This window comes from Triticum aestivum, chromosome 4B, assembly GCF_018294505.1.
Source record: "Triticum aestivum cultivar Chinese Spring chromosome 4B, IWGSC CS RefSeq v2.1, whole genome shotgun sequence".
Classification (NCBI taxonomy): Eukaryota; Viridiplantae; Streptophyta; class Magnoliopsida; order Poales; family Poaceae; genus Triticum; species Triticum aestivum.
Window position 1 is genome coordinate 406496522 of NC_057804.1, and position 72089 is coordinate 406568610.

Sequence of the window (72089 nt, forward strand, 5' to 3'; positions counted from 1 at the left end):
TAACATCCCAATGACCCTCAGGTACAGCTTCCTTTGACCTTGCTCCACTGCCCATGTTCTGCTGCATGTGGATCTTCTTTAGTTGTTTGCTTAAATCATATCTCGGCCGGCGTACTTTCCATCTTGCAATCTCGTCCTCAAACCATTTTTGATAAACCACCATGTGCTATCTTTCCCTTATTACATGGAACATGCTTATTTTTGGTCGGCGTATGTGTCTTCAACTTGTGTTATTGGGCAGTAATTGTTTCCTTTCGACCTCATTTTGCAAACAGGGCTATCCATTTTCACCTCGTTGCTATTGCGACCTTTTAGTTAACTGCACAAATCACTTTTTTCTAAAGAGTGTTTTGTGCAGTTCCGCCAAAATGTCACACGGGCAACATTTTTACATTTCTGTGGGACTACAGAAAGGGAGATTGGTTTTGCTATCCTCCTCATCCAACTCCGTGCCTAATCTTCTACAACAAGAAGTTAGTCCTAAAGAGAGATCGTAGAGGTGATCGGCTTCTATTTATGTATGTTACGTTTCATCATCTAGTTCCACTATTATTGTAATCACACTGACTGGATATCTTTGCAAACAGGGATGGTTCGCTCGATTTTAGTGGAGCTGCACAAAATGATCGGATTGTGCTGTCCTTCATACACCTCTTTTTTGGCTACAGAGCTGGGTGAAACTAGCTGCCAAGCAATGAACATTGTGCCAAGGAAATGTTGCCATGCCTACGAACATCATCGATCAATTATTATTTTTCTTTATTTGTACACCTTCTCACAACTTTGTCTTCAGTTGTGATGTGAATATTGGCGCTGATCTGTGAACCATTGAGATGCATTAGCCATGGTAGCCATGGTAGTTTCATTTGTATTTGATGGAATGTTGTAACGAGATAATCTCGAGGCAAGACACATGAATCCTAAGTTGAAACCTTTTTTTCCTACGGGAACCAAAGTTGAAACCTTCATAGCATCATAGTACAATTTCATTAAAATTATGCGTACATATAAACAAATCCTGAAGGATTGATAGCAATGCCAGAAACAATTCGACTTCATTTCGCCAACATGTTGGACATCCTTCATCCGGCTCCACCTGCCATGCAACAATATTGAGTGCACAACACAACTTCAGGGAAAGATTCACCCGGGTCGTTGCGCCGCAGTAGTAATGACTAGTGAGCAGTCAAATCATAGTGCCCCACCTTCGCCACAGTAAGTTGCTCGGATGAAGCAATCATCATTTCTCTGTTCCTTGAATCCGCTGGTACTCCCATATTCCCACAGTAATAAGTTGCTCGGGCGAATCAACCATCACTATATCCGCTCACGTGTGATGACCACAGGAGCTATCCATTCATATTGTATGTTAAAAAAACTAAAGGTCGATAACTAATGCGCAAACTTTCAAAAAAAAAACTAATACGGCACCTCGGGCCAACGCGGCCAGATCATGTTTTGCACGAGAAATTACACACCATGTTTCGTTGACATGTGGTCCCGTTCCAACATATCAGTGAGACGACGGCGAGTCCTTTTATACTAGTATTTCCGAATGAACGTGTAGGCCGGGGCGCCTCTTCGTGTACCGTGGCAAACTGGCAACCGTCCATCGACTCTTCGCATTTCCCTCTCGATTTGGAACTGTTGTTGCACGCTCTTCCTCTCCCTCCTCCATTTTCCTTCACCCTTCCTTCTGCCATTGTTCGATCATCTTCTCCATGGAGGGAACAGGCCGAAAACGACCCCATTATTCTTGCCCCGATCTGAAAGATGACATGGTGGAGGAACTCAATGATCGGTGCGACGTCATCACCTCAGCTAGCATGGCAGGTTCGTTCAAGACCATTCTCGACTCAACTAATAACATCATTACAAAGAACCCAAGGTTCCAGGAGCGGTTTGATCTCCCCTATCTTCTTCGCCATGACCTGCTCGCTGGCGCACGGACGACGGAAGCCTCGCCTTGTGCAAGTTGATGCCACTTGATAATGATACATGTGATGTTAAGATGCCATCACTTAAGGGCAAGGCCTGGGCAGGCGCAAATGGAGATTGGGTTGTTTATATTGGGTACAATTACAAGTGGGAACTTGTGAATGTGTATACTCGTCACCGGGTTCCACTTCGAAAAATCTCAGCAGACTGCCTAGAGGTTGAGCACACCGGTATTGTACGCACGTTCAAATACGATCATGGTGACTGTCTTCTACGGAAGATAGCAATTTTTCAGTTCCCAACCGCTCTTGGAGTTACAAGAACTATGAAGTTGTTGCTATCTTCGACAAGCTTGTTGCCATCCTTTGTGGTTCGACTCGATGGATATTGCTGAAAAATTAGTTTCTATACACGGATGTGTACTGTGATGCAATTCAATATGAGGGTCTTGTGTTTGCTTCCACCGCTCATGGCACTGTTTTTGCATGGGATCCTCGTAGTTTCGGTACGTTTGTCTTCCACCGTAATTATAATTGTTTCATCCACATGCATGCGGTTTAGAAAGTTTCCCTTTACTAATTAACCTTCTTCTTGTGTTTCCAAGGTCCTATGAACATTCCGCCACCTATACTTGAAAAATTTTATAACCAAGGGGGAGATGACGATGGTGATGATCACGAGCATGAGGATGAGCAGGACGTATATACTCAATGGCGCCTGGTAACTAATTCCGATGGATCACCTCTTCTTGTCTGTATACAGCGCACTGAGTTTGTAACTATTGAGGGAGCACGTGTTGTCTCCCATGGTCGCACTCTCCGGACCTATTCCAACACCCATTGCATGGTATTCAGGATGGATACTAGTGTGCTAGCGCCAACACCTTCTCCCTGGTATAGAATTGATAGTCTTGGAGAAAACTCGCTCTTCCTTGGACAAAACTATCCGATGATGGTGAAAGGCGATCCAACTATTGTTGACACAAGATTACTAGTACCATTTATGAGAAGCAGATGTGTCTACCTCAGACATTTGGCTGGTTCCCTACCCTAGTACTGATATAGTAGGCCGCTTCAGCCTGGATGATCAGTCCTGCATTGATATCGAGATTGACAATAGATGGCCCGTCCCAGAGAATCACTTGTGGTTCAAAGCAAGCGTTTCCAACGCCGAGGATTGGTTGAGTTGAAGTTCATTTCATTGCTTGTTATTTGTTGTGTGATGAAAACTTTAGTATTTATAATGTACCCTCCTTGTCGTTGTGGGTTGATGACCTATTGTATGTAATAAAAAGATATGCCTGTGATAAACTTACTAAATTTATGAATGGCTTTCGAGTCGCTTCTCTGAGTGAGTTGTGCGACGAGGCAAAAAAATATTTTCTGAATACATAATTGTACGTGCATTGCAACAGGTTATCGGATGAGGCCAATCAACAATAGTAGTACACTATTTGTACTAGCTTCACATGCTTCGCGCGTTGGGCGGGTGTTTTTACTGTAGCCATATGTTAATGCGTTCACTGTACGTAACCAGCACCTCGAATCCTCGATACTACTAGTAGGAGTACTATATAAGTAGTAGGAGTAGTAGGGTGGCATGAGCCAGAACAAGCATTCACGTCCAAGAGTACGACACACGCCACCAGCACGACATCCATCTGACACCATATTTCTTGGATTCCATGCTAGAGCAATCTCTTCAACCTCGTTGTTTCTCTAACTTGAGCCATCGCGCGGCGGGCGAGGTGGGGGTTTGATTATAGTCGGTTTCCTCAACTGCAGTCCCACTTGTAAGGCCAACTCCAACGCACGACCCCAAACGGACCTCCGTTTTGCACGAACTCCAACAATAATTTTGACTAGCAAAGTAAGACCAAAGAAAACAAGAACCACAAGAATACATTTTAGAAGATATCCAACTTCCATAACTGCTCCTATAAGTTGGATTAGTGCCTTCTCGATGCATTCATTGTTGATCTGCGGAGGCTCGATCTTGCGTGCTTCTTTCTTATTCGAGTGTAAAGAAGTAGAGGTTGCTTCCTCGCATCTAGTCTCATGTCTAGTCTCTATTCTAGTAGGAGTATCAACAAGTGCACTAGTCTCATCTCTAGCCTCTATGCTAGCTAAAAGTGCTAGAACATCTACTAAATTGCACTCTATCAATATATCGATGTACTCTTCTTCCCAATACCAAAACTTGCATCCATTCTATTACACAATAAAAAATTAAGTTAGCACAACTAGTCTAATCCGAGAGCACAACCGAAGATTTGGTCGGGTTCTTCCTCCTTTTGCCGACACGTGGGACATCCAGCATCCAGGTCGTGTCATGCAAGAAAATAGAGTGGTAGTTGAAGCCACGTGATGTGCATCTTGGGTTAAACTGTAAATAGAATCTTACTACTCTTGAGTAACTCCAACAGCGGCCACCGAAGATCTTTATTGGATTTGTTTTTCATCACCAGCACGTCAAGGTGAAAGATGTGCAGGTTCAGTGGGTCCTCTTGCGTTTTCACTAATATGTGGGACCGCATGTGAGCAAACAGACGATGGGCTCCGCGCATCCGCTGGCTGGCTGAGAAGAGAGATAGAGGAGGGGTGAGCACGAACTCCAGGAAATTTGTTCCACGTAACCAGCACCTCGATATTCGCGTGTGGTTGTTTCTAGAATAAAAAAGGAGGTACCCTACTTATGTTACTCCCACTAAGCCTAGCCTAAGGTTAGTAGGTGACCTAGCGCTTGGCTCTTCGCCTCTTCCGGAAGTCCATGGTTCTACAGTAGTACTTCTGGAAATCTGACACCAAATGAACTGTTGCGCGTCCACCGCTTGTAAGCAAAAGTTTCTCCTCGTGCTGCGAGCCACCGCGCACGCGTTGGCGAGGGAGAAGGCATAGTCAAGCTTCTCGTCGTTCTGCAAGTTGACGAGACACATCAAAGTTATTTAGTATGTACTCTCTCCAAAAAAGGGCTGACCATGTCATTGCTACCATCCCGTGCTCCGCCGTTGAGTACGTGCACTATTCACGTGCCATCGAGGAGAAAAAATATTGCGTAAGTGCCATAGAAGTGCACGACACACTTATGCACTGCTTATCTGATTATCTCCATTTTCTTACATGACATGTGCACCTTGATGCTAAATGTCTCCCGTGTTGGAAAAGGATGAACAAAGCTCACGTAAAAGGAAAGAGTTGAAGAGCATAGATTCCCGACGATCGAGAAGGAGCAACGAACCTCGCGGTGGAGCGTCTGCAAGGAACCTTGCGTGTTTTCTCCTCTTTTTTGCCACCTGTCCGCCTATAAACAAATAAAAGAATATGAAATTTTCGCTAACCACTAGAAACGGTACATCAGGATGCTAAGTTGAAGATGTTTTATACTCCCTCCGTTCCCAAATATAAGTCTTTTTAGAGATTTCAATAAGGGACTACATACGAAACAAAATGACTGAATCTACACTCTAATATATGTCTACATACATCTGTATGTTGTAGTCTATTTGAAATGGCTAGAAAGACTTATATTTAGGAACAGAGGGTGTAGTTTATATTGAATTATTGATAACCACGCAACAAGCCACGCATGTACAGGACGCATGCAGCCACGCATGTACACAAGCCAACACACTAACTCCATCCGATCCAACTCATGCACATACACGCACAGCATGGAGCACACAACGCACGTACACAACACGTGCATGCACGAACGCTTGGTCGCAGAATGCACGTGAATAGCACATGCATGCGCACACACTCGGCTACATCGAGGTGTGCGCCATCCGTGGCAACGTCCAGTTCGTCGTGCTACGGCAAAGCTCGCACGCAACGGTGCCTACGCATATCTTACATCACCTCTTTGTCGTCGTTGCTCAACGACTAGTCGGAGACGAAGATGATCGCAGCCTCGGCCTTAGAGCTAGCACCGATGGAAAATCACGCACGCTGCACGCACACGAGCACGTATGGAGTGCCCACGACGTGGTGGTGGTGTGTCCCCAGTCGCCTCTACTCCTTCTGTGCACGTTGTCTATCAAGGCGGCTGCATGCTAATGATGATGTGGGTGAGATCTTCTAGGACTCAGATGATGACGAGGAAAATTATGAGACACAAGGTGACGTACACCGTCAAGGTCCACGGTCAAGGGGGTGCTAGTAAGTGCTTAGATGTGCTTAGATGAGGTGCTAAGTGCATTAAATGGCTTAGTAACTCAAGTCCTCAATGCATAGGTGCTTAGTTTATTGGTGCCACATCATATTTTATGCCTACGTGGTAGGCTTAGCAGCTATACATGGTGGAGCACTGGGAGAGGCCAAGGCTGGTCATAGTGGGGAGTAACTTATACTGTAACATATTACTATGTTACTCTAAACATCTCTATAAACCGGAAAGGAGGGAGTAGTAACATAGACTAGTGTCATATGCAGAGTATGGGAGCACATGATATTTCCCCGTCCGAATCGATCCCAAGTTGGCTTCTCACCTTCTTGGCCCAACAACCCCCCCCTCCCGCGCGCGCTTCCCGCCCGGCGCCGGCTAAGCCCGCAGCTCCACATTGATGGCAAGTCAGGGTGACGCGACCTCTCACTGCTTCCGCCATTGAAGCGGCGCGCCGACCGAGGGCACCACCCGTTGCACGCCCGGCATTTCAAACTACACAGTGGAGAGTAACTTTAGAACAAGTACTACAATTAGATGACATAAGCAGGCTATAAGGATTTAAATATAGTATTTGTGCTTAGTTGAAGGAGAGAGAAGAGGAGAGAGAAGAGAAGCGGATTGTAATAAACATGTAGCCGGTTGTACTCCAACATACTTTGTGAGACAAAAGTTGGGGCCATTATTAATGATATAGTATTTATACTAAAGGGACTAACGGACGCTTTAATTACTCGGTTTTTTAGACAAACCTTGGTGGGGCTATTATTGACTTGGACGTGGGGTTTGGGGGCCAAAGGCCTACTATTATACTCGCACGACCGACCTGACATGCTCTACCCTAGCCGCCGCTGTATCATATGGTTTCGCACCGTTCCAGATCTTAGCGCAGCCACGCAATTCATCTCTAGCCCTCCTTCCGGCGTGCACCACGAGAAGGGACAGCAGTCCTCCGAACCCCGCCAATCGTGATCCTGTACGGGAGAGGGGCGATCAGATTTTTGGGGAGCACACTCCTGTGACTGCTGCCAGCGATGACTTCCTCAACGACAACCTTCTTCCCCGACCTCAGTAACCTCTTCATCAACGACATGAGTGACAAGATCAACCACATCGGTTCTGCTCCCGCTATACAGTATGTGATTCTGTCCTCCTGGTTTAATCTACATCATTACTTTGATGTTTGCAATTGTCGTCATGATCTATTTACTGCTGATTCGGATTAAATCTCATACTAAATTGCTCATATATTCAACAATCCAATCCAAAAACCTGATTACAGGCAATTTACTCCGAGTGGTTTTGCTGCGCTTTTGAAGCCGCCTACTTTTAAGGGGGTGCAATATATAAGGTGGCGCACAAGAGCAGTATATTGGTTTCAGATCATGTACTGCTATGATGCCACTAAGGGTAAGCCTGAGGGCGATCTCAATCCTACAAACCAGGAAGCTTTTCAGAACATGGATACCCTCTTCAAAGCCGCCCTGCTGAGTGTTCTTGACGATTCCATTGTGGATTCATATATGTCATTTGACAGCGGCAAAGACATGTGGGCTGCGCTCGAGGCCACGTTTGGGCCCTCGGGCGCTGGCAATGAGTTGTATGTCATGGAGCAATTCTGTGACTACAAGATGACTGATGAGCGCTATGTTGTTCAGCAGACTCATGAGATACAGTCACTCTCTAAGGAACATGAGTACTTTAAGTGTGTGTTGCCGGACAAATTTGTTGCTGGGACCATCATTGTCAATCTTCCACCTTCGTGGAACGATTTTGCTACTTCTCTGAAAACAAGAGACATGAGTTTTCTTTTTTGGATCTCATTAGCACTCTTGATTTTGAGGAGAAGGCGAGAGCAAAAGACACACGTGCTTGGGTCGCTGAGGGAGCTTCTAGTGCCCACATGGTACACGAGAAGAACTTCCAGCCCAACCAGCCCCAAAACAACAAGAACAAATCTCAGGGGAAAGGCAAGTTTGATGCAAAGAACAAGCCGTCACATTCTACCAACTTCAAGAAGAATACTCATAACGGGAAGGGATACAAACCTCAATTTTGGTAGCACCGCACAAAATTTATATGGCTGCATCTACCTGCTGTCAGCTAACCTCATGGTGCTCCAGGTATTCCTACATTCATAACTAGGTAAAATGACCACCGCAAGATGAAATTAGCTTATTCGTACGTTGACTTGCTGAATGTAGTGCGGAATGATCCTGTCATGTGTGGAGGAGCAAACAAGCAGTGGAGCCGAAGGTGGAAATCAAGCAAGGACTTATGAAATTATATATAATCTTCCTCAGGCAGGTCAGTATCCCCTTCATCCAGATGATCATGTTTTGTCATGCCGAGCTATTGATATGTGCTACTATTTTGCAACACCGTTTAAGTATAGCTACTATTTTCCTATCTTTTCAGATTCAGGAGAATGAATATGATTTCAGGGGAGCTGCACAATATGGACTCATGTTGAGTCATCTCTATTGCCTCATGTGTTTGCTGCAAATGTGTCAGCATCAATTGTAAGATGAGGCAGCTAGCTAGCTGTGGAGTTGCCAACATGCTGAAAGTGCTTACAACATTGAGAAGAAACAAGCATGCCCAGGAAATTAATGCGTGCGCAGGGAGGCCCTTTGCTCAGAGAAGCATCGACATATTTTCTTTATTTCCACACCTTCTCGCAGCTTTGTATTGGTTATAGTATGGTGAATCATTGAGATGCATAGACATGCTGAACTTTTGTTCTTCTGAATGTTAGTATGCATACCGTATCTTCTGAAGCTTAGTTTAATGTGAGTGTCTGCATCCAGTACCGCTGCCTCTAATTTGGTGGATGCACACAAAGAAAATAAATCTCCTTAATTTACTCAATAACCACCCTATTAAATAGGCCTAGTAACAAACTAGGCGCATGCAGTGGCCGGCGGGCACATGCATCATGCATGCATGGCCAGTCAGCCAAGTCCATGCGCCAGCTCCAATGCAGCAACACAAAAGAAGAGAGTGGTTCTTGGGAAAAAGTGAGTAGTTAGTGTAGCGGGCCTTATAAACACGAACAACTTGCTCTCCCGCTTCCGTCTCCCCCCCCCCTCCCAATTCCCCCTGCTCCCCAATCTTCCTCACTCATCCAGAAAACCCCTGCTCACCTTCTTTCTCACTCGTACAGAAAACAACTGCTCCTCTTCTTTCACTCCTACAGAAATCCCCAACCCTCCTTCTTCCCCACTTGCACTGCCACTAGGCTCGTCTCTGGCTACTCTGCCAAACCCGTGACCTCGGCACGGCGCCCACAAGGAAAATGGAGTCGGCTGCCCCCAGCACGCAGAAGATGAGGCTCCCGCCAGCGGCGATGCCGGTTGTAGATCCCCCACCCGATAGCGCGGGGAGAAGAGGCGAGCCCCCCCACTCAGATCTGAGGAACTGGTAGAATCTCCGGTGGACCGCATCAGCGATCTCCCAGATGTCATCCTTGAGGAGATCATCTCGCTTCTCTCCACCAAGGATTGCTGCCGCACACAAGTCCTCTCAACTCGGTGGCGCCCTCTATGGCGCACCGCACCCCTCAATCTCGACTGTCGTCAGATATCTGTCCTTCCTGAATTTGATCTCCTTAGAGCCATCATCTCTTCTCACCAGCAGGGCCCCGTTCAATGCCTCTGCATCCCGACACGCTACCTACTGTCCATACTCAGCAAGGTGCACGCTTGGCTGACATCCCCTGAATTCGGAAAACTCCAGCAGTTTGAGTTGTACCATTACCACAAAAGTTTCATACCACGAACACACCAAGAATTCGTGCCCATATCGCGGTTTTCCTCCTCTCTCCACACTGCCACCTTCGCCTGGTGCCATCTACCAGACGATCTGGTACAAAAGCTTCGACTCCCGCTGCTAAAAAAACTTTCGCTTGTGGTGGTTTATCTGTTAGAGGCCTCACTGCACAGCATCATCCACTCCAGTTGCCCTGCCCTGGAGCGCTTGCTGATTGTTTTGGGAATAGAAATCGGTACCAGTTGTCTCTAAATAAAGTCGCCTCACCTTAAAAGCATTGGAATCTGTTTTAAAGGACAGCAGCTCATCATCGAAGATGCCCCTTCACTTGAAAGGTTGCTCCTCATTATTGTTATAAACCTTCGCAAATATCTGTCGTCTCTGCACCCAAACTGGAGACCTTGGGTGTAATTCATGGTCCGTTTAATGATCACGACAAATTGGTGTTTGGCTCCTCACTTTTTTAGGTATCGTATATTCTCATCTACACATTTGTAATCATATGCTGCATTTTTCATTTGTGTGCGTAAGTTTTATATCATCTTGGAGTACACTTTCGGTACTAATATTATGTTATATGCTCAATGAAGAGTTCGTTCATTGATAGCCTATCAATGCTGCTGAATTCTGTCAAGATCATATAGATCAGAATGTATAGTTTTGATCTGGACATAATTATTGGCTTGCTGCGATGCTTTCGATCTCTGGAGAATTTATACATAGAGGTGATGATTTCATGCACATTGAAAGCCCGTATATATTGTACTAGAATTAAATGCTCAGCTGTCGTTCTTTCGACATACTCTTTTTCAGACCTTAATTGTTTTCAATCTTCATGTCTACTTAGGCAGAACCACATGGAGAAAAATGTATAACCAATCGGTGGTGTAATAAGCACAAGGATTTTCAGTTCTCATGTAATTTGTTTGAGGATAATAACGATGGAACGATATGCATCCAACCAGGCAAACAGAAGCTTTGTCACATTCTTCCTGTTGAATGCGAGGTTACTATTGTCCATGAGGCTTAAGTTTTAGCGCAAGAGATTTCTCACGGGCGGATATGTTGAACAGCAAAAAAAGAAGTTTCTGGTGGACAAATGGGATTCTAAACGTGCTCAGCTTCTATTTACAACAAGTTGTAGTCATCCTGAAATAATTTGTTTTTGCACAGGATGTTGATTTTATGGATCAGACCGATCCATTTGTTTGTGGCTGCAAAAAAGATTGGTTGGGTTAGATGTTACTGTCATGTTCAATCTGGGTTTTGTCTAAAAATTTGATGAACAATTAATCCTTGGGCTTTTTGTACCATTTGTATGCTTGAGTTGCATGTTGTTACCCTCGTACACCCCTCCACCTGCCACTACATTGTCGCACCTTCCACGGCTGTTGTTCGTTCCCGTCCGAGGCCTCGCCGTCGTTCTCCGCCTTGGTTCGCTCGCTGTGCCCGCTGCCGTCTGGCGTTGTCAACATGGTCAACAACCAAGAGGAATCAAGAGATGACTGTACGTGGAGAGGAAGACAGTAGGTGTAACGCCCCGGATTCGATGCACCAGGTGTCCGCCAGTTATTCATCGTCGTTGCCATGTATTTTGCTTGCGTGTCGCATCTTGCCATGTCATCATCTGCATTTCATCTGCATGTTTTTCAAAACTTGCATCCGTTGGGGTTCCGCCGGTTCTCTCCGTTGTCCGTTCGGAGTCCAGACACACTCGCACGCGCCCGCGGCACCTCCGAAATATTATTTTATAAGTGGCATAAAAATGTTCCGGAATGGGTTGCAACTTGTCGTGCGGTCTTATTATAGTGTAGACAAACCGCCTGCCAAGTTTCGTCGCATTCGGAGTCCATTTGATAGCCCAACCGTTAAACCTACAACCGCAATATAGTTGGTCTATTCGTCGGACGTTTCGGTCTCCGAGACTGCCACAGGGCCGCACCTCTTCCCTTTCATCTCAGCCCAAGTCTATATCTCACAGCCCACTTTTGGCCTACCAACTCCCCCCTCCTCTCCGAACCGTCCGATCGAGATCGAACGACTCCAAAACGGAGCAAAACACCTAACCCTAACCCCCTTTTGCTATATATAGACCCCTCCTTCCAATTTTGGGCATCCCTAGCCCCTAAACCTACCCCTCCTAGCCTCCTCCCACCTCTAGCCATCGCATCTTCCTCGAAATCCGTGCCCCAACACACAGCCGCCACCTCCATCTTCCAGCCGCCTCCTTCTCCTCGATTTCCGGTGCCGGCCATCCCTTCATCGCCACTTGGCGCGCCCTATTTGGTCAGCCGCCACCTGAGCGCCGCCCTCCACCACTCCAACATTGCCACGTCGCCCCACAGCCCCCTTTCCATCGCGCGGCCCGCCGGGGTCTGAATCTGGCCCGTCGGGCCCAAGAAGGCCCGACCACGCCATCGCCCGCACCCGCTCGCTCGATCGATCCAGATCGGGAGAGGAGCTCCAGATCCAGATCGAACCACGCCGCCACCGGCCTCTCGCTGCCGCCTGCACCACTGCGACCCGCCGGAGTTGCGTCAGATCCAGTTAGCCCCGACCTCGCCTCCCTTCTCCTCTCCTTCCTCACTGCCTCTCTCTCTCCCGCAGGTTGCCGTCGCCGCCGGAGCTCCGAGGCAGCGCCGCCGACCCCTCTGTCGGTCGGATCCCCCCCCCCATGGCTGGATCGGTCCGTTTCGTCATTCGCCGGACCTGTCCCGGTCCCCTCCCGGCCTCCCTGCGCTGCGGCACCGCAGCGCCCTCTACCATGGCCGCCTCCTCCCTGTTCGAGCGGGAGGAGGACGAGTGCCCGCTTGGACCGGCCCTGTTCGCGCCTGGGCCCCGCAGCCCAGCCGTCAGCCCAGCCCAGCTCCTTCCACCGTCGGTCTGTCTCCTCCCCGACCTGGGCTGAGCCCATGGTGAGCGTCCCTATCCTCCGCTTTGTGCATCTTTTAGCTATCCTGCGCGCATGCAATTTTGATTAAGTCTGGAAAAAAACTCATAATATGTGTGCATGTTCGACCTGCTGTTACTTCTTGTGTATAGCTCCGATTTGTGCATATAATATGTCAAATTGTTCGCCTCAATGAGTACTTCATTTCATTCCATTGCATCATGTTCATTTGAGCTCATCTTGATGCCTAAATCATCATCGCAAGAGTGCTTCATGATGTTGTCTGCTGTCTGTTAACAGAACATGCTCATTTGTTATTTTTGCCATGTTTGATGTGTGCATCCTATGAGGTTGATGTCTACATGTGTTTTGAACTATGCCATGCCATCTTTACAGAGGTGTTTGCCATGTATTTTTTTTATCAATGTGGTGACTAGCACAAGCATGTGAACTAGGCTTCGTGATGTTGCTGATTTTAGTCCCTGTTCTGCTGTTATTTTGATGCCATGTAAACATGATGCTACAGAGAGATCCATGCATATTTTGAGATACTTCAGTAAGGATATATTGAACATATGGTTATGCTCTATCCATACATGCCCCTGTTTGCAATTATGGAGTAGTCTAGCATGTCATTTACTTGCTCTACTTTTGCTACAAAATGTTTTCCTGGCAGATTGTTTACATGTTATTCAATTTTGCCAAGGTTGTTGTAGTTGATCCTTGCATGCTATTAACTTGTTCTTGCCTTGGTTTGTTTCATAAACATGTCTTCTTGCTGATGCTATGCTTATCTTGTCATGCAATGACTTGTGGTGAGTGAATCGAGCTTGATAAGTAGGGTACTTGTTGTTACTGTTTTGCTAGGCTGAATCTGTTATTTCGTGATGCTATGTAAACCTGCTGCTACAAGTCATTCTATGCATAATCTAGAGATGTTCACTAAGGGTGTTTTGTTCTACATGGTAGTGTCTATCCATCCATGCCCATGGTTGCAATTATGGCCTGCTGTAGGTTATTGTAATCTTGCTCCAAAGTTGCTATATAATGTTGCTGTCAGCCTGTTAACATTAAGTTCAGTTGTTGCCATGTGTTTTGCTAGTGATCCATGCACCCTATGAACTTTCTCTTGCCATGCTTAGCTTCATAAACATGTCTTGTTGCTGTTGGTTGCCTTGCCATGCCATTTATTGCTCTGTGGTGAGTGGTACAAGCTCATCAACATGCCTACTTATCGTTGTTCCTGCCATGTTTGAATCTGTAATATAACTTGCTATGTTTACATTGGTGCCATCATATCTTCTGATCCTTTTTGGCTCATGGCCAGTAAGGGACTTTTGTTCTATGCATTTAGTAGTATCATGCCATGCATTTGTTTGCCATGATAAGTTCCTGTAACATGTTGTTTGATAGCTCTAAACATTGTAACCTGATGTTATTTTCTGCAAAGTCTGAACTGTTATTATTTGCAATCTTGCCATGTGTGTTTGAGCATGTTCTAGTGATTTCTGGAGATAGCTCAGTGTTCATGTTTTGTTATGCTTTACTTGTATATCATGTCCATGCATTGTGTTTTCATATTGTGGTACTGTAGCATGTTGTTTTGATGCTTGCAAGATGCCTAGTTGCTGTTTTGGACAGATTGTTGTTATGACTTGTATAGAGTGTATGTGTGGAACCGTTGCTCCGTTTTGAGTGTGCTCTGTATGAAACTTTCTTGATTTTGCATGTAGTTTCATATTGTCATGTTGCATCCATGTTTTGAGGTGTTTTCTTGATGTTTGTATGCGTTTTTCATCAATGCCATGTTTAAATTGTTTTGCTCATATCTTCTAGGCCGTAGCTCCAAATCTAATGAACTTCATATGTAACTTGACTAGAATCTCGTGTAGACCATCCTTGTGCATCTTAACTTGATGTTTAACAACTTGAACATAAGTTTTATTCAGATCTGGACCAATTTCGAAATATGCATATGAGGACTTACCGGATTTGTTATATGTTGTTCCCGGCCTCATTTAAACTTGCCTTGATATGTTGCTCTTGTTTGCATCATCTCTTGCCATGAGTAGCTTCATGTAGCCTGGTCATGCATCATGCTTGGTTGTGCATCATGTCTTGTCTATGTGTGGTGTGTTTACCATGTTGTGTGCTTCTTCTCGATAGTTCCCGTTTCGTTGCGATCGTGAGGATTCGTTCGTCTAAGCTTGGTTCGGCTGCATCCGTTCGTCTTCTTCATGGACTCGTTCTTCTTCCTAGCGGGATTTCAGGCAAGATGACCGCTACCCTGGATCTCACTACTATCATTGCTATGCTAGTTGCTTCGTTCTATCGCTATGTTGTGTTACCTATCTTTTGTTCATCAAGCCTCCCAAATTGCCATGAACCTCTAACCTTTGACACCCTTCCTAGCAAACCGTTGCTTGGCTATGTTACCGCTTTGCTCGGCCCCTCTTATAGCGTTGCTAGTTGAAGGTGAAGTTGAAGATTGCTCCATGGCGGACAGGATTGTGTTGGGATATCACAATAACTCTTATATTATTATTAATGCATCTATATACTTGGTAAAGGGTGGAAGACTCGGCATTATGCCTGGTGTTTTGTTCCACTCTTGCCGCCCTAGTTTCTGTCATACCGGTGTTATGTTCCGGGATTTTGCGTTCCTTACGCGGTTGGGTGATTTATGGGACCCCCTTGACAGTTCGCTTTGAATAAAACTCCTCCAGCAAGGCCCAACATTGGTTTTACCATTTTATTCACCACCACCTACTTTTCCCTTGGGAGTCGCTCTCTTGAGGGTCATCTTTATTTTAGCCCCCCCCCCCCCGGGCCAGTGCTTGTCTAAGTGTTGGTCCGAACCGAGCAGCCTGTGGGGCCACCTCGGGGCAACTCGAGGGCTGGTTTTACTCGTAGCTTGACTTATCCGGTGTTGCCCTGAGAACGAGATATGTGCAGCTCCTATCGGGATTGTCAACGCATCGGGCGGCTTTGCTGGTCTTGTTTTATCATTGTCGAAATGTCTTGTAAACTGGGATTCCGAGTCTGATCGGGTCTTCCTGGGAGAAGGTATATCCTTCGTTGATCGCGAGAGCTTATCATGGGCTAAGTTGGGACACCCCTGCAGGGTATAAACTTTCGAAGTCATGCCTGCGGTTATAGGCAGATGGGAATTTGTTAATGTCCGGTTGTAGATAACTTGACACCAGATCCGAATTAAAACGCATCAACTGCGTGTGTAGCCGTGATGGTCTATTTTCGGTGGAGTCCGGGAAGTGAACACGGTCTTTGGGTCATGTTTGATCTAAGTAGGAGTTTCAGGATCACTTCTTGATCATTGCTAGCTTCACGACCGTTCCGCTTGCTCTCTTCTCGCTCTTATTTGCGTATGTTAGCCACCATATATTGCTTAGCCGCTGCTGCAACCTCACCACTTTACCCCTTCCTTTCCCTTTAAGCTTTGCTAGTCTTGATACCCATGGTAATGGGATTGTTGAGTCCTCGTGGCTCACAGATTACTATAACAATAGTTGCAGGTACAAGTTATGCGATGATCATGACGCGAGAGCGATGCTTGCTTGTGTTGAGTTCTTCTTCTGCTTCTTCGATCAGGGATAGGTTCCAGGTCGGCAGCCTGGGCTAGCAGGGTTGATGTCGTTTGAGTTTCTATTTGTGCTTCATCTGTAGTCGGATGATGATCTTATGTATGATGATGTTGTATTCGTGTGGCATTGTATGCCTCTTGTATGTATCCCCATGTATTATGTAATGTTGATGTAATGATATCCACCTTGCAAAAGTGTTTCAATATGCGGGTCTATCCTTGGTGGGACCTTTGAGTTCCTTTTGGATAGGGTCGCATATTGGGCATGACAAGTTGGTATCAGAGCCTCGACCGACCCTAGGAGCCCCCCTTGATTGATCGTGTAGTTTGGCCGTTGTTGAGTCTAGAAGAAAACTATTTTCGGAGTCTAGTTATATCGGAGAGTAGGAATTATTTTTACTCCTCAGCCCCTTTGTCGCTCTGGTAAGGAATCTTGACATAGGTGTTTTGAATTATTCCTCTTCCCCTTCAAATTTTTCTGTAGGTTCACGCAGTTGGTTTTCCGATCGTTGGTTCTCAGCTCTTTTGATCCGGTGCATTTCTCGTCAAGTTGACTCGAGCCTCTTCATCTTTGCCAAGTTCAATCCTCAGTTGTTTTCTTTTCCCACCCGCCCACCCTTCTTCTTCTCGGAACTGGAGTCCGTAATCGAGTATCCATCCTACTCGTGCGAAGTCTTTGCCTTCTTCCCTCAATTGTTTCAACCAGTGTTTTCTCTTCAAGATCTTCGTCGGTTCCCCCTTCCAAGTTGATTTTGTTTTCCTGCCCTCCGACCCTTTTCTTCCGGAGTTTGACTCTCTCTCGACCATCTACCTCATTCGTGCGGAACCTCTTCAGTCTTTCGTAAATTGTTTCAACCGGTGAATTCTCGTTTTGGTTGACATTCTTTATCTCTTTTCCGGTGGACTCAATTCAAGTTTTCCGTAGATCATATTCTTCCCCTCGGTTCAAGTGTTCTCCTTGCTCGTTTTCCTATCGCCATTCTATCCTTCCGGAGTGTTCAAGACATCTCAGGAGATTTGTCGGTGTTCCAATTAATTCGAGGTTGTCACCTCATTCAAATATTTCAATTGTTCCGGTGCATCATCTATCTCTTCAACATACTTTTCAATGGTGTTTTATTTTAGTGGGCCCTAACCCACAGGTCTTTTCCCAGGATCTTACCTGACTCTTCTAATTTTCCCCGGAGTTATTCTCAAATTATTTTTGGAGTTTGACGTAAGAATGAATTTCATCAGTCAGATGCCTTTCCAAGATCGATTTCAAATCGTTTTCATTGTTGGCTCAACCTTTTCGGTTTTCATTCTCCCGGAGTATCTCAGTAATTTGGTGGTGTTACTTGTCGTCATTCTCGGATTGTGAAGACCGAAGAAGAGTTTTCCTCTAAATCCTGCCCGTTCTCCCGAAGTTTCGTGGTTCTAGATTCATATCATCCTCTCGAATTATTTCAGTTTGTCAGATATTCTCTCTTACCCATCCGGAGTATGTCAGGACTTGTTTTCCCCGTTTCTTTTCATCTGGAGGCCATCATTTCAGCTACCGTTATCCAAATTATCTCAGTGCTTCATTCAAGTGTTATTTAATCAGCTCATGATCCCTTTGTTCTTCTGCATCTATATCCCCTCTAACATATTGGTTTTTCTAATTCTTCCCGGCGATTCTTTCTCTTCTCTTCGTTCATTTTCATTTCTAATGGTGGTTCGTTCAAGATTCTTTTTCTTTGATTATCATATTAATCCATTCGTTCTTTCGAATCCTATCGGTGGCTCGGGAAGACCTTCTCAAGTTTGCGACATGTCACTTCTCAATCCTTTTCAAGAAGAATAAGTGGTATGCAAAATCATTTGCTTGTCATCAATTTAATTTGATGAAGGATAAGCATACAATAAATCTTATTCTTATTTCATCCAAGTGATTAATCCCTTCCTTCGGAGTTTGTTCTTCATGAATAAATTCTAGTTCCAAGTGTTTTCTTTTCCGGAGTTCAATTTCCTCGGCCATGTAGTCGAAACCCCCATCTAAGTCACCGCAAGCTTTAATCTTATTCTTTCATCCTTCAATTTTATCTCATCATCCTTTTTGTCAACGGAGTTCTTCATGGTTGTTCGTCATGATTTAATTCATTCTTCAAGAGTTCATCAAGATTTTGTTAATGGAGTTCAAGTATCTTTCTCCTCCCGTCGTGAAGAGCAAATAATTCTTCATTTTCTTGTGAAGTGGAGTATTGCATTTCTTCGTTCTTCTCAGCTACCCAAATCATTTCCGTTTGTGGCCGGTTATCACCTTATGATATTGAGATGTTACCATAAGACCACAACAAGTTTAATCTTTCGTTGTTGATTTTCTCAACAACTCCGTTCAACCTTTCCTTCTAAGTTCTTGTCATTCAATTCTTTCAATTTTTCCGGAGGTTATATGTTGCTTCTCTCATCAAGTATCATTCCATCCTCTCAAGCTCGTGTTCTATTCCTCCATGTTTCAGCCGGAGTGCTACCTAAATCCTTCAGTCTTATTCGTCTCTTATCTCGTTCTAACCGGAGTGGTCTCATAGTCTATCTGATTCTGTGAGCTCTCGATTCTCGTAATTCTCGTCGTTCCTCTCTTCTTCTCGAGTGCTCTCGATTCATTGCTTTTTCTCTTGAGTTCTTGTTTCACCTCATCCCTTTTCCCTTCCGTCTCGGTCCTAAGATCTCAGGACGAGATCTCTTGTTAGTGGAGGAGTGTTGTAACGCCATGGATTCGATGCACTAGGTGTCCGCCAGTTATTCGCCGTCGTTGCCATGTATTTTGCTTGTGTGTCGCATCTTTCCATGTCATCATCTGCATTTCATCTGCATGTTTTTCAAAACTTGCATCCGTTGGGGTTCCGCCGGTTCTCTCTGTTGTCCGTTCGAAGTCCAGACACACTCGCACGCGCCCGCGGCACCTCCAAAATATTATTTTATAAGTGGCACAAAAATGTTCTCGGAATGGGTTGAAACTTGTTGTGCGGTCTTATATAGTGTAGACAGACCGCCTGCCAAGTTTCGTCGCATTCGGAGTCCATTTGATAGCCCAACTGTTAAACCTACAACCGCAATATAGCTGGTCTATTCGTCGGACGTTTCGGTCTCCGAGACTGCCACAGGGCCGCACCTCTTCCCTTTCATCTCAGCCCAAGTCTATCTCTCACAGCCCACTTTTGTCCTACCAACTCGCCCCTCTGCTCTGGACCGTCCAATCGAGATCGAACGACTCCGAAACGGAGCAAAACACCTAACCCTAACCCCCTTTTGCTATATATAGACCCCTCCTTCCAATTTTGGGCATCCCTAGCCCCTAAACCTACCCCTCCTAGCCTCCTCCCACCTCCAGCCGTCGCATCTTCCTCGAAATCTGCGCCCCAACACACAGCCGCCACCTCCACCTTCCAGCCGCCTCCTTCTCCTCAATTTCCGGTGCTGGCCATCCCTCCATCGCCACTTGGCGCACCCTGTTTGGTCAGCCGCCACCTGAGCGCCGCCCTCCACCACTCCAACGTTGCCACATCGCCCCACAGCCCCATTTCCACCGTGCGGCCCACCGGGGTCCGGATCTGGCCCGCCGGGCCCAAGCAGGCCCGACCACGCCATCACCCGCACCTGCTCGCTCGATCGATCCAGATCGGGAGAGGAGCTGCCGATCTAGATCGAACCCCGCCGCCATCGGCCTCTCGCCGCCGCCTGCACCACGGTGACCCGCCGGAAGTGCGTCAGATCCAGTGAGCCCCGACCTCGCCGCCCTTCTCCTCTCCTTCCTCACTGCCTCTCTCTCTCCCGCAGGTTGTCGTCGCCGCCGGAGCTCCGAGGCAGCACCGCCGACCCCTCCGCCAGCCGGATCCGGCCCCCCCACGGCCCGATCGGTCCATTCCGCAGTTCGTCGGACCTGTCCCAGTCCCCTCCCGGCCTCCCTGCGCTCCGGCGCCGCAGCGCCCTCTGCCATGGCCGCCTCCTCCCTGTTCGAGCGGGAGGAGGACGAGTGCCCGCTTGGACCGGCCCCGTTCGCGCCTGGGCCCCGCAGCCCAGCTGTCGGCCCAGCCCAGCTCCTTCCACCGTCGGCCTGTCTCCTCCCCGACCTGGGCTTAGCCCATGGTGAGCGTCCCTATCCTCCGCTCTGTGCATCTTTTAGCTATCCTGCGCGCATGCGATTTTGACTTAGTCTGGAAAAAAACTCATAATATGTGTGCATGTTCGACCTGCTGTAACTTCTTGTGTGTAGCCCCGATTTGTGCATATAATATGTCAAATTGTTCGTCTCAACAAGTACTTCATTCCATTCCATTGCATCATGTTCATTTGAGCTCATCTTAATGCCTGAATCATCGTTGCAAGAGTGCTTCATGATGTTGTCTGCTGTCTGTTAACAGAATATGATCATTTGTTATTTTTGCCATGTTTGATGTGTGCATCCTATGAGGTTGATGTCTGCATATGTTTTGAACTATGGCATGCATCTTTACAGAGGTGTTTGCCATGTATTTTTTTGATCAATGTGGTGACTAGCACAAGCATGTAAACTAGGCTTCGTGATGTTGCTGATTTTAGTCCCTGTTCTGCTGTTATTTTGATGCCATGTAAACATGATGCTACAGAGAGATCCATGCATATTTTGAGATACTCCAGTAAGGATGTTTCGAACATATGGTTATGATATATCCATTCATGCCCCTGTTTGCAATTATGGAGTAGTCTAGCATGTCATTTACTTGCTCTACTTTTGCTACAAAATGTTTTCCTGGCAGATTGTTTACATGTTATTCAATTTTGCCAAGGTTGTTGTAGTTGATCCTTGCATGCTATGAACTTGTCCTTGCCTTGGTTTGTTTCATAAACATGTCTTCTTGCTGATGCTATGCTTATCTTGTCATGCAATGACTTGTGGTGAGTGAATCGAGCTTGTTAAGTAGGGTACTTGCTGTTACTGTTTTGCTAGGCTGAATCTATTATTTCGTGATGCTATGTAAACCTGCTGCTACAAGTCATTCTATGAATAATCTGGAGATGTTCACTAAGGGTGTTTTGTTCTACATGTTATTGTCTATCCATCCATGCCCATGGTTGCAATTATGGCCTGCTGTAGCTTATTGTAATCTTGCTCCAAAGTTGCTATATGATGTTGCTGTCAGCCTGTTAACATTAAGTTCAGTTGTTGCCATGTGTTTTGCTAGTGATCCATGCACCATATGAACTTGCTCTTGCCATGCTTAGCTTCATAAACATGTCTTCTTGCTGTTGGTTGCCTTTCCATGCCATTTATTGCTCTGTGGTGAGTGGTACAAGCTCATCAACATGCCTACTTATCGTTGTTCCTGCCATGTTTGAATCTGTAATATAACTTGCTATGTTTACATTGGTGCCATCATATCTTCTGATCCTTTTTGGCTCATGGCCAGTAAGGGACTTTTGTTCTATGCATTTAGTAGTATCATGTCATGCATTTGTTTGCCATGATAAGTTCCTGTAACATGTTGTTTGATAGCTCTAAACATTGTAACCTGATGTTATTTTCTGCAAAGTCTGAACTGTTATTATTTGCAATCTTGCCATGTGTGTTTGAGCATGTTCTAGTGATTTCTGGAGATAGCTCAGTGTTCATGTTTTGTTATGCTTTACTTGTATATCATGTCCATGCATTTTGTTTTCATATTGTGGTACTGTAGCATGTTGTTTTGATGCTTGCAAGATGCCTAGTTGCTGTTTTGGACAGATTGTTGTTATGACTTGTATAGAGTGTATGTGTGGAACCGTTGCTCCGTTTTGAGTGTGCTCTATATGAAACTTGCTTGATTTTACATGTAGTTTCATATTGTCATGTTGCATCCATGTTTTGAGGTGTTTGCTTGATGTTTGTATGCGTTTTCCATCAATGCCATGTTTAACTTGTTTTGCTCATATCTTCTAGGTCGTAGCTCCAAATCTAATGAACTTCATATGTAACTTGACTAGAATCTCGTGTAGACCATCCTTGTGCATCTTAACTTGATGTTTAACAACTTGAACATAAGTTTTATTCAGATCTGGACCAATTTCGAAATATGCATATGAGGACTTACCGGATTTGTTATATGTTGTTCCCGGCCTCATTTAAACTTGCCTTGATGTGTTGCTCTTGTTTGCATCATCTCTTGCCATGAGTAGCTTCATGTAGCCTGGTCATGCATCATGCTTGGTTGTGCATCATGTATTGTCTATGTGTGGTGTGTTTACCATGTTGTGTGCTTCTTCTCGATAGTTTCTATTTCGTTGCAATCGTGAGGATTCGTTCGTCTACGCTTGGTTCGTCTTCATCCGTTCGTCTTCTTCATGGACTTGTTCTTCTTCCTAGCGGGATTCCAGGCAAGATGACCGCTACCCTGGATCTCACTACTATCATTGCTATGCTAGTTGCTTCGTTCTATCGCTATGCTGCGTTACCTATCTTTTGCTCATCGAGCCTCCCAAATTGCCATGAACCTCTAACCTTTGACACCCTTCCTAGCAAACCATTGCTTGGCTATGTTACCGCTTTGCTCAGCCCCTCTTATAGCGTTGCTAGTTGCAGGTGAAGTTGAAGATTGCTCCATGGCGGATAGGATTATGTTGGGATATCACAATATCTCTTATATTATTATTAATGCATGTATATACTTGGTAAAGGGTGGAAGACTCGGCCTTATGCCTGGTGTTTTGTTCCACTCTTGCCGCCCTAGTTTCCGTCATACCGGTGTTATGTTCCCGGATTTTGCGTTCCTTACGCGGTTGGGTGATTTATGGGACCCCCTTGACAGTTCGCTTTGAATAAAACTCCTCTAGGAAGGCCCAACATTGGTTTTACCATTTGCTTCACCACCACCTACTTTTCCCTTGGGAGTCGCTCTCTCGAGGTTCATCTTTATTTTAGCCCCCCCCCCGGGCCAGTGCTTGTCTAAGTGTTGGTCCGAACCGAGCAGCCTGCGGGGCCACCTCGGGGCAACTCGATAGCTGGTTTTACTCGTAGCTTGACTTATCCGGTGTTGCCCTGAGAACGAGATATGTGCAGCTCCTATCGGGATTGTCGGCGCATCGGGCGGCTTTGCTGGTCTTGTTTTACCATTGTCGAAATGTCTTGTAAACCGGGATTCCGAGTCGGATCGGGTCTTCCTGGGAGAAGGTATATCCTTCGTTGATCGCGAGAGCTTACCATGGGCTAAGTTGGGACACCCCTGCAGGGTATAAACTTTCGAAAGCCGTGCCTGCGGTTATAGGCAGATGGGAATTTGTAAATGTCCGGTTGTAGATAACTTGACACCAGATCCGAATTAAAACGCATCAACCGCGTGTGCAGCCGTGATGGTCTCTTTTCGGCAGAGTCCGGGAAGTGAACACGGTCTTTGGGTCATGTTTGACGTAAGTAGGAGTTTCAGGATCACTTCTTGATCATTGCTAGCTTCACGACCGTTCCGCTTGCTCTCTTCTCGCACTTATTTGCGTATGTTAGCCACCATATCTTGCTTAGCCGCTGCTGCAACCTCACCACTTTACCCCTTCCTTTCCCTTTAAGCTTTGCTAGTCTTGATACCCATGGTAATGAGATTGCTGAGTCCTTGTGGCTCACAGATTACTACAACAACAGTTGCAGGTACAGGTTATGCGATGATCATGACGCGAGAGCGATGCTTGCTTGTGTTGAGTTCTTCTTCTGCTTCTTCGATCAGGGATAGGTTCCAGGTCGGCAGCCTGGGCTAGCAGGGTGGATGTCGTTTGAGTTTCTGTTTGTGCTTCATCTGTAGTCGGATGATGATCTTATGTATGATGATGTTGTATTCGTGTGGCATTGTATGCCTCTTGTATGTATCCCCATCTATTATGTAATGTTGATGTAATGATATCCACCTTGCAAAAGCGTTTCAATATGCGGGTCTATCCTTGGTGGGACCTTCGAGTTCCTTTTGGATAGGGTCGCATATTGGGTGTGACAGTAGGGACCCACCAGGGTCATTGCATTTCGCAAGCAGATGCCTTGTTATTACAAGCAAAAAAATACTTCCTTCTGATTGTTTGACAACTAGGTCCCATGCCATTGTCAATGTAGTCAATAAACAAGAAAATTACACAATGGGCGGATAACACCAGGGACCCAGCAGCTCACCCAGTTGTTTTTTAGTTTCAGAGACAGAGCTCAACTGCGTGTTGTGCGGGGGTTGTGGCCCGTCTATCCCACGCTTACGCTTTTATTAAGCACTTGACGAGCCCAGTTGATATATTTTTTCTTTCTAAAATTGGCTAGCCCAGTTCTTTTTTTTTTGGAGAATACCAAAACCGAGGCCTACTTGCTTTTCTCAGCCCTGCTGGGCTGCAAATCTTTCAAGACAAGGAGGGATGTAAGTTGTAAGAAATGGGCTTCCCCAGAAAATGGGCTATAAGTTGTAAGAAATGGGCTGTAAATTTTTAAGCCAAAGCCAACCGGCAATTGCATTAAAGTATCATTTTTTTCAGGATTTCTCTACTCTCTACTCTTATAAAAAACCAAAGCCAACTGGCAATTACATTAAAATATCATGTTTTCTCCCACAAGATAAACTACTCATACAAATGCATCTTCATGTTCCGTGCAACGAACGGGCATCTTGCTAGTTAAGATTCTAAATTTCATTCATTTTTTGCGGAGAATTGTTTTTTGAATTTTATTTTGATATAATTTTTTGAAAATTATTTTTAACATGACTCGGAATTTCGTGATTAAAAGAGTTTGGACCCCACCGAAATATGCAAAATTGCGTTGAATATTTTAGCAGTGCCCAGAATATATGGTCTGTAATGCTAATAAAATGAATATGGGCTTCAAATATCCTTAAATTAGCAAATGGGTTGTAAATTATTGAAAATAATGGCTAATGGGCTGTATGCTATTTTCCAAAGATTTGGAGGCTGACTTCTGGGCCTACTAGGTTGACGATGACGTTGTCCTAATTTTTTTTTGACGCGTACCCAAGGCTTTGTCAACTTAGTCAACACACAGCAGTGACTGTTGGATGTCCATCCAACGGCCGCCGTGCTTCTTCAATCTCTGATCTTCCTGCTCCAGCCGCCCAAACCAGCGCCGGCGGGACTGCCTGCTCCCTCCTCCCGTGGCTGGTTGTGCTGCCGCCAGGCCATCACTCTAACCACCCACACATCCTGTTATTTTCCGGCGATGTCAGCCTCACCCTGCACCCGACCAGTCAGTGCTCGTACTCCCCTCAGCATAGGAATCCGCTGCGGTGGCTTCGCCGGCTCCGAGTGGTTCTCTTCCTGGGCCTCGCCCTCGTCCACCGCGTTTGTGCTCTTGGCGCGGCGAGGTCAACATGGTCAACAAACAACAACCATCGGAAGAGGCTGACAGTAGGGGCCCACACAGGGAAATGCCTCCTTATTACGCGCAAAATAATGATTCCTCCACCTGATAGCTGGGACCCACCGGAAGGGCCTCTGTATTTCGTGAAAAAATGTTACCCCCGCTGTTAGCTCGGACCCACCGGAAATGCCTCCTTATTACGCACAAAAAATGAATACTCCCCCTGCTAGCTAGGACTCACCTTGGTGGGAGGCTAACTTGTGGGCCTACTAAGTTGACGGGGACGGAGGGCTTTGTCAACTTAGTCAATATGAATGATGCTAGCTCCAGTGACCGTACTATGTCCATCCAATGACCGTAGTGCTTCTTCAACCTCTGGTCTTCGTGCTTCAGCCGCCCAAAGCAGCGCCGGTCATGCCACATGCTCCTGCCTCCCGTGGCCGGCTGTGATGCCGTGGAGGCCTCACCGCCCCCTACTACTCCCACCGCTGGCCAGGCCATCCCTCTACTCACCCACACCCCCTGTTATTCTGCGGCGACAGCAGCCTCACACCATAGCCAAACCAGTGAACCCTCATACTCCTCTTTGTGTGGGCATCCACTGTTGCGTCTTCCCCGGCTCCGCGTCATCCCCTTCCTAGGCCTCGCCATCGTCCACTGCCGTGGTGCTCTCGGCGCGGCGTGGTCAATGTGGTCAATGACCGACTTCCATCGGAAAAGTACTGTACATGGAGAGGCTGACAGTTGGGTCCACGGCAGCCGCAAGGAAGTGCCTCCTTATTACGGGCAAAATAATTATCCTCCACCTGACAGCGATGACCCACCGGACGGGCCACTGTATTTCACGAAAAAATGATTCGCCCCCTGACTGCTGGGACCCACCAGCTACATCTTCGCATGCAAGGAAGTGCGTACGAGCAAAAATGATTCGCCCCCCTGACTATTGGGACCCACCATCTACATCTTCGCACGCAAGGAAGTGCCTGACAGTTGGGACCCATCTGGTCGAAGCGTACATAGCATTGTCATTCTGGTCGCGAATGCGTACGTACATACTGGTGGATGTAGAGGCGCGCACGTGTCGTAGTAGAGGCGCGCACGTAGCATGTACACGTACGTACAACTGCCAGTGTGCAAGAAAGAAAATACGGCCACATATGTGTACATACGGACGGGGTCTCAAACGCCTAGTCGCGCATACATACAGCCAGGGCTCGTGTACATGGCTGGGTTGGAATGGAGAAACTGCGTCATCGTCGTGTTCATGGGGAGGCAATGGAATGCGTCGTGTTCATCGGGAGGCGGCGGAGCGTGTGGGAGCCAACCGGTTTGGACGGAACAGGCGATGGAAATGAGGCCTGGCGTACCGCAGAACGGAGGAAACGACCTTGTGTTCGACCAGCCACGTTCGAAACGGGATTCTGTTCATTGGGAGGGGTTTGGCATACCGCAAAACAGAGGAAACAGACCTCCTACGGTCGAAACGGGGGTCCTGTTGATCGGGAGGGGTGTGGCGTACCGCAAAGCGGACAAAACAGACTTGTGTTGGAGCTCTACGGTCGAAACACGGGTCCTGTTCATCGGGAGGGGTGTGGCGTACCGCAAAACAGGACTCCACGGGATACTGTTCGTCTCCACCGTCGACATCCTCCAGCCTCCGCGGGCTACTGTTCATCCACCGTCGACCTCCTCCAGCCTCCACCTGCGACTGTTCATCCACGGGCTCCTATTCATCCAGCCTCCACCGCGCGCTACTCCACCGGCTACTGTTCAACCACCCCTCTCAACGGGCTCCTGTTCAACCACCCCTCCACGGGCTACTGTTCATCCACCCCTCCACCGTCTACTGTTCATCTAGCCCTCCACGGGGTCGTCCTGTTCATCCAGCCCTCCACGGGGTCCTGTTCATCCAGCCCCAACCGGCTCGATCGATCGGGGTCATGTTCATCCAGAGGCAACGCCACGGGGTCCTATTCATCCACCCCCACTGCTCACTGTTCATCCAACCCCCCCCCCCTCCCGCAACGCTCACTGTTCATCTAGAGGCAGCATTGATCGGCTTCAGTTAGCAGCAGTAGAGAAGGAATCGCTCGATCGGTTTCAGTTAACAGCCATAGATCGATCGCTCGGGTTCAGTAATGCGTAGCCCGGAGTGCAATCACTCGGGTTCAGTAAGAGCCCAACGCCTCGCTCGGGTTCAGTTAGAGCCAACGCCTCGCACACATGTGTGTACGTATACAAGAGAAACACGCATCGCTCGGCCCCCAACCTCCCACCGTAACCAGGAACTCGCCGAAATTTTCCTCGCCCTCGCTTCTACCACGGTTTTTTCTGTCATGGACGGCCCAAAGAATTTCATGCAGCTGCGTTTCCGGTCCACCCAGGACGAAAAGCCCATTTTCTGTCATGATTTTTTGTCATAGAAGTAAGAGCCCACCACATCTATTATGATACCGGGTTTTGTCACAATTATCATCATAGAAGTGTCATAAGTATGATAGAAAAAAATTCGTTCAGCCCAAAATGTCAGAGATGTGTCTTTTCTTTGTAGTGCAAGCATTGGCCGACTTCCTCGTTGACTGGGCCGAGACCTAGTACCTCCCGCCAGCGCCGGACTCCACCCATTGCAGGATGCACTTTGATGGCTCCAAGATGTGCACCGGTCTAGGAGCCGGCATCGTCCTTACCTCTCCCAAAGGAGAAAGCTCAGATACACATTGCAAATCCACTTTGCCGCCTCCAATAATATGGCCGAATACGAGGCGCTCGTACACGGGCTCCAGCTGGCCAAAGAACTCGCCATCCGCCGGATCATGTGCTACGGCGACTCGGACTTGGTGGTCCAACAGCCGTCTGGCAACTGGGACGCCAAGGATGCAAACATGGCAAGCTACCGCTTCCTCGTCCAGCAATTCAGTGGATACTTCGAAGGGTGCGAGTTCCTTCACGTGCCATGGGCCGACAACGAGCAAGCAGATGCCCTGGCACGAATCGGCTCCACCCAGCAAGCCATACCAGCTGGCGTCTCCCTTCAGCGCCTCCTCATGCTATCTATCAAGCCTTCGCCGGAATAAGATTCTATCTTCATGTCGGCTGCCCCCGGAACAGTCAGATTCGACTTGGGGACCTTAGCAGTTAGCTTGGGGACTTCGGCAGGTGGCTCAGGGACTGCTACAGCCGCACCCGGCCCAGGGACTTCAGAGCCTAGCCCGGGAACTGCGGCAGTCGGCCAAGGGACTTCAACAACACAGCAAGCGGTGGCCGGCTCCAACCCGCCACCTCCCAACCCAACCGCCCTAGTTGTAGTGGCTGTACTAACAGTAGAAGAAGTCGCAGCTCCATCATGGGCACAGCCCATTCTCAACTTTCTGGTGAACAGAAAGCTGCTGGATGATGAGATCTCGGCCCGACAAGTGCAACACCGGGCAGGAGCCTACACGATAGTAAACGGAGAGCTTGTCAGGCGCAGCGTGACTGCAGTCTTCCAGCGATGCATAGAACCAGAGAAAGGCAAGGCAATCCTCAAAGATATCCACCAAGGCGAATGCGGCCACCACGCGGCCTCAAGATCACTTGTTTCCAAGGCTTTCCGCCATGGTTTCTTCTGGCCGACTGTTTTGGAAGACGCCAAGGACTTGGTCAAGCATTGCAAGGGGTGCCAGAAATTCAGCTCCAAGCAACATCTGTCGGCTTATGCACTCAAGACCATCCCCCTCACTTGGCCCTTTAACGTCTGGGGGCTGGACATGGTGGGCCCATTCAAGACGACACGCAGTGGCATGACTCACCTGCTTGTTGTTGTGGACAAATTTACCAAGTGGATTGAAGCAAAGCCAATCAAGAAGTTGAATGGGCCGACTGATGTGACCTTCATCGCAGATATCACCGTCCGGTACGGCATACCACACAACATCATCACCGACAACGGCACAAATTTTGCCAAAGGAGCACTGGCCCGTTTCTGCGTGATGCAGGGCATCCGACTGGACTTAGCGTCCCTTGCCCATCCGCAGTGAAACGGCCAAGTCGAGCGAGCAAACGGCCTCGTCCTCTCCGGCATCAAGCCCCGACTGGTCGAGCCACTGGAGCGCTCAGCCAGCTGCTGGATCAACAAGCTGCTAGCCGTCCTCTAGAGCATGCGCACCACTCCGAACAAGTCAACTGGCTTCACTCCTTTCTTCCTTGTGTATGGGGCCGAGGCTGTCATCCCAACCGACATCAAGTTCGACTCACCTCGCGTCACCATGTACACGGAAGCGGAGGTGAAGGAAGCATTAGAAGACGGCATCGATCTGCTGGAAGAGGGCCGGCTGTTGGCACTCAGTTGGTCCGCCATCTACCAGCAGAGCCTGCGCCGCTACCACAGTCGGAAGGTCAAGCCAAGATCCTTCCAAGAGGGAGACCTTGTGCTCCGGCTGATCCAACGAATAGCCGGCCAGCACAAGCTCTCGGCCCCTTGGGAAGGCCCCTTCATCATCAGCAAAGCCTTGGGCAACGACTCCTACTACCGGATCGATGCACAGAAGCCTAGGGCACACAAGAGGGACGACTCTGGCAAGGAATCAGAGCGCCCATGGAATGCAAACCTCCTTCAAAGATTTTACAGTTGACGCAGTATGTACCATGCTACCTTTTGTATTAAGCGCAAGACATCGGGTCCCTCGAAGAGCACTCGGGGCCTCCCCTTTTTATCTATATGATAAGTTTTATGCCTATGAATGTGTTATTCCATTCTTCTGCCTGGCATCGGGTTTGACCAGTCAGCCTGGGGGCTTGTCGCATTGTATTATGTCAGTGCTACCTGCAGTCGGACAAGTAATGTGCCGGCATCTAAGACCTCTCTTGCCACAAGCCGCAGCTCGCAGAGCGACTGTCCGGCTAGCAAGAGTTAAAGGCAGGAAACGATGCCCACATGAAAAATGGCTAAGGACAAAAGCACTTACATAAGATAGGTCGGCTTCCCGCCTCACCGACCGACTGTTGAGCATCCGGCCCACCGGTTTCTTACTTACCTTGCTACATTCTAAACGGTTGAAGTACTTGCCCTCTCAAACGGCTAAGTACTTGACCCAGCCATAGTCCACAGAGCGGTCGTCTGACTGGCAAGACGGCAGCCAAGGGAGGGCGGCAAAGGAAAAATCTGAAAGAACAGAAAGCAAGACAAGTCGGAATTCAGTGCAAGCACAACACGTGCGAGATAATATTTAGATAGCAAGACTCTCAAGCCGGAATTCAACAAGTTTGAATACACCCTCAGCGGGTGGAACTACACGAATTTAATGATCTTGTTCGAAAGACTACAAAGCAGGAAAAGTTTAGATAAAAATTGGCCGCCTAGGCCAAGGGAGCAGCAGGCGGGTCCGGCAGGCAAGTGGAGTCGGCAGCGCCGGCTGGTGGAGTGGCTGGCTGGCGAGTCTCGGTTTGGTCATCTCCAGCAGCAGTCGATGCGCTCGCACGCAGCTCGTTGCTCGAGGCACGGTCAAGCTGAGGCTGGCCGTCCGCTCCGTCCTCCGACGCGTCGTCTTCACCATCCTCGCCCTCCCCATCCTCGCCTTCGTTGCTAGAGGCGATCTCCTCCGTCGAGTCCTCGCCGTCATCCGGGTTTAGCCTGAACCAGTTCGGCAACGCCTCAGCACCCTGCTTGTCCAGCTCGGGGATGAAGAAGCCGGTCTTAGTGTACTCGGTGATCGCCGCGGCATGGTGAATGAGATCACACCTCACCGCCACCAACCCTGCATTGGCTTCCTGCCAGAACGTGGCCAACTGGGCTAGATCTAGCCCAGGATACCATGCCTTAATGAACTCCAAGGCCCGTCGTGCGCCTGCCCGGGCCGAGGAGCCCTTCCACGCCTCGAAGCAGCCGATAGCCACATCCAACCAGTCGGCAGTCCGACTGGGGGTGCGCGGAGCTTGGACGCCTGGCCAGAGGGCAGAGATCACCTGGGCTCCGACACGCTGCAGCCGGCGGAGCATCCGATGAGCCGGCTGGAGACGATCCTGGATGGCAAGAAGCTGCTCGTCGAGCAACCGACGGGCGTTGGGCGCGATCTCCGCACCAGCCTGCCTTCGCTCATTGCGGCGAGCTCCAATGCTTGGCTGGCGGCAATAGCGTAACCAGGGAAGTACTCTATGCAAGAAGGAAAAAGAAGTATGAAGTCGGAAGTCGGATCATATAGCAATCGGCAGATGAAAGAAAGAATAAGACAACTCACCATTGACCATGTCCTAGATCCGGCTGTAGCCGTCATGCAGAGCCCTCTCCGTATCGGCCCAGTTCGAGCACTGAGTCTCGAACTCGTCCTGGAGACTGACCTCGTTGTCCTTTGCCTTCTGGAGGGTCACCTTGTGACGATCCGCCTGGTCAGCCAGCTCCTTGACCAGACAGTCGCGCTCCTGGGCCACCTTGTTGCACTCCTCCTCCTTGGCGTATAGCGCGGTTTGGGCTTTGCCCAGCTGTTGCTGCAAGGTGGCGTTGGCTCCTGTAAAGACAAGAAAGAAAAGACAGTCAAGAATCAACAAAGAAGGCAAGAAGTTGCTGGGGAGATCCAGCCCGACTGCTCAGTAGTCGGCCCGGAACTCGGGGACTACACCCGGCGGGTGTGCTAACATGCCCCCATGAGAAAGAGAAGGCGGAGTGCTTACTCTGGCTCTCGGTCAAGTCAGCGGTCCGCCGGGCCAGCTCCTGGACCTGGGAGTTGAAGGCGGCCGCGCAGATGTTGTGATAATCCTGCAACAAAGACAACAAAAGCGAAAACAAGTCAACACTCGAGCCTACTTGAAAGTTCCAGGCCGCCTGCTCAGTAGCCGGCCCGGAACTCGGGGACTACACCGAGTGGGTGCGCTGACGCGCCCCCACGGAAGATTACAACAAGAATCAAAAACAAGAAACATACCCGGACGACCGCTCGCGATGCTAGTAACTCCTGTGTATAATGCTGGAGAGCGGCGGCATGAGCCTGGAGCCGGACTCGGACGTCCTGCACGGCCACGTTCAAAACAGCCATCCCGCCCCCAGACGTCCACTCCGACGGAGTAGCACTGGTGGCCTCCACACCTGGGGCTGACGAGCTTGCGTCCCCGACCTCCTGCTGCCGTGGCGCCGAAGCCGCCTTCACCGCACACCAGTGTGCCAGAGTGCGGACCACGGGGGTCGCCCCCATCACCAGCTCGCCACCAGCCGGCGGCACCGGTGGTGCGTCAGCTGGCCGCTTTGGGCCTCGGCGGTCGGCATCGGCGGGGGCATCTCCGCCCGCAGGATGATGCTATCGCCCCCTCCCCTCTCCACAACCGGCTGGTCATTGCTGGCTCCTCCAGTCGGCGTCGGGATCTCGGGTGCAGATGGCACGGCGCGCAGGGGGATGACAAGTCATGGAGTCCGACCCGCGTGCGGCCTCTTCCATTTGCGTTTTGGTAGCCGCATCTGCCTGGATCTTGGCCGCGGCGTCCACTTGGGCCTTGGCCGCGGCGTCGGCCTGGGCCTCAGCGGCTGCATCCGCCTCCCCCTACGCCGCCTTGGCGGCCTTCGCTCTCTGCCGCTCCGCCTCCTCACGCTCTTCGTGCGCCTCCTGCGCGTTCCTCTTTGTCGCCGCTTGGACCTCGGCGCGCGGGTCCACGCGGCGGGTGTTGGCGGAGCCCTCCGCCGTCCCAACCACGGAGGCGGATTCAGACCGCTCAAGAGAGAGCGAGGCCCTGTTCAAGCGAAATAAAAAGGAATTCAGAAAGATGTTGAAAGAAAAAAGGAGAGAGGATGCGAGGAATCAGACACTTACGCGCACACCATCAGGGTTTGCTTCACGGTCTTTTGAAACCGGGCCACCTTCGCGGCGGCCTCCTCTTGCTTGGTCGCCGCCGCCGAGCTCTTGGATTTCTTCGGCCGGTTGTTGTACAACAGCGAGCCGGCTTGGCGCTTCAGTGCGCCACCTGGGGTAGTCAGCGCAGCTGATGAGCTCAAGCCTGCCTTTTCGGCGACCGGCGAAGGGCGCGGTTCGTTCTCCTCCTCGTCGTTTTCTGGCCAATCGTCGAGGCCACCTCCACCTCCGGAGCCGCCTGCTCGCTACCGCCACCCGTGGCGTCGTCTTCTTCTTGGGCGGCCGCCCCCAAGTCGGGGTCGTCCGCGTCACTCATCGACCGGTCGGGCAGGTACTCGTGGCCTTGCTCCAGGGCGTCGGCTGCCGACTGGGTTGTGAAGATCTGCATCATGACCGACTGATTAGGTGGCAAAGAAGAACCTGACAAATGAAGAGAAAAAAGAGTTGAGGACTCACCGCGGGTGGCGGGTGCGCGCGGGAGTATGGCTGCTTGCCGAACTGCCACTCCGCCTCCGGGAGTTTGCAGTTCAAAAGGTAGTTCACCAGATGGGCCACCTCCGCACCCGGCATCTCCCTGGTGCACATCCGGCACGGGTCTTGATGCCCGCTCATCTAGCTGATCATGTGAGGCCGGCCTTGGAGAGGGAGCACTCAGCGCACCACGAAGGCGGTTAGTAGGTCTGACCATTTGAGGCCCTCTACCTCTGACACCACCTTAAGGCAGGCAATGGCAACGGAGGAGGCGGCCGACATCGTCTTCGGTCGAAATGCCCAGTTGGTGCGGGGCTCAGCCGGCGGGCCGGCTACATAAGCCGGCAGGTTGACGAAGTCCGACTCCGGGTGGACATTCTTGATGTAAAAGTAAGATTTTTGCCACAGCTTGACCAACTATGTCAAGTTGATGGCTAGGAAGCAGTTCTCTGCGGCTGGATGTCGCACCGCAACAAAGGCGCCGCACTGAGCCACCTCCCCCTTGGCGGCAGTGCTGAGCTTGGTGTAGAAGAACTCCCCCAGAGCTCGAGGGTGGGGAGAATGCCGAGGTAATCCTCGCAGAGAGTCACGAAGGTGGACAGCAGCACCACCATGTTCGGCGTGAGGTGGTGCAGTTGGAGACGATAGAACTGGAGGAAGGAGCGGAGGAAGGAGCTCGCCGGCAGGCCGAAGCCGCGAAGGAAATGTGACTGGAAGACGACGCATTCGCCTTCCTCCAACACCGGCGAGATCTCCCTCTTGGGCGGAGTGCGTACTTGCACGTAGCCCTCTCCAGGTAGCCGCCGCGTTTGGTGAAGGAAATCAAGGTGATCCTCGTGGACGTTGGAGCCATCCTAGGCGCCGGCGCTTTCCCACTCGCGCGCCATGAGAACTTGGAGCTCGACGGAAGCATGGCGCGGCAACAAACACGCAAGCCCATGGCGGAGCAGCGACGCTGTAGGGTGGATGGGCCCGGCGATGGCGAACTGCGGCGGCGGCAGAGAGAGGGAAAAGGAAATGGCGAAGGGAGAGGAGGGCGCGCATTTACTGTGCCCCGGAACCCCAACCGTTCGCCTCGGCCATAGCAGATCCACGTGCGTGCCGAGGCCCAGTAGTGGTGGGCCCCAGCCTGTGTGATCCCGGTCAGGTGTGCTGGGCATCGAGGCTCGTTCAGCCGGCTGGGACGGTGGCGCAGCGGTCAGCGGGCGGCGGCCTGCCGCCCGGCAAACACTGCACCTCAAGCTCCCGCCCGCATTTCGACACCCTACCAGGCGGCACGCTTGACCGCGGCCGACTCCTAGTTGTCGGCTCTTCGGAGTAGGAAGCTGCTAAGGCCTCTCGCCCTTTCATCCGCAACGCCCCACCAGATTTCGGGACTACTGACAGAGTAAACGACCACGGGTAGCCCTATTTGCTCCCCATGATATTTCAAGACATCGGGGCCGGCTGCGCCCCTCAAGCATTAGAGACAAGGGACCGCCTTCGTGTGGCCACGTGGTCCAAACGGTCGGCTGCTAGAAGGCGGCAAGGCCCAAAGAGCGGCCCTGGCGCAGGCCGACTCCTAGCAGGCGGCCACCAGAGTGGCCGACTCCTAATAGGCGGCCCACACGCACGCCCTCAAAGTTTGCACCCACGTAACAACAATGAGACGGGGCGTGGCTACAATACAACCTGCCACCCCCGAATCCAGGGACGGATGTGGCCATAGTGCAGCGTACCGGGCAGCCATCCCTAGCCCGACGCGACACTGTTGCCACGCTGCCCATGACATCATCCATGGTAGAGGAAGCCATGCCCCCACGACGGGTTGTCAGTACGGCCACAAGGCGGTGGCGCCTACCTGCCCGGTGAGATGTTGCCAGAAGGTGGCGAGGCCCTGGACCAGTAAGCCCAAGGGGAGGCAGGCTCCCGGGTAGGCCGGCCCTCCACCTCCCCTTGGAGTTTGAGCGCCCACCAGGCGGCGGCACTGTAGCCACTGTAGGGGAACATAGTAATTTCAAAAAAATTCCTACGCACACGCAAGATCATGGTGATGCATAGCAACGAGAGGGGAGAGTGTTGTCTACGTACCCTCATAGACCGAAAGCGGAAGCATTAGAACAATGCGGTTGATGTAGTCGTACGTCTTCACGGCCCGACTGATCAAGCACCGAAACTACGGCACCTCCGAGTTCTAGCACACGTTCAGCTCGATGACGTCCTTCGAACTCCGATCTAGCCGAGTGTCGAGGGAGAGTTCCGTCAGCACAACGGCGTGGTGGCGATCTTGATGTTCTACCGTCGCAGGGCTTCGCCTAAGCACCGCTACAATATTATCGAGGAGGACTATGGTGGAGGGGGGCACCGCACACGGCTAAGAGATCAAGAGATAAATTGTTGTGTCTAGAGGTGCCCTCCCGCCCTCGTATATAAAGAAGCAAGGGGGAAGGGGGCGGCCGGCCAAAGAGGAGGCGTGCCATGGGGAGTCCTACTCCCACCGGGAGTAGGACTCCCTCCTTTCCTCGTTGGACTTGGAGAAGGGGGAAAGAGGAGGGAGAGAGAGGAAGGAAAGGGGGGGGGGCGCCGCCCCCTCTTCTTGTCCTATTCGGACTAGGGGGGAGGGGCGCGCGGCCCAGCCCTGGCCGCCTCTCCTCTTCTCCACTAAGGCCCACTATGGCCCATTAAGCCCCTGGGGGGTCCCGGTAACCCCTCGGTACTCCGGTAAAATCCCGATTTCACCTGGAACACTTCCGATATCCAAATATAGGCTTCCAATATATCAATCTTCATGTCTCGACCATTTCGAGACTCCTCGTCATATCGTGATCACATCCGGGACTCCAAACAACCTTCAGTACATCAAAACTCATAAACTCATAATATAACTGTCATCGAAACCTTAAGCGTGCGGACCCTATGGGTTCGAGAACTATGTAGACATGACCGAGACACGTTTCCGATCAATAACCAATAGCGGAAGCTGGATGCTCATATTGGCTACTACATATTCTACGAAGATCTTTATCGGTCAAACCGCATAACAACATACGTTGTTCCCTTTGTCATCGGTATGTTACTTGCCCGAGATTTGATCGTCGGTATCCAATACCTAGTTCAATCTCATTACCGGCAAGTCTCTTTACTCGTTACGTAATGCATCATTCCGTAACTAACTCATTAGCTACATTGCTTGCAAGGCTTATAGTGATGTGCATTATCGAGAGGGCCCAGAGATACCTCTCCGACAATCGGAGTGACAAAACCTAATCTCGAAATACGCCAACTCAACATGTACCTTTGGAGACACCTATAGAGCTCCTTTATAATCACCCAGTTACGTTGTGACGTTTGGTAGCACACAGAGTGTTCCTCTGGTAAACGGGAGTTGCATAATCTCATAGTTGTAGGAACTTTGTATAAGTCATGAAGAAAGCAATAGCAACATACTAAACGATCAAGTGCTAGGCTAACGGAATGGGTCAAGTCAATCACATCATTCTCCTAATGATGTGATCTCGTTAATCAAATGACAACACATGTCTATGGTTAGGAAACATAACCATCTTTGATTAATGAGCTAGTCAAGTAGATGCACACTATTGACATTTATGTTTGTCTATGTATTCACACATGTATTATGTTTCCGGTTAATACAATTCTAGCATGAATAATAAACATTTATCATGATATGAGGAAATAAATAATAACTTTATTATTGCCTCTAGGGCATATTTCCTTCAGTCTCCCACTTGCACTAGAGTCAATAATCTAGATTACACAGTAATGATTCTAACACCCATGGAGTCTTGGTGTTGATCATATTTTGCTCGTGGAAGAGGCTTAGTCAACGGGTCTGCAACATTCAGATCCATATGTATCTTGCAAATCTCTATGTCTCCCACCTGGACTTGATCCCGGATGGAATTGAAGCGTATCTTGATGTGCTTGGTCCTCTTGTGAAATCTGGATTCCTTTGCCAAGGCAATTGCACCAGTATTGTCACAGAAGATCTTCATTGGTCTCGATGCACTAGGTATGACACCTAGATCGGAAATGAACTCCTTCATCCAGATTTGTCAATAAGTGTTCATGATTGAGACTTAGAATCATCTGGATCAATTGTAAAAATTGCACTGATGTAACTTTTACGACGAACTCTTTTATCACCTCCATAATCGAGAACATCTCCTTAGTCTCACTAAGGATATTCTTGACCACTGTCCATGATCTACTATTAATCAAAATTGTATTCCTTTGCCAACTCAGAGCAAGGTATACAATAGGTCTGGTACACAGCATAGCATAACTTTATAGAACCTATGACTGAGGCATAGGGAATGACTTTTCATGCTCTTTCTATTTTCTGCCATGGTCGGGTTTTGAGTCTTACTCAACTTCACACCTTGCAACACAGGCAAGAACTCCTTCTTTGACTGTTCCATTTTGAACTATTTCAAAACTTTATCAAGGTATGTGCTTTATGAAAGTCCAATTAAGCGTCTTGATCTATCTCTATAGATCTTGATGCCCAATATGTAAGCAGCTTCACCGAGGTCTTTCATTGAAAAACTTTTATTCAAGTATCCCTTTATGCTATCCAGAAATTCTATATCATTTCCAATTAACAATATGTCATCTACATATAATATCAGAAATGCTACAGAGCTCCCGCTCACTTTCTTGTAAATACAGGCTTCTCCAAAAGTCTGTATAAAACCATATGCTTTGATCACACTATCAAAGCGTTTATTCCAACTCTGAGATGCTTGCACCAGTCCATAAATGGATCGCTGGAGCTTGCACACTTTGTTAGAACCTTTTGGATCGACAAAACCTTCCGGTTGCATCATATACAACTCTTCTTCTAGAAATCCATTCGGGAATGCAGTTTTGACATCCATTTGCCAAATTTCATAATCATAAAATGCAGCAATTGCTAACATGATTCGGACAGACTTAAGCATCGATACGAGTGAAAAAATCTCATCGTATTCAACACCTTGAACTTGTTAAAAAACTTTTTGCGACAAGTCGAGCTTTGTAGATAGTAACACTACTATCAGCGTCTATCTTCCTCTTAAAGATCCATTTATTTTCTATGGCTTGCCGATCATCGGGCAATTCTACCGAAGTCCATACTTTGTTCTCATACATGGATCCCATCTCAGATTTCATGGCCTCAAGCCATTTCGTGGAATCTGGGCTCATCCTCGCTTCCTCATAGTTCGTAGGTTCATCATGGTCTAGTAACATGACTTCAGAATAGGATTATCGTACTACTCTAGTGCGGATCTTAATCTGGAAGATCTACAAATTTTGGTAGTAACTTGATCTGAAGTTTCATGATCATCATCATTAGCTTCCTCACTAATTGGTGTAGGAATCACTAGAACTAATTTCTATGATAAACTACTTTCCAATTCGGAGAAGGTACAATTACCTTATCAAGCTCTACTTTCTACCACTCACTTCTTTCGAAAGAAACTCCTTCTATAGAAAGGATCCATCTTAGCAAAGAATAACTTGCCTTTGGATCTATGATAGAAGGTGTACCCAATAGTTACCTTTGGGTATTCTATGAAGACACACTTCTCCGATTTGGGTTCGAGCTTATCAGTTTGAAACTTTTTCACATAAGCATCGCAGCCCCAAACTTTAAGAAACGACAACTTTGGTTTCTTGCCAAACCATAGTTCATAAGGCGCCATCTCAACGGATTTGATGGTGCCCTATTTAAAGTGAATGCAACTGTCTCTAATGCATAACCCCATAACAATAGTGGTAAATCAATAAGAGACATCATAGATCGTACCATATCCAATAAAGTGCGGCTACGATGTTCGGACACACCATAACGCTGTGGTGTTCCATGTGGCGTGAGCTGTGAAACTATTCCACATTGTTTTATATGAAGGACAAACTCGTAACTCAAATATTCTTCTCCACAATCAGATCGTAGAAATTTTATTTTCTTGTTACGATGATTTTCCACTTCACTCTGAAATTCTTTGAACCTTTCAAATGTTTCGGACTTGTGTTTCATCAAGTAGATATACCCATATCTGCTCAAATCATCTGTGAAGGTGAGAAAATAACGATACCCGCCGCGAGCCTCAATATTCATTGGACCACATACATCAGTATGTATGATTTCCAACAAATCAGTTTCTCACTCCATAGTTCCGGAGAACGGCGTTTTAGTCATCTTGCCCATGAGGCACGGTTCGCAAGTACCAAGTGATTCATAATCAAGTGATTCCAAAAGTCCATCGGTATGGAGTTTCTTCATGCGCTTTACACCGATATGACCTAAACGGCAGTGCCACAAATAAGTTGCACTATCATTATCAACTCTGCATCTTTTGGATTCAACATTATGAATATGTGTATCACTACTATCGAGATTTAATAAAAATAGACCACTCTTCAAGGGTGCATGACCATAAAAGATATTACTCATATAAACAGAATAACAATTATTCTCTAACTTTAAATGAATAACCTATTGCAATAAACATGACCAAATCATATTCATGCTCAACACAAACGCCAAATAACATTTATTTAGGTTTAACAGTAATCCCGAAAGTATAGGGAGTGTGCGATGATGATCATATCAATCTTGGAACCACTTCCAACATACATCGTCACTTCACCCTCAACTAGTCTCTGTTTATTCTGTAACTCCTGTTTCGAGTTACTAATTTTTAGCAACCGAACAAGTATCAAATACCTAGGGGCCACTATAAACACTAGTAAGGTACACATCAATAACCTGTATATCAAATATACCCTTGTTCACTTTGCCATCCTTCTTATCCACCAAATATTCATGGTATTTCTGCTTCCAGTGACCATTTCCTTTGCAGTAGAAACACTTAGTTTCAGGCTTTGGCCAGCTTTGGGCTTCTTCGCGGGAGTGACAACTTGCTTGCCATTCTGCTTGAAGTTCCCTTTCTTTTCCTTTGCCATTTTCTTGAAACTAGTGGTCTTGTCAATCACAACACTTGATGCTCTTTTCTTGATTTCTACCTTCGTTGATTTCAGCATCACGAAGAGCTCAGGAATCGTTTTGTCATCCCTTGCATTATAGTTCATCACGAAGTTCCAGTAACTTGGTGATGGTGACTAGAGAACTCTGCCAATCACTATCTTGTCTGGAAGATTAACTACCACTTGATTCAAGCGATTGTACTACTCAGACAATCTAAGCACTTTCTCACTAGTTGAGCAATTCTCCTCCATCTTTTAGGCGAAGTATTTGTAAGAGGTCTCATACCTCTTGACACGGGCATGAGTCTGAAATATCAATTCCATCTCATGGAACATCTCATATGTTCCGTGACATTTCAAAAACGTTTTTGTAGTCCCGGTTCTAAGTCATAAAGCATGGTGCACAAAACTATCAAGTAGTCATCATATTGAGCGAGCCAAACGTTCATAACATCTGCATCTGCTCCTGCAATAGGTCTGTCACCTAGTGGTGCATCAAGGACATAATTCTTCTGTGCAGCAATGAGGATAAACCTCAGATCACCGACCAAGTCCGCATCATTTCTATTAACATCTTTCAACTTAGTTTTCTCTAGGAACACATATAAAAACATAGGGAAGCAATAACGCGAGCTATTGATCTACAACATAATTTGCAAAATACTACTAGGACTAAGTTCATGATAAATTAAAGTTCAATTAATCATATTACTTAAGAACTCCCACTTAGATAGACATCCCTCTAATCATCTAAGTGATCACGTGATCCAAATCAACTAAACCATGTCCGATCATCACGTGAGATGGAGTAGTTTTCAATGGTGAACATCACTATGTTGATCATATCTACTATATGATTCACGCTCGACCTTTCGGTCTCAGTGTTCCGAAGCCATATCTGTATATGCTAGGCTCGTCAAGTTTAACCTGAGTATTCTGCGTGTGCAACTGTTTTGCACCCGTTGTATTTGAACATAGAGCCTATCACACCCGATCATCATGTGGTGTCTCAGCACGAAGAACTTTCGCAACGGTGCATACTCAGGGAGAACACTTATACCTTCAAATTTAGTGAGAGATCATCTTATAATGCTACCGCCGAACTAAGCAAAATAAGATGTATAAAAGATAAACATCACATGCAATAAAAATTATGTGACATGATATGGCCATGATCATCTTGCGCCTTTGATCTCCATCTCCAAAGTACTGTCATGATCTCTATTGTCACCGATACGACACCATGATCTCCATCATCTTGATCTATATCAATGTGTCGTCACACGGTCGTCTCGCCAACTATTGCTCTTGCAACTATTGCTATCGCATAGCGATAAAGTAAAGCAATTATTTGGCGCTTGCATCTTATGCAATAAAGAGACAACCATAAAGCTTCTGCCAGTTGCCGATGACTTCAACAAAACATGATCATCTCATACAACAACTTATATCTCATCACGTCTTGACCATATCACATCACAACATGCCCTGCAAAAACAAGTTAGACGTCATCTACTTTGTTATTGCCTACTTTGTTGTTGCAAGTTTTACGTGGCTGCTACGGGCTGAGCAAGAACCGTTCTTACCTACGCATCAAAAACCACAACGATAGTTTGTCAAGTTAGTGTTGTTTTAACCTTCTCAAGGACCGGGCGTAGCCACACTCGGTTCAATTAAAGTTGGAGAAACTGACACCCGCTAGCACCTGTGTGCAAAGCACGTCGGTAGAAACAGTCTCGCGTAAGCGTACGCGTAATGTCGGTCCAGGCCACTTCATCCAACAATACCATCGAACCAAAGTATGACATGTTGGTAAGCAGTATGACTTGTATCGCCCATAACTCACTTGTGTTCTACTCGTGCATACAACATCAACGCATAAAACCTAGGCTCTGATACCACTATCGGGGAACGTAGTAATTTCAAAAAAAATCCTACGCACAAGCAAGATCATGGTGATGCATAGTAAGGAGAGGGAGAGTGTTGTCTACGTACACTCGTAGACCGAAAAGCGGAAGCGTTAGAACAATGCGGTTGATGTAGTCGTACGTCTTCACGGCCCGACCGATCAAGCACCGAAACTATAGCACCTCCGAGTTCTAGCACACATTCAGCTCGATGACGTCCCTCGAACTCCGATCCAGCTGAGTGTCGAGGGAGAGTTCCGTCAGCATGACGGTGTGGTGACGATCTTGATGTTCTACCATCGCAGGGCTTCGCCTAAGCACCGCTACAATATTATCGAGGAGGACTATGGTGGAGGGGGGCACCGCACACGGCTAAGAGATCAAGAGATCAATTGTTGTGTCTAGAGGTGCCCCTGCCCCCGTATATAAAGGAGCAAGGGGGGAGGGGGCGGCCATCCAGGGAGGAGGCACGCCATGGGTAGGACTCCCTCCTTTCCTTGTTGGACTTGGAGAAGGGGGGGAAGAGGAGGGAGAGAGAGGAAGGAAAGGGGGCGCCGCCCCCTCTACTTGTCCTATTCGGACTACGGGGGAGGGGCACGCGACCCAGCCCTGGCCGCCTCTCCTCTTCTCCACTAAGGCCCACTATGGCCCATTAAGCCCCCGGGGGGTTCTGGTAACCCCTCGGTACTCCGGTAAAATCCCGATTTCACCCGGAACACTTCCGATATCCAAATATAGGCTTCCAATATATCAATCTTCATGTCTCGACCATTTCGAGACTCCTCGTCATGTCCGTGATCACATTCGGGACTCCTAACAACCTTCGGTACATCAAAACTCATAAACTCATAATATAACTGTCATCGAAACCTTAAGCGTGCGGACCCTACGGGTTCGAGAACTATGTAGACATGACCGAGACACGTTTCCGGTCAATAACCAATAGCGGAACCTGGATGCTCATATTGGCTCCTACATATTCTACGAAGATCTTTATCGGTCAAACCGCATAACAACATACGTTGTTCCCTTTGTCATCAGTATGTTACTTGCCCGAGATTTGATCGTCGGTATCCAATACCTAGTTCAATCTCGTTACCGGTAAGTCTCTTTACTCGTTACGTAATGCGTCATTCCGTGACCAACTTATTGGCCACATTGCTTCCAATGCTTATAGTGATGTGCATTACCGAGAGGGCCCAGAGATACCTCTCCGACAATCGGAGTGACAAAACCTAAACTCGAAATACGCCAACTCAACATGTACCTTTGGAGACACTTGTAGAGCTCCTTTATAATCACCCAGTTACGTTCTGACGTTTGGTAGCACACAAAGTGTTCCTCCGGTAAATGGGAGTTGCATAATCTCATAGTTGTAGGAACTTTGTATAAGTCATGAAGAAAGCAATAGCAACATACTAAACGATCAAGTGCTAGGCTAACGGAATGGGTCAAGTCAATCACATCATTCTCCTAATGATGTGGTCTCGTTAATCAAATGGCAACACATGTCTATGGTTAGGAAACATAACCATCTTTGATTAATGAGCTAGTCAAGTAGAGGCACACTAGTGACATTTATGTTTGTCTATGTATTCACACATGTATTATGTTTCCGGTTAATACAATTCTAGCATGAATAATAAACATTCATCATGATATGAGGAAATAAATAATAACTTCATTATTGCCTCTAGGGCATATTTTCTTCAGCCACGCTCTCCCCGACCAAGCCCTCATCATCACAGGCAAGGCTACAGTAATGAGAAGACGATAGGACCCACAAGCAACGGGCCCTACGTGTCAGTCGAGAGCCCGGCAGCCGGCGGGACCCACCAGATGGCGGGCACCAGCAGCCGGCGGAGAAGCCGGCCTCCGGAGACACTGACGCCACGGGCCTACACCCGGTCAGATTACCATTGTAAGGGGGTAGGCCTATATAACCCCCCCCCCCAGGGCTCCATGCAAATGGTTCAGCCTCTTAGAGAGCACACACCTATAGAGAGAGATTAGAGCTAGCCTAGCCCTTCTTCCTTCTCTAGCAAAACAGCTCAAGGAGCAAGCTTGTAGCTTCTTGTTGATCTAGTGATCATGCGGAGACCCCGCATAGCAGGATCAGGGGTGTTATCTCCTAAGAGAGCCGAGAACCTGGGTAAGATGCGTCGGCATACATGTTTATGCCTTATCCCATTTCCAGGCACCGGCGATGTCTTACTAGCTCCCACCATGATAAGCCATCCTTTGGCATATGTCGCACCAAACCCCCGACAGTATGTTACTTGCCTGAGATTCGATCGTCGGTATCTCCATACCTAGTTCAATCTCGTTACTGGCAAGTCTCTTTACTCGTTCTGTAATGCATCATCCCGCTACTAACTCATTAGTCACACTTGCAAGGCTTTATATGATGTGCATTACCGAGAGGACCTAGATACCTCCCCGATACTCGGAGCGACAAATCCTAGTCTTGATCTATGCCAACCCAACAGACACCTTCGGAGATAACTGTAGAGCATCTTTATAATCACCCAGTTACGTTGTGACGTTTGATAGCACACAAGGCATTCATCCGATGTCCGGGAGTTGCATAATCTCATAGTCGGAGGAATATATATATGACAAGAATAAGGTGGTAGTAATAAAACTAAACGATAATTATGCTAAGCTAACGGATGGGTCTTGTCCATCACATCATTCTACTAATGATGTGACCCCGTTCATCAAATGACAACACATGTACATGGATAGGAAACTTAACCATCTTTGATCAACGAGCTAGTCTAGTAGAGGCATACTAGGGACACGATGTTTTGTCTATGTATTCACACATGTATCAACTTTGTGGTTAATACAATTCTAGCATGAATAATAAACATTTATCATGAATAAGGAAATATAAAATAACAACTTTATTATTGCATGTAGGGCATATTTCCTTCACTCAGTACCTCTTTCAGAAATTTTATGCCCAAGTACTATACCTTGTTTCACTATGAAGTGGCACTTCTCGCAATTCAGGACAAGATTTCTTCACATCTCTACAAAACTCCATCAAGGTTGCTTAAGCAATCGTCAAAAGAGATTCCATAAATGGAGAAATCATCCTTGACTACCTCAACAATATATTCAAATAAATGAGAGGATATAGCAGTCATACATATTTGAAAAGTAGCGGGTGCATTACATAAACCAAGATGCATACGTCTATAAGCATAAGTTACAAAAGGACAAGTAAAAGTAGTTTTCTCTTGATCTTCTTTTGATACAGGTATTTGAGAAAAAACAGAATATCCATCAAGGAAACAAAAGTGTGTATGCTTAGACAATATTTCTCACATTTGACCAATAAAAGGCAAGGGGTAATGATCTTTTCTAGTAGCTTTATTTCATTTCCTAAAATCAATTACCATCTTATAACCAGTTACAATTCTTTGTGGGATAAGTTCAATTTTATCATTGGGAACAACACTAATGCCTACTTTCTTAGGGACACAATGAACAAGACTTACCCTTCTACTAGAAGCTATAGGACAAATTATACCTGCTTCCAGAAGCTTTAATATTTCGGTTCTAACCACATCCTTCATTTTAGGATTCAGACAACGTTGATGATCAACAGCTGGTTTAGCATCAAATTCCATATTAATCTCATGTTGACATAAAGTTGAACTAATGCCCTTAAGATCATCAAGAGTATATCCAATTACAGCACGATGCTCCCTCGGAATTTTAAGTAATCTCTTCTCTTTGTGCTCTAAAAGGTTAGCAATTATAATAATAGGATATATCTTATTTTCATCAAGATAAGCATATTTCAGTGTGTCAGGTAATTTCTTTAGTACAAACACACGGTCACTCTTAGGTGGGAGAGGGTCTCCCAGAGTTTCAACATGTAAATTATGCTTAAGGACCAGTGTTTTTTTAAAATAATATCTCATCTATTTCATTCATATGCATATCATTTTCATGGTCAAATAAGTATTACTCTAATTGGTCTGTAGGAGGTACAACAATAGAAGCAAAACCGACAATTTCATCTTTACTAGATAATTCTTTCTCATGTGTTTGTCTACTAAACTTGGAGAAATTAAACTCATGAGATACATTACTAAACTTAACACTGACCTTCTCTTTAACACAATCAATTTTAGCATTAAAAGAATTCAAGAAAGGTCTACTGAATATAATGGGACAAGAGTTACCTTGTTGTGATCCAAGTACTAAGAAATCAGTAGGGTACTTGATCTTACCACACAAGACTTCAACATCTCTAACAATCCCAAGCGGTGAAATAGTATCTCTGTTTGTAAGCTTAATAGTAACATCAATATCTTCAATCTCAATGGGTGTATTGTCATTCATAACTTCTTGATAAAGAGAAAACTGAATAGCACTTACACTAGCACCCATATCACATAAACCATGATAGCAATGATCTCCAATTTTAACAGAAATAACAAGCATGCCAACTACAAGTTTATTCTTATGTAACATAGCTTGATCATTTCTAGCGGGTTTAGCAATTCTAGCAGCCTCGGAATAGAAATAAGTAGCATGCCCATCAACATTATTAACCAAGACTTCCTTAACCATCACAATATTAGGTTCCATATTAATTTATTCAAAGGGTTTAGGTGTTCTAATATTACTATTATGAACCAAAGTTGTAGCTTCAGCATGTTCCTTAATCCTAATAGGGAAAGGTGATTTCTCAATATAAGAAGTAGGACAACTGGATCAACATTATAAATGATTCTTTCATCTTTAGCTATAATAGGTTCCTCACATTTTTCTTCAGTAGGTGGATGAAATTCAAACCACTCCTCCTTAAGGAGATCAACATGAGCAGCAAAATATTCACAAAAGGTAGCTACTATCTCAGAGTCAAGTCCATATTTAGTACTAAACTTATGAAAAACATTGGTTTCCATCAAATATTTAACACAATCGAACTCAAGATTTATACTTGACTCTTTACCTTTGTGGATTTACCAATCTTCAGAGTTGTGTTTAATTCTTTCTAGAAGACCCCATTTGAATTCAATAATCTTCTCGATAGAAGAAGTATTGAGCATGGATTAATCATTATGAGAAAGTCAAACATAAAAGTTTTGTATAATAATTTCCCTCGAGAGCTCATGATTGGGCCATGTATGCATCATATATTTAAGCCTTCCCCAATCTTGGGCGACACTTTCTCCTTCACGAGGCAAAAAATTATATGTACAATTTCGATCACGATGAACTAAATGCATAGGATAAAACTTTTGGTGAAATTCCAGCTTCTACTGATCCAGTCCCATGTTCCGATATCATCCAATAGCCTATACCATGTCAATGCTTTTCCCCCAAAAGATAAAGGGAATACTTTCTTCTTAAATCTATCCTCGGATAAACCTGCAAGCTTAAACAATCCACAAATTTCATCTATATATATCAAGTGCATATCAGGATGAACTGTTCCATCTCCTGCACAAGGATTAGTAGAAGTTTCTATAACATACCCGAAGGAATCTCATAATAAATATTTTCAGTAGGTTCAGTAGGTTGATGGGCAACTCTTATTTCTTCTGGTCGAGGTGAAAATACCGCGAACATACCCCTCAAAGGATTATTTTCCATAGTAACAAGTGACAATCAATTTCAGCCCGTAATAAAAATGTTTCCTTGCCTAATTCCACTTACCAAAGGCGCTTCACTCCCCAAAAATGGCGGAAGAAAAGAGTCTTGGTGACCCAAAAGTATAGGAGATCAATCATAGTCCTTTCGATAAGTAAGAGTGTCAAACCCAACGATGAGCAGAAGGAAATGATAAGCAGTTTTCAGCAAGGTATTCTCTACAAGTACTAAAAGTAGTGATGATAGATAGTTTTGTAGCAAGGTAATTCGTAACAAGTAACAAGTAGCAATAGTAACAAAGGTGCAGGAAGGTGGCTCAATCCTTTTTATAGCAAAGGACAAGTCGGGAAGTTCTCTTATATAAAGCAAAGTGTTCTCGAGGACACATGGGAATTCCCATCTAGTCACGGTCATCATGTTTAGTTGATTCACGTTTGCTACTTTAATAATTTGATATGTGGGTGGACCGGTGCTAGGGTGTTGTTCTTACTTGAACAAGCAACCCTCTTATGATTACCCCCTCTCACAAGCATCCACAACTATGAAAGAAGAATGAAGATAAATCTAACCATAGCATGAAACATATGGATCCAAATCAGCCTCTTACAGAATAACGCATAGACTAGGGTTTAAGATTCTGTCACTTTCGCAACCCATGATCTACTTATTACTCCTTAATGCCTTCCCTTAGGCCTAAATATGGTGAAGTGCCATGCAGTTGACGTTCACATGACACCACTAAAGGAAGAAGAACATACATATCATCAAAATTTTGAACGAATACGAACTTCACATGATTACTTATAACAAGACTTCTCCCATGCCCTCAAGAGAAAAAGTAACTACTCACAATTCATATTCATGTTCAATATCAGAGGTGTATTGAATATGCTTAAGGGTATGAACATATAATATTCCCACAAATAAACCAACTAACATCAACTACAAGATGTAATCAACACTACTTGCAACCCACATGTACCAATCTGAGGTTTGGGGGACAAAGATTGAATACAAGAGATGGACTAGGGTTTGAGAGGAGATGGTGCAGGTGAAGATGTTGATGAAGATTAGTCCTCCCATGATGAGAGGATCGTTGGTGATGGCGATGGCTTCGATTTCCCCCTCCCGGAGGGAAGTATACCCAGTGGAATCACTCCACCGGAGAGCAACAATGCTCCTGCCAAGGTTCCGCCTCGACGATGGCGCTTCGTCCCAAAATTCATCCTTTTTTTCTAGGGTAAAAGCCCTCATATAGCAGAAGATGGGCACCGGAAGCCAGCTGTGGGCCCCACAAGGCATCAGGGCGCGGCCTGTTGCCTTGTGAGCAGCAGGTGGCCCCCCTCTGGTATTTATTTCCTCTAGTATTTTTTTATATATTCAATACAAAATCCTCATGAAGTTTTGGGTCATTTGGAGCTCCATAGAATAGCTATCTCTGTTGTAGCTCTTTTAGGTCCAGAATTCCAGCTGCTAGTAATTTTCCTCTCCATGTAAATCTTGCAAATTAAGAGAGAAAAGGCATTCAAATTGCATCATAAAGTGAAATAATGACCAAAAACATTATAAATAACAGAAGGAAAACATGATGCAAAATGGTTATATCACTATACAACTCTTTTTCCTCAGTGATTGGAACCGAGTCATACATCAGGGCCCATGGATATTCAGAGGATTAATGGTGATTATAAAAGAATATGATGGGAAAGGGCGTCCGGTGGCAGTTCAGTTAGATATTATTCATGTTTGGGTGCAAATTCATGACATTCCAGATCTATATAGGTCATAGCCCATTGCTGATCAGCTTGCTCGCCCTAACGGGCCTTGCCTAGCATGACCGGTGGCAGCTTGTTTATAAGCGGGCAGTGTCATCCCGACACATGGGGTTCACCTTAGCGGACGAGCATGGCGCGCATGGTAAATAGGTCGGGCCGACATCACGTGTGTTGGTAGGCCTGTGTCGTTTTTGGCTTTTGGGGCTATTTGGGGGACATATTTGGCCTTTTGGGCCAATAACTTGGTAAAAAAACAAAGAACTCTAAACATAAACATGTCGTGTTGTCTCAGTCAACAGGCCTCACCTCGACGGACGAACATGACAAATGGCATGTCACAAGCCAGGCATGACCCGTTTAGTCACGTGACGGGTCGGGCACGCGTGCTCGTGTGCCTGCCCCTGAAAAATAGACTGGTTAGACAACTATAGGTGGGAGAGTGTCTTGCCGGGAATATCACAAAGGAGGATTTTGGCACGTTCTGGCAAACTAATTTGGTTGTGGACTGTGGCCTAGAGATAGTTGAGCTGCTATGCAACTGACATGATTTTCTTCTTCTTATAATTTGTTTGTGAGAGTTCCTAAGAGAAATTATACCAAGTGATAGATCGACCTCTCTCCCTCTTTTGACCAAAATAAATCGTGATTTGAGCCATTCTTGAGCATTTCTCTCTTGATATTGTTACTCTTGGAGGTTGGAGACTCCTAGACGGTAAGAGTTTTTCAGAGAGGGATCGTTCATTCTGATTACCCCTGGAAAGTTTGTGAAGGTTTGGAGACCACCTCAGGCTCTACCACTAGTGGTTGAGGAATGCCTTAGTGGTGTTGTTTCAGGGAGAATAGGGTGAGACTTCGTGGTGTTCGTGTGCCTTCATGGTGACATCTGCCCCTCCAACGGTGACTAGCTTCCCTCCAAGGAAGTGAACATCGGGATACATCCTCGTCTCCGGAGTTTCGGTTATCCCTAACCCTAAATCCTGACTTGTGGTTAACTTGTCTCTCTGTCTTTACTTATGTCTTATTATGCTTGTTTACGTTGCTACTAAATTGTTGTTGTCTATATTAATAGCACTAGAGTCACCATTTCAATTGTTAGGCACACTTTCATATTTCGCATAATTGCCTAAAATTCTAAGTAATAATTATAATTTACAATTAGACTTATTCACCCCCCTCTAGGTCCATCTCGATCATTTCAACAGTAGTGCTCACATCGACGCGACAAAGCTTTTGGGGGCGGCGATTGCTCTCAGGGTCAATGAAGAAGGCATTTGGAGTTCACTGGAGTTGTTATGATTTCATGCGCTCCTGGACATGTCGATTGTTCAGGATGGTGCGGTGGTGAATGGGGAACAATATGGACAAGATGGCTACGTCGGGCGGCGGCTTACTTGCCAGAATCGATAGTGTGGCATGACGAGGTTTGGTTGACGATGAATTCAAGCGTGGATGGGTCCTCTAGTGGCGTGGAGCATGTTTAGTCGGTGTGCAAGGGTGCAGGATGTGCAGTGGTGGTGACGGCATGGTGAGCGGTGGTCTGTGTTGCCTGATTTTTGGCCAATGATGGTGACGACAGAGGCAACGACGATGGGTATATGCAAAGCAGCCTGGGAAGAGAGGCGATGCAAGCTGGGCCAAACGGCCGAGCAGGTCGAGGGGGGTTATAGGGTAGGTCAGCTCTGCAGGGTGTGCACAGAAGAATGGAGAACATGTGGCATGAGCACAAACATGCGTTGTACCGTGGGCGCGGAGAAGGCGGACGGCGGTTGACGATGGCGGTGAAATGTGGGGTCGGCTGGTCAGCGAAACAGAGGAGAGAGAGAGAGAGAGAGAGAGAGAGAGAGAGAGAGAAGTATGACACGTTGTTGCTGATACGTCCATTTTGCATCATGCTTTTATATCAATATTTATTGCATTATGGGCTGTTATTTCATGTTATGTCACAATACTTATGGCTATTCTCTCTTATTTTACAAGGTTTACATGAAGAGGGAGAATGCCGGCAGCTGGAATTCTGGGTTGGAAAAGGAGCAAATATGGGAGGCCTATTCTGCGTAACTCCAAAAGTCCTGAAACTCCATGGAATATCTTAAAATAAATAAAGAAAAATCGTCGCCAAAGATGAAGGCCAGGGGGCCCACACCCTACTCACGAGGGTGGGGGGCGCGTCCCCTTACCTCGTGGGCCTCCTGGTGGCTCTCCGATGCCCATCTTCTCCTATATGAAGTCTTTCGATGAGAAAAAAAATAAGAAGCAACCTTTCGGGATGAAACTCCGCCGCCACGAGGCGGAACCTTGGCGGAACCAATCTAGGGCTCCTGCAAAGCTGTTCTGCCGGGGCCACTTCCCTCCGGGAGGGGGAAATCATCACCATCGTCATCACCAACGCTCCTCTCATCGGGAGAGGGCAATCTCCATCAACATCTTCACCAGCACCATCTCATCTCCAAACCCTAGTTCATCTCTTGTATCCAATTCTTGTCTCCAAGTCCGGGATTGGTGCTACTAGGTTGCTAGTAGTGTTGATTACTCCTTGTAGTTGATGCTAGTTGGTTTATTTGGTGGAAATCATATGTTCAGATCCTTTATGCATATTATTACCCCTCTGATTATGAACATGAATATGATTTGTGAGTAGTTACGTTGTTCCTGAGGACAAGGGAGAAGTCTTGCTATTAGTAGTCATGTGAATTTGGTATTCGTTCGATATTTTGATAAGATGTATGTTGTCTAGGAACAATTCTGGGAGTCGACGCTCGAAAGCCGAATCAGGATGGGCGACTCCGCTGGCGCCTTCGCGGGCCCCTCCGCCGCCTCTGCCTCCGCGCCGCCGGCGCCCCTCCCCGCCCCCTCCCCGCCGGCCTCTCCGGCCGCGGCCCCGCCGCCGCCCTCCGCGCCGGTCGCCCCGGCGGCTCCCTTCCGGTGGGCTGACTGCGCGGAGGACGCGCCGTTCCCCCTCCCCCTCTCCCCCGGCTCCCTCCACCCCCCGCTCCTCCCGCCGGCCCGTCCTGCCCCGCCGGCTGGCTAGCTCAGCCCCCCACGTGAGGGGCTCTGCTCCCGGCAGGCGGGCGCCGCCGCCGGCCCCCTCGGCGCCCCGGAGCCCGGCTCGGGTGCCGCCCCCCCCAAGGTGTGGCCTTGGCCGGTAGGGCTCTCCGCCGCCGCCGCGTGCTGGCCTGGGGCGTGGCCGGGCGCGCCGATCGGGGCCCCGCCCGCTCCTCCTGGCGGTGGGGCCCGGCCGCCGGCTCCTCCTTCCCCCCCCGCTGTCCCTCTCCCTCCCTCCCCTCCTCCCGGTCCCGTCGCCACGCCCGGCGCCGTACCGGCCGTTCATAGCGCATTTCGGCTCCTCCGGGCTCCATGTGCAGACGGCCCGGGTCGCCCGGCCCCCTCCCGCTGCCCTCGCCGGTCCGGCGCCGGCGGCGGCGCCGCTGGCCGCTTCCGGTAGGGTTTTCCCCTCCACCCCCGCTCTCCCCCGCGACACAGGCCACCCGGCGGGGCTTGCTGGGCTGCTGGGCCCCGGCCCATCGCGCCCGGTGGCCCCTGCGCGGCCCACCGCGGGTCGCCCCCCCTCCCCTCGCAGGCCGGCCCAATCTGGGTGGACCAACCCCGTGCCCTAGGCCCAGCGGAGGGGGCATCTGCTCGATTTGGCCTCCCCGTGGTCTCCCTCTGCCCCCGTCCCTGTGCGCCGCCGCCTCCTCTCCCCTTCCCCGTCCCGCTCCCCTGCCCACCTCCACCCCTCGCCTCGCTCCTCCGGCGCCCCCTGCCGCTCCCCCTCCATCGTCCGGCCGGCCAGCTCCCCCTCCCCCGCCCGCTCCCCTCGCCCCGTCCCTCCCGGCCCCCGCCGCGCCGCGGTCGGCCATGCCGCGGGAGTGGAATGACCCGGCTCCCCGGGCGAAGCGGAAGGCGGGAGACCCCCCCCCCCCCCCGCGACTCGTCCCGCCCCTCCCCCGACTCCCTCCGGCGGGAGGAGGAGCTCCGGCGCGAGCTCCGGGAGCTTCGGGACGGCCGCCGCTCCCCCTCCCGCCGTGATGACCGGGCGCGGTCCCGGTCGCCGCGGGCGTCGTCGGGGGACTGGCGCGCCCGCCGGCGCTCCCCGTCGCCGTCCCGTCGTCGGGAACGCTCCCCGTCCCCCTCCCGTCCGGCCCGGGTCGGCTCGCCTCGCCCGCGGGACGGTATCCTCCCCACCCCGGACACTCGCCGCTACGTCCCTCCGCACGCGGCCTCCACTGGGGCTGCGGCCCCGGCTCCGGCTCATGGTGGTGGCACCTCCCGCGGCCGTCCTGGGCCTGCCAAGAAGAAGAAGCGCCGGGGTGTCCGCCTCACTCCGGCCGTGCCACCCCCCGCGGGTCCGGGAGCCTCCTCCGCTCCGGGCCCCGTCTCCGATCTCCCTCGCCCCCCATGCTTCAACTGTGGGGTGAGGGGGCATTCTCAGGTTGCTTGCGTCAACCCCCAGTGCTGCTACCTCTGCAAGGATCCCGGCCACCCCGCCATTCTGTGCCCGGATAGACCGGTGGTTTCGGAGCTCATGATGTATGGGCATGGGATCGAGGGGTTGGGCTTCTTCCACCTCGAGGTCCCGGACGCCCCTCCTCCGTCGCCCTCCCTTCAGGCGATTGTCACGGTCGTTGATGGGGTGGCGTCCCCAGAGATGATCGAGGCTGAGCTCAACCACCTCTACCGCCACCAGTGGGACTGGGTGGTCACCCCCACAGCCGGTCACATCTTCTCCGTCGTCTTCCCCGACTCCGTCAGCTTCGGCTACGCGACGCGTAGTGGCCGGATCACTCTCGCGCTCAACCAGCTGGTTGTCGAGATATCCGAGCCAGTACTCGACGCTCAGGCCGTGGCTGTCCTCGACACCGCCTGGATCCTCATCTCCGGTCTCCCCGATATTGCGCGGTCCGAGCTCGTCATCCGCCAGATGTCTCGCCTCTTGGGCAAGGTGGTGGTGGTCGACGAGCTCTCATTGCGCAAGGAGGAGGAGGTGCGGGTCAAGGTCAAGTGCCTCGACTCCTCCAAGCTGCGCACTTCGGTCCGGGTCTTCTTCAACGACCAGGGCTTCGACCTCAGGATCGCCCCCGAGCCTCCCAACCACGTTGGGCGTCCCCGCTTCCTCGACGTCGGCCCCCCTGGTGACAACCCGGGGGCCGGCGGAGACTACCACGGCCGCCACCGCTCTCGTTCTCACCGCTCGGATGAGGAGGGGGCGTCCGAGGACTCCCGCTCCCCATCCCCCTCGCCCCCCCTCCGTCTGCGGGGGGCAAGGGCCGCCAGGCCGCCTCTCGCCCCCCGGTGGATGGCCCGCCGATCTCTGACGTGTCGCCATCCGAGGGGAGCGACATCTCCAGTGTGGGCCTGGTGGTCTGCCCGGCCTCCTCCCCGCGCTCCCCCACCTCGTCCCCGCCACCTGTGCTGGCCCCGGTCGGCCTGCTCGGCGGCCTGCTCTCCGACTCTTCGGCGGCGCCCGCGGGTGGGGGGACGCCTCCTGTGGTTGTCCCCCCCACTCCGGCTTCGCCTCCCCCCGTCGCCGTCTCCTCCCCGCAGCCTGACGCTCCTCCGGCCCCGTCGTCTCCACGGGCTCCCTCGGAGGCCTGCTCTCCGGCCCCCAGTGCGCCTCCTCCCCCTCTGGCCGCACCATCACCCCCGGCCCAGATCTTCCTCGGCTGTGCTGGGTCGGGACTGCTGCCCTCCCCTCCGTCGTCTCCTGGGGCGGGGGCGGCCCGGATCATCACGCCTCTGGCGGCCCAGCCCCCCCCTCCCCGGTCTGCCGCCTACTCCCGTCGCAGTCGGTCGGCCTCCTCCCCGGTGGTGGCCTCCCGCCGGAGTGCTCGGCTGGACGCTGCCCACCCTGAGGGCAGCCCGGCGCTGCCCATCCCCGAGCGGGCGGAGCTCCGCGCTGCCGCCCGTAACCTGGAGCCAGGTACGCCCTCCATTCCCCCCTCTGCTTCGTCTTGTTCTTTCTCTGCGCTTGAGTCTGTTCCGCTGGGTCATCTCGCCAAAGTGGCCTCCGACTCCGCGATCATTTTCCGAGGGGAAGTTGGCCCCCCTCTCGCCCAGATCGCGGCCATCAGAGCCCGTGAGGTTCTCGATGGGAAACTTGCGGAGGCCCGGGCGGCCCTCCTCGTTCCCCCAGCCGCCTCTACGTCTGGGGGATCTTCCTCTCCGCCTCGGCCGCAGCCGACGGCCCCTCCTCCCTCGGTGGCCGTGCCGGAGATTCGGGGACGCACCCGCTCCCGCACGGCGGCCCTTCGTGCGCTTAGCGCTTCCTGTGTTCTGGGGTCAAGCAGCCCCCCAATGGCTCCTTAATGCGGGCCCTCTTCTGGAACATCCGCGGCTTCGGCCATGATGGCCGCCGCCGCCAGTTAGTGGAATACATGCGAGATGAGCACATCGACATCGTGGCTGTGCAAGAGACCATGCGTCGCGATTTTGCGCTCCCTGAGCTTGACCGGCTGAGCTCTCACCTCTTTGCGTGGCACTGGCTCCCTTCTAGTGGGAGCGCGGGCCACTCGGGTGGCATCCTTTTAGGTGTGAAGGATGCCACCTTTGAGGTGGGCAGCATGGATAGGGGCGAATTCTTCGTCAGCATGGAGCTTTTCGAGAGGTCGCTCAACTTCAAGTGGGAGATCATCATTGTCTATGGACCGGCCGATCATAGTAGGTCGGCCTCCTTCTTGGAGGAGCTCCACCGGAAAATCTCGGCCGCCTCCCTCCCCGTGGTTGTCGGGGGCGACTTCAACCTGCTGCGCGTTGCGGAGGACAAGAACAATGGCAATGTTTGCTTTGCCCGGATGGACATGTTTAACGACTTCATTGCCGACCTCGCCCTCCGGGAGATTGATCGGGTTGGGGCCCGTTTTACTTGGACCAACCGACAAGCCTCCCCGACCCTGTCCGTCTTGGACAGGGTCCTAGTTTCCCCGGAATGGGACCTCCGATGCCCCCTAGCCTCTCTTCGCGCCATCACCCGGATTGGTTCCGACCACGTCCCCTTGCTCCTCTCCTCCGCGGACGAGCGTCCGCCGATCCCCCCTCGGTTCCGGTTTGAGACCTTCTGGCTTTCCCAGGCCGGGTTTACCGACGCCGTCTGTGCTCGGTGGATCGAGGCTCGGGCCCACCCCCACCCTCGCCCCCCTTCTGCTATTGACGCGTGGCACTTCTGTGCGAAGCGTGGCCGGCAATTTATGAAGGGCTGGGGGGCCAACCTGGGCCGTGACGCCAGGGAGCGTAAGAAGGCGTTGCTCACCGCGATCCAGGCCCTCGACTTTCGGGCTGACGCGGTGGGTCTCTCCCCGGACGAGTGGCTCTCCCGCTATGACCTCGAAGACCAGCTCTCCGTGATTTACACCGATGAGGAAGCCTATTGGCGCCTTCGGGGCGCTCAGCGTTGGGTCCTGAAGGGTGACGCGAATACGGCTTACTTCCAGGCGATTGCCAACGGGCGCCGTAGACGCAACACCATTCCCTGCCTTTGGGATGGGGTAACCCTCCTCCAGGACCCCCGGGACATCCGCTCCCATGTCGACGGCTTCTATCGTTCCCTCTTCTCTCCCGCTCCTCGGAGCGGCATCTCCCTCGCCCCTGATTGTTGGGCCGGCGCCCAACTTGTCTCTGACGCAGAGAACGCGTCCCTGACGGCCCCCTTCTCTGAGCAGGAGGTCTGGGAGGCCATCAAGGGTATGAACTCCTCCTCTGCTCCGGGCCCGGACGGTCTTCCGGTCATTTTCTTCCAGACCTTCTGGAACGTGATTAAACCAGAGGTCATGGCCATCTTTGATGAATTCTTCGTGGGATCTATTGACCTAGGCCGCCTCAACTTCGGGACCATCTCCCTCATCCCCAAGGTCCCTGGGGCGACTGACATCCGCCAGTTCCGCCCGATTACGGTCATTAACGTGATCTTCCGGATCCTGGCCAAGGGGTACGCCAATAGGGTGACCCTGCTTGCAGATCGGATTACCCACCCTAACCAATCAGCCTTCATTAAGGGTCGGTACATCCTGGATGGTGTCCTGGTGCTTCATGAGGTTCTTCATGAGGTCCGGGTCAAGCGCCTGAAGGCGGTCTTTCTGAAGATCGATTTTCACAAAGCCTATGATACGGTTAGCTGGTCCTTCCTTAGGGAAGTCCTTCTTCGGAAGGGCTTTGACGACCGGTGGATCACGAGAGTCATGCAAATGGTCTCTTGCGGTCGCACGGCGGTCAGCATCAACGGCGAGATCGGTCCCTTCTTCCCTACCCTATGTGGGGTGCGCCAAGGCGACCCCTTCTCCCCGTTCCTCTTCAATATGGTCGTGGACGCTTTGGCCTCCATTCTCGATAAGGCTAAAGCCGCGGGCCACATCCGAGGTATTACCCCCCACCTCTCTGGGGGCTCGGGAATCTCCATCCTCCAGTATGCTGACGACACGATCATCATGGTCGAAGGCTCGGAGATGGACATCACCAACCTCAAGTTCCTCCTTCTTTGCTTCCAACAGATGTCGGGCCTCAAGATCAACTTCGATAAGAGCGATGTTATGGTGATGGGATATTCCCCCGCTGAGTCTGTGGCCATTGCCAACAGACTTAATTGCCGCCTGGGCTCTTTCCCCACTACCTACCTTGGGACGCCCATTAGTGACTCGCGCCTCTCTGTCGCAGACCTACGCCCCTCCGTGACCAAGCTCCAGACCAGATGCGAGCCCTGGCAGGGGAGGTGGCTTTCCAAGGCGGCCCGGACTATCCTTATCAACTCCTCCCTCTCCAGCCTCCTCTTGTTTCTTATGAGTTTCTACAGCCTCCATGAATCTCTCCATAAGGAGATCGCCAAAATCCAGTCCCGATTCTTCTGGGCTGGCGAGCATGGCAAGCAGAAGTATCACATGGTCAGCTGGCCTGACATCTGCAAGCCCAGGGAGCAGGGTGGATTGGGCATCATGTGCTCTAAACGGATGAATATTGCCCTTCTATCCCGGTGGCTGTGGCGTATCACGCAGGGTCATGGTGGCCTCTGGCTGGACATTATCCGGAATAAGTACCTGCGTGGTCAACCCCTTGCCTTCTGCCAGAAATCGGGAGGTTCTCAGTTCTGGCAGTCCCTCGTCCAGCTTCTTCCGGTGCTCCGCATTGGTACCTCTATCTCGGTGGGGTCCGGCCTCTCGACGCTCTTCTGGTTTGATCGCTGGGCCGGCGACTCTCCCTTTGCGGCCCGCTTCCCCACCCTCTTCTCTATCGCTGTCGACCCCATGATCTCTGTTGATAGGGCCCTTCTTGACTTAGGGCGCCTCGCTTTCCGTCGGCCATTTGGGCCGGCGGAATCCGCCGCCTGGCGTGAGTTGCTTGACTGCGTTGCTCTGCATGAGCCGGTGGTGGATGGGGATCAGGATCTTGTGCGCTGGCACCTGGAGCCGTCGGGCCAGTTCTCTACCAAATCGCTATACTTGGCCATTGCCCCCTCCTCCGCTCCCCTCCCCCTATCGATGGTGTGGTCCGTCCGCGTCCCCCTGAAGATTCGCATCTTCATGTGGCAGTGGATCCGTGGACGGATCCCGTCCGGTGTGGAGGTCCGCAAGCGTAATGGCCCGGGCACTGGTATCTGCCCCCTCTGTGCTGTTCCCGAGGACTCCAACCACATCTTCTTCGCCTGCGTCTCCGCCCGGTTCCTCTGGAGCTGCTTTCGCGAGATTGTCGGTGGGAGTTGGTGCCACACCAATTTCCCGGACATATTTGCTGAACTCCAATTGTCCCCTTCGTCCTCTTGCCACATTAGGTGGCTCGAGGTTGGGGTCCTTGCCTGGACGCTTTGGACCGTTCGCAATAAGCTAGTGATCCAGCGTACTCCTCTTCGTCGCGCTACTGATGCTCTCTACAAATTCTCGGGTTTCTTGCAGCTTTGGCGGCCGCTTAGCCGCCCCCTGGATCGGGACGCCATCTCTGCCTTCATCGCCGATCTCCGCTCGATGGCCGTCCACCTGTCGCCCCCGCCACCGCCGCCTCCGCCGGAGCCTGACTAGATCGCTGCACTGGGCAGGCTTTGTTTTTTCTCTTTCTTCTGGGCTTGTTGAGCTGTGCCCTCAGCAGAACCTTTATACTTTGTTGTGGTACTTGGGTGGTGTGTGTGTGGACCTGTTGTGGTTGTATGTCTTGTGGCGGTTTGCTTTATTTATAAAGTGGGGCAAAAGCCTTTTTCGGTATGTTGTCTAGCCTCTAGTGGTGTTATGTGAACGTCGACTACATAACACTTCACCATTATTTGGGCCTAGAGGAAGGCATTGGGAAGTAATAAGTAGATGATGGGTTGCTAGAGTGACAGAAGCTTAAACCCTAGTTTATGCGTTGCTTCGTAAGGGGCTGATTTGGATCCATATGTTTCATGCTATGGTTAGGTTTACCTTAATACTTTTGTTGTAGTTGTGGATGCTTGTAATAGAGCTTAATCATAAGTGGGATGCTTGTCCAAGTAAGGGCAGTACCCAAGCACCGGTCCACCCACATATCAAATTATCAAAGTACCGAACTCGAATCATATGAACATGATGAAAACTAGCTTGACGATATTCCCATGTGTCCTCGGGAGAGCTTTTCCTATTATAAGAGTTTGTCCACGCTTGTCCTTTGCAACAAAAAGGATTGGTCCACCTTGTTGCACTTTATTTACTTTTGTTACTTGTTGCTCATTACAATTTATCTTATCACAAAACTATCTGTTACCACTTATTTCAGTACTTGCAGAGAATACCTTGCTGAAAACCGCTTATAATTTCCTTCTGCTCCTCGTTGGGTTCGACACTCTTACTTATAGAAAGGACTACGATAGATCCCCTATACTTGTGGGTCATCAAGACTCTTTTCTGGCGCCGTTGCCGGGGAGGGAAGCGCCTTTGGTAGGTGGAATTTGGTAAGGAAAAATTTATTTAGTGTGCTGAAATTTTCTGTCACCTGTTACTATGGAAAGTAATTCTCTGAGGGGCTTGTCCGGGGTATCTTCACCCCGTCCAGTAGAGAAAAGAGTTGCTCCTCAACCTACTCAACCTACTGAACCTATTGAAAATGAAACTCCTTTTGAGGTTCCTTCGGGTATGATGGAAAAACTGCTAGCTAACACTTTTACAGGAGATGGGACGAAGCATCCTGATGAACATCTACACTATGTGGATGAAGTTTGTGGATTATTCAAGCTTGCAGGTATACCCGATGATGTTATTAAGAAGAAGGCCTTCCCTTTATCTTTGAAGGGAGACACATTGACATGGTACAGGCTATGTGATGATATGAGATCATGGAATTATAAAAGATTGAAAATGGAATTTCATCAAAAGTATTACCCTATGCATCTTGTTCATCGTGATCGCAATTATATATATAATTTTTGGCCTCGCGAAGAAGAAAGCATCGCTCAAGCTTGGGGGAGGCTTAAATCAATGTTATATTCATGCCCCAATCATGAGCTCCCAAGAGAAGTAATTATGCAAAGTTTTTATGCTCGGCTTTTTGATAACAATCGCACCATGCTCGATACTTCTTGTGCTGGCTCTTTTATGATGAAGACTATTGAATTCAGATGGAATTTATTGGATAGAATTAAACGCAACTCTGAAGATTGGGACCTCGACGAAGGTAAGGAGTCAGGTATGACACCTAAGTTTGATTGTGTTAAATCTTTTATCGATACCGATATTTTCCGTAAGTTTAGCACTGAATATGGTCTTGACTCTAAGATAGTAGCTTCTTTTTGTGAATCCTTTGCTACTTATGTTGATCTCCCCAAGGAGAAGTGGTTTAAATATCATTCTCCCATAGAAGTAAAAGTAGCTGCACCTATTAAAGTTGAAGAAAAAATTGTCACTTATAATGATCCTATTGTTCCCACTTCTTATGTTGAGAAACCGCCCTTCCCTATTAGAATGAAGGATCATGCTAAAGCTTCAACTGTTGTTCGTAAAAGCAATATTAGAACTTATACACCTCCTGAGCAAGTCAAAGTAGAACCCAATATTGCTATTGTTAAAGATCTCTTGTCTGACAATATCGATGGGCATGTTATTCAATTCCAGGGTGAAACTGCTAGAATTGCTAAACCTTGTGTTAGAGATAAACAAAGACCTGTGGTAGGCATGCCTCTTATTTCTGTTAAAATAGGAGATCATTGTTATCATGGCTTATGTGATATGGGTGCTAGTGCTGGTGTAATACCCATTGACTTATACAGAGAAATTATGCATGATATTGCACCTGCTGAGTTAGAAGAAATTGATGTCACAATTAAACTTGCTAATAGAGATACTATTTCTCCAGTGGGAATTGTTAGAGATGTTGAAGTCTTGTGTGGAAAAACCAAATATCCCGCTGATTTTCTTGTTCTTGGTTCTCCACAAGATAGCTTTTGTCCCATTATATTTGGTAGACCCTTCTTGAATACTGTTAATGCTAAGATAGACTGCGAAAAGAATGTTCTTACTATTCGCTTAGATGATATGGTTCATGAGTTTAATTTCTCTAAATTTAGTAAACAACATCGTGAGGAAGAATCGCCTAGTAAGGATGAAATTATTGGTCTTGCTTCTATTGTTGTACCTCCTAGTGATCCTTTAGAACAGTATTTGCTAGACCATGAAAATGATATGTTCATGAATGAAAGAAGGGAAATAGATGAAGTATTCTTTAAACAGGAACCTATCCTGCAACATAATTTGCCTATTGAAATCCTAGGGGATCCTCCTCCACCCAAGGGTGATCCCGTGTTTGAGCTTAAACCGTTGCCTGATAATCTTAAATATGCTTATCTTGATGAAAAGAAAATATATCCTGTTATTATTAGTGCTAACCTTTCAGAGCATGAAGAAGAAAGATTATTGAAAACTCTGAAGAAGCACCGTGTTGATATTGGATATACGCTTGATGATCTTAAGGGCATTAGTCCCACGCTATGTCTACATAAAATAAATTTGGAAGTGGATGCCAAACCAGTTCGTGATCCTCAACGACGTCTGAATCCTAAAATGAAGGAACTGGTAAGAAAAGAAATACTCAAGCTTCTGGAGGCAGGTATAATTTATCCCGTTGCTGATAGTCAGCAGGTAAGTCATGTCCATTGTGTCCCTAAGAAGGGAGGTATTATTGTTGTCCCTAATGATAAAGATGAATTGATCCCGTAAAGAATTATCACAGGCTATAGGATGGTAATTGATTTCTGCAAATTAAATAAAGCTACTAAGAAAGATCATTACCCCTTACCTTTTATTGATCAAATGCTAGAAAGATTATGCAAACATACACATTATTGCTTTCTAGATGGTTATTCTGGTTTCTCTCAAATACCTGTGTCAGCTAAAGAACAATCAAAGACTACTTTTACATGCCCTTTTGGTACTTCTGCTTATAGACGTATGCCTTTTGGTTTATGTAATGCACCTGCTACCTTTCAAAGATGCATGATGGCTATATTCTCTGACTTTTGTGAAAAAAATTGTGAGGTTTTCATGGACGACTTTTCTGTCTATGGTTCCTCTTTCGCTGATTGCTTGAGCAATCTTGATCGAGTTTTGCAGAGATGTGAAGAAACTAATCTTGTCTTGAATTGGGAAAAGTGCCACTTTATGGTTAATGAAGGTATTGTCTTGGGGCACAAAGTTTCTGAAAGAGGTATTGAAGTTGATAAGGCTAAGGTTGATGCTATTGAAAAGATGCCATGTGCCAAGGACATCAAAGGTATAAGAAATTTTCTTGGTCACGCCGGATTTTATAGGAGGTTCATTAAGGACTTCTCAAAAATTTCTCAGCCTCTGACTAATTTATTACAAAAAGATGTACCATTTGTCTTTGATGATGATTGTGTAGAAGCATTTTAAATACTTAAGAAAGAATTAGTCTCTGCACCTGTTGTTCAGCCACCTGATTGGAATTTACCCTTTGAAATTATGTGTGATGCTAGTGATTATGCTGTAGGTGCTGTTCTAGGGCAAAGAGTTGATAAAAGGTTAAATGTTATCCATTATGCTAGTAAGACTCTAGACAATGCTCAAAGAAACTATGCTACTACCGAAAAGGAACTTTTAGCAGTTGTATTTGCTTGTGATAAATTCAGACCCTATATTGTTGATTCTAAAGTAACTATTCACACTGATCATGCTGCTATTAAATATCTTGTGGAAAAGAAGGATGCAAAACCTAGACTCATTAGATGGGTTCTCTTGCTACAAGCATTTGATTTGCATATTGTTGATAGAAAGGGAGTTGAGAACCCCGTTGCAGACAACTTATCTAGATTAGAGAATGCTCTTGATGACCCATTACCTATTGATGATAGCTTCCCTGATGAGCAATTAAATGTCATAAGCACTTCTCGTAGCACTTCATGGTATGATGATTATGCTAATTATATTTTCGCTAAATTTATACCACCTAGCTTCACATACCAACAAAAGAAAAAGTTTTTCTATGACTTGTGACATTACTTTTTGGATGACACACATCTTTATAAAGAAGGAGTAGATGGTGTCATTAGACGTTGTGTACCTGAGCATGAACAGGAACAGATCCTACGCAAGTGTCACTCCGAAGCTTATGGAGGACACCATGCTGGAGATAGAACTACACATAAGGTATTGCAATCTGGTTTTTATTGGCCTACTCTCTTCAAGGATGCCCGTAAGTTTGTTTTGTCTTGCGATGAATGTCAAAGAATTGGTAATATTAGTAGACGTCAAGAAATGCCTATGAACTATTCACTTGTTATTGAACCATTTGATGTTTGGGGCTTTGATTATATGGGACCTTTTCCTGCCTCTAATGGATACACACATATTTTAGTTGCTGTTGATTACGTTACTAAGTGGGTAGAAGCTATTCCAACTAGTAGTGCTGATCATAACACTTCTATTAAAATGCTTAAGGAAGTTATTTTTCCAAGGTTTGGAGTCCCTAGATATTTAATGACTGATGGTGGTTCACACTTTATTCATGGTGCTTTCCGTAAAATGCTTGCTAAATATGACGTTAATCATAGGATTGCATCTCCTTATCACCCACAGTCTAGTGGTCAAGTAGAATTGAGCAATAGAGAGCTCAAAAGACTGTTAATAGGTCTAGAAAGAATTGGTCCAAGAAACTTGACGATGCATTATGGGCCTATAGAACTACCTATAAGAATCCTATGGGTATGTCTCCGTATAAAATGGTTTATGGAAAAACATGTCACTTACCCCTCGAACTAGAGCATAAGGCATATTGGGCTATTAAAGAGCTCAACTATGATTTCAAACTTGCCGGTGAGAAGAGGTTATTTGATATTAGCTCACTTGATGAATGGAGAACCCAAGCTTATGAAAATGCCAAGTTGTTTAAAGAAAAAGTTAAAAGATGGCATGACAAAAGGATACAAAAGCGTGAGTTTAATGTAGGTGATTATGTATTGCTATACAACTCTCGTTTAAGATTTTTTGCAGGAAAACTTCTCTCTAAATGGGAAGGTCCCTACGTTATCGAGGAGGTCTATCGTTCCGGTGCCATAAAAATCAACAACTTCGAAGGCACAAACCCGAGGGTGGTAAACGGTCAAAGAATCAAACATTATATCTCAGGTAATCCTATAAATGTTGAAACCAATATTATTGAAACTGTGACCCCGGAGAAATACATAAGGGACACTTTCCAGCCCGCTTCAGACTCCAAAAAGGAATAGGTATGTGGTACGGTAAGTAAACCGACTCCAAAACAATTTTTAAGGCAATATTTCTCCGTTTTGGAATATTTAGAAAAATAGAAAAATAAGTGGTAGTCCGGGAAGTACACGAGGGTGGAGGGCGCGCCCTACCCCCCTGGGCGCGCCCCCCTACCTCGTGAGCACATCGTGTGCTCTCCGGACTCCGTTTTCTTGTACGATACGTATTTTGGTCAGTAAAAATTCATTATATATACTCCCGAAGGTTTTGACTCTCGTATCATGCAAATATCCTCTGTTTTCGTTTCGAGTTGTTGCTGGTGCAGATTTGAACAAGATGTCGTCCCAAGATTCGGAGGGAGAGAGCTACATAGCTAATTATATTGCAAATCCAAGAGTATATGGGGACGTGGAACACTATGGCTGGACCACAGAGGAAGAAGATGACTGTGATCCAAAGAGGAAGGAGGAGACAAGCTTTGATGAAGAGGACTACCCACTGCCTCAACCTGGTGATATGCATGTGGAGTTCAAGAAGTAAAGCCTCCCTAAGGTCCAATCTATTCCACCACATTTTTTGCAGGACAGCAAGGCAACACTATGCAAGAAGATAATGAAACTTGAGCTCGAGAATGAGGATCTGAGGGAGGAAAATTTTAGCCTCAGGCGTAAGCTAGAGAAGAAAAGTACAACAACTCCTACTTCACCACCTTCGAAGAAATAATCACATGGGTATGGGCACTCCCCTTGGCAACTGCCAAGCTTGGGGGAGGTGCCCTAGTATCTTATCACCATCACAACTCCTATCTTTCCGTTTTTCTTAGTTCGATCCTATTAGTAGTATCTTGATTTAGTAGAATAAAGTCATGGCATGATCTAGTTTTGAGTTTTGCTTTATGATCCTTCTTTGTAATCGAGTCCGTGAGCTATATAATAAAGATTAGAGTTGAGTCAAGGGCTTGATTATTTTGCCATGATCTTGGGTGAATAGAAGAAAAGAATAAAAAGAATCAAAGAGTCCATATTGATCTTATTGAAAGTAATGACTTCACATAGAGAGAGTATGATGATTAAAAGTTGTTGGGAGTTGGCAAATATAGCTTTGGTCATCGTTGCAATTAATAGGAAGTAATAAGGAAAGAGAGGTTTCACATATAGATATATTATCATTGACATCTTTTATGATTGGGAGCACTCATTAAAATATGACATGCTAAAGAGTTAAGGTTGGACAAGGAAGACAACATAATGAGTTATGTTTTCTTATATCTGAGATAAAGTATGTTTTCATGGATCCTCTAACGTGTTGAGCTTGCCTTTCCCCCTCATGCTAGCCAAATTCTCAGCACCAAGTAGAAATACTACGTGTGCTTCCAAATACCCTTAAACCAGTTTTGCCATGAGAGTCCACCATATCTACCTATGGATTGAGTAAGATCCTTCAAGTAAGTTGTCATCGGTGCAAGCAATAAAAATTGCTCTCTAAATATGCATGACTTATTAGTGCGGAGAAAATAAGCTTTGTACGAACTTGTTGTCGACGTAATAAATGCGACGGACTGCATAATAAAGGTCCACATGCAAGGGGCAATATAAAGTGACGTTCTTTTGCATTAAGATTTTGTGCATCAACCCTAAACGCGCATGACAACCTCTGCTTCCCTCTGCGAAGGGCCTATCTTTTAGTGTTATCCTCTACCTTATGCAAGAGTCACGGTGATCTTCACCTCTCCTTTTTTATTTTTTTATCCTTTGGCAAGCTCAGCATGTTGGAAAGAACATGATATATATATCTAATTGGATGTAGGGGAGCATGAATTATTATTGTTGACATTATCCTTGAGGTAAAAGGTTGTGGGGCAAAACTATAAGCCCCTATCTTTCTCTGTGTCCGATTAAAACTCCGTAACCACAAGTATCGCGTGACTGTTAGCAATTATGAAGGACTAAGTGATAGTTGAGTATGTGGACTTGCTTTTAAGCTCTGACATAGACTCTTTCTGATGTTATGATAAATTACAATTGCTTCAATGACTAAGATTATAATTTGTTGGTGCTCAATAAGGTTTCTGATTCATACTTTTTGTTTTGTGAAAAGATCATCACTTGAACATAAGTAATCATATGACAAAATCTCTACATGTTGCTGTTATGGAAATAATCATGATGCCTTCATGCCCGTATTTTATTTTTTATCGACGTCTCTACCTCTAAACATCAGGACATATTTATTGTTATCGGCTTTTCGCTTGAGGGCAAGCGAGGTCTAAGCTTGGGGGAGTTGATACGTCCATTTTGCAATGCTTTTATATCAATATTTATTGCATTATGGGCTGTTATTTCACGTTATGTCACAATACTTATGGCTATTCTCTCTTATTTTACAAGGTTTACATGAAGAGGGAGAATGTCGGCAGCTAGAATTCTGGGCTGGAAAAGGAGCAAATATGGGAGGCCTATTCTGCGTAACTCCAAAAGTCCTGAAACTCCACGGAATATCTTGAAATAAATAAAGAAAAATCGTCGCCAAAGATGAAGGCCAGGGGGCCCACACCCTGCTCGCGAGGGTGGGGGGCCCCCTACCTCGTGGGCCCCCTGGTGGCTCTCCGACGCCCATCTTCTCCTATATGAAGTCTTTCGATGAGAAAAAAATAAGAAGCAACCTTTCGGGACGAGACTCCGCCGCCACGAGGAGGAACCTTGGTGGAACCAATCTAGGGCTCCTGCAGAGCTATTCTGACGGGGACACTTCCCTCCGGGAGGGGGAAATCATCACCATCGTCATCACCAACACTCCTCTCATCGGGAGAGGGCAATCTCCATCAACATCTTCACCAGCACCATCTCATCTCCAAACCCTAGTTCATCTCTTGTATCCAATTCTTGTCTCCAAGTCCGGGATTGGTGCTAGTAGGTTGCTAGTAGTGTTGATTACTCCTTGTAGTTGATGCTAGTTGGTTTATTTGGTGGAAGATCATATGTTCAGATCCTTTATGCATATTATTACCCCTCTAATTATGAACATGAATATGTTGTGTGAGTAGTTATGTTGTTCCTGAGGACAGGGGAGAAGTCTTGCTATTAGTAGTCATGTGAATTTAGTATTCGTTCGATATTTTGATAAGATGTATGTTGTCTAGCCTCTAGTGGTGTTATGTGAACGTCGACTACATAACATTTCACCATTATTTGGGCCTAGAGGAAGGCATTGGGAAGTAATAAGTAGATGATGGGTTGCTAGAGTGACAGAAGCTTAAACCCTAGTTTATGCGTTGCTTCGTAAGGGGCTGATTTGGATCCATATGTTTCATGCTATGGTTAGGTTTACCTTAATACTTTTGTTGTAGTTGCGGATGCTTGCAATAGAGGTTAATCATAAGTGGGATGCTTGTCCAAGTAAGGGCAGTACCCAAGCACCGGTCCACCCATCAAATTATCAACGTACTAAACGCGAATCATATGAACGTGATGAAAACTAGCTTGACGATATTCCCATGTGTCCTCGGGAGCGCTTTTCCTATTATAAGAGTTTGTCCAGGCTTGTCCTTTGCTACAAAAAGGATTGGTCCACCTTGTTGCACTTTATTTACTTTTGTTACTTGTTGCTCGTTACAATTTATCTTATCACAAAACTATCTGTTACCACTTATTTCAGTACTTGCAGAGAATACCTTGCTGAAAACCGCTTATCATTTCCTTTTGCTCCTCGTTGGGTTCGACACTCTTACTTATCGAAAGGACTACGATAGATCCCCTATACTTGTGGGTCATCAGCTGCCTCTGGGTATCGGATCTTGAACCAATGATCACGATAGAGCACAGAGCATACCGCTTCGCTAGGCTTAGCCGGCACGACTGGTTCGACTCCGCGCGCACACTATGTTAGCTGGGTCGGTTGGCTTGTTGGGCTGATTCGCCCGGGTGGGCCCTTTTTCTTTAGGTCTTTTCTCTTTTTCTTTCCTGCTTTCTTTTCGATTTTGAAACCAATTTGATTCAAGGATCAAATTGCTCCAAATTATTTTCGGAAAAATAATAGAGGGTCAAATTGATATTTATGACCTAGGAAAATGGTTTTATGCCAAAATAAAATTTATAGTCTTGGTTGGAATATTTTTCCCTTTTGATTTTTGAATTGATTCAAAAATCAAATTCAGTCGAATCAACTTTTGAAAATTAATAGAGACTCAAATGATTAGTTGTGACCTAATAAAAATATTTTCAGCCCAAATTAAATATTCGAATTGTCACCCTATTATGGGTTATTAGTTCATCCCTAAATTCTTTCAGTTTAATTCCCAATTTAACTTTAGGGTTTCAATAACATTGGGGATTATAGAAAAAATTCCAACCCAAAATATCTAACCAGGACGTCACAAACATTTTGTGAGCTCAATTTTGATTTTATAGATAATCCTCAATGAAACAACCACAAGTCAACTTTAGCTACCAAGCCATCACAAGAAAATTTGATTTTTTAATCCGTCTGATTTATTTCTACACATACCAAATTAGGGGGAAAATTGGGATGTGACACATAATAGTTTTGAAAAATGAGGTAAAGACTATTCTATATTTTTCCTCGGCTTATTTTTCTATTTTTGTTTCTTTTCTTCTTCTTTTTTCATTTTATTGTTCTTTTCATGTTCCTTTCATATTTCACTAAATGGCCATTTTCATAAATACATAATACTTTTGTAAAATGTGTTGAACACCTTTTCATTGCTTATCTTATTTTCTAATTTCTTATTTTTCTTTTCTGTAATTTCTATCATGTATTTAAAATATGTGCAAAGTGTGTTAGTTTTTTTAAAATCATCACTTGTTAAAACAATTCTTTTGAAATTATACTGGTGTTTTAAAAAAATATTCATCATAAATTTAATAATATTGTTTATCCTGTAAAAAATGCCATTGTATATTTAGGGAAGGACCATCGAGCATTTAAAATGTTCGTTCATATTTAAACAAGTGGTTGGGGTGTCTTTATAAAATTGACATCATGTTTAAAAGCATGTTCATCATGTGTTTCAATAATGTAGTTTGGGTATTGTTTTTAAATATTCATCGTGTAATTTGAAAAATGCCATCGTGTTTTTAGAAAAAGTCCATCTTGTTTTCAAACAGCATTCATCAAGATTTTCAAAAGTTTTTTTTCGAAAGGAGAGATTTTCAAAAGTTCACGCTGTTTAAAAAATACAAAAACCTTTTATTCACACATAAAATATTGTTTATTGCATGACCATTTTGTGAAATACATGAACACTTATTAAAACTACGCAATGAAAATAATAAAGAAAATATTTAGCCAAATGTATTTTATACGTAGAACATTTCTGAAAATACACAAGAAAAATGAAACAACAATTTGTTGAAAAGAAAAACCGAAAGAGAGAGATAGAGAGAAGGGAAACTGTGCGTTATCCTGCAGCTCGTGCGCTGGAACGACGCACGTCACGCGCTGCTGCTGGGCCAGGCCTGCCCGCGGAGCTGCAGACGAGTCGCCGCTGCCGCCGGCGACATATACACGCACCCTTTCCTAAAAAAAAAAAAAAAAAAAAAAAAAAAAAAAAAAAAAAAAAAAAAAAAAAAAACATAAACACGCACCCAGTTTACGACACGCGCGGCCGATTTTCCGACCGTCACCGTCATGCACAGCACTCGTGGGGAACACCCGGTCACCAGGACGCTTCACTCTCCCCTCAAGATGCAGGATTAGAAGAAGGTTTCAACCCAGTAAAACACAGCGTTCAGCATGAAAAGGTACACCTGCCCGCCTTTTGTGACGGCAGTGACACTACCCTACCTTGCATGCTTGGCTTAGTCTTGGCATAAGAGATCACTTTCCACCCTGGACTTTTCCGAAGAACAACTGCGCCACGTTATCATTAACTTTTTAAAAGATTAGTCAAATCTCAAATGAAGCGCAAATCGATTGCCAAACGTAACTGTCCGCCAGTTATTCGCCGCATACTGTGAAGTACAGCTACGGTTTTTTTCCCCTTGAAACAAGAGTACAGCTAATGTTTGGTTCACGCCTACGCATGCAGTGGTATGGAGGCATATGGCAATCAGCAACATTTTTTATTTTATTTTTTGAAACAAGGGAATCAGCAACATTGTATTGTAAGAAAGTCAAATGAATGATTCATGTTGAGCAGCATGCAGCAATAATAGCAAAGGATCGGCAAGATCATGCTCGGCATGAATCATGGCACGACGTGCAAATTCTTTA